Genomic DNA, 72,089 nt, shown 5'->3' on the forward strand with positions numbered 1-72,089 from the left:
GACAGAGCTGAGTTTGTCCATCCCACGGCGATTGTCCCAATCGAATTGTCCCTGCAGAGCGGAGCCCCACCCCGCTTGATTCCTTTTTCGGGTGTGGCAATAAGTGATCAGGTAGGGGAAGTTACCAATAATAAAAAGAATTCTATACTCGACTACGCCACCTGGAATACACCAGGACAGAACAGCCCCATGTAAGGGCACACAGGTTCGTTGCCAAAGACAGGGTGAGCATAGGAATATAAACAATATCAACAAGAATCACTTTATTCAAACAATTAATAGAAACAGTCAGTCAATACACACAAGGTCTCAAATCACATCACAATACCAGTAACATACAAAATGATTAAATGGAGATAACACTCTAGTAAAGAGGGAGGTGGCCAACAGAGACCCTCAAATTTCTACCCCACACTCAATAGCCATGACACACACTCTTGTGAAAAAGGCAAAATGTTAAGCACAGCACTCCATGTGGACACACCAGTACAGGGTACCATGGCCAACCCCTCCCACTTTGAAGACCTAAATCCACACACAAAACAAAAAAGACGCGTACAAATCAAATCAAATTCAATAACAGTTTACACAGAAACACCAAAGCACAAACAAACACAGCCACTGGCACGGAGGAGGAGAATACAATGGCAAAGAGCAGCCAGATTACAGAAACTTAGCCTGTCAGCTAACTCCCACGCAGACCAGCGCAATCCAGTGCCAGTGCTTCAAACAGAAATAAAACAAACAAAATAACAAAATGGACCCAGGTGAGTTCCAAACTATAACACCACAAAGACAAAACAGAGCAGCAGTGCAGTCAGTTACTCGACGGTCGTTAGGCTTCAATTAAGATCACTGGAAACCCCTGGACGTGCAATCAACCTGCCAGACATTGAACAGAAAAAGTTACTCATAAAACTTGTTAAAAACAAACAATAAACTACATACATACCAAAGAAATGGTGCAATGCTGCAATACACATGGTCGCTCACCACGCAGGATTACAGCTACTTGCAGGCCCATGACTGAGAACAAACAAGATAATAAGCCTCTCCATTGAACAGGCAAAAGGCATCTTTAAAACAGGGACTAACCTGAAAACTGGCCAACAGCCAGCACGTATAACAGACAGGAGGATAACCCAACTGCTAGCACTCATTCAACGCGCCACATGTCACAAAGGGGCTGTGCCAAGGATGATGCATCCCAAGCAACCAAACACTTCCCTCTTTTATAGTCACCACACAGGCACGAATAGGCTCATAAAACTTAAATGACTAACCAATCATAGTGAAGTACGAACACTGATTGGTTCACCTGGTTGGATGATGCCAGCCAGTCATACCGGGGCTATACCTCACTCTGCTACACGTGTATACATTACCCTAATGTTCTGCCTGTCACAAGAGAAACTGTCCTGTAAGAATTTCTTGATACTTCTATAAAGTATGGTAACAAGCTCATGGTATATAACATTAACTTCTCATTCACGCCTAGTTCTTGCTAATAAAACAAGCTTTCATACCATACTAAACACAGGTGATCTTGCTTAAAAGGGAAAAGTTATACGGCAAAGATTAAAAATATAATACATTCCAATAACACAGCAAGCTAAAACAAAAGACATTAAATACAACATTGGTATACATTGTCTATTGAGTATATTGCTTTAATAGCAGCAGTAATTACCGATTGTCTCTTAGAAATCCTCTATGCAAGTTTATTTTGTCTGCAAAAGAAGAGAAAGGGGCGCGTTCTTTTGTAATGCAGGGAAGAAAAGGGGAGATGTCCTGAGGTCAGGAAATGTCACGGGTGTAGATCTGCTCAGTGTCTGTGTCAATGTAAATCTGTCTTTTTGTTGATTAAATCATTAACTCATGCGTTAAACGGTCAGGGGATCCCGGAGTGTCTGTCGGTGGCCTATCTCCAAATAAGATAGTTATCTAAGAAAGATTTTCTTATTCATGCCAGAGCTAGTCAGAGACAACACTGAAGTTCTGTTTGCTTAAATGCGTCCAGATGCAGAGAGTTCTTCTCTCCTCCAATCTATCATTGTTTTACGGGTCTCATGAGAAGATAGCAGAGCAGGACAGGAAGCCAGCCGAGACAATTGGGTGCTGTGTTGATCATTTATTAATTTTACGATCACAGATGGCTGAGAGAAGACTTCTTAACTTCTGCTAAGGAATGTGCTGTTCTGCAGTTATTTTGTGTGTTGTTCAAAAGAGATCCTACACATTCTACAGTTCATTCCTGAAGATGAATATAATTGATAATAACCCGTTATGATTAATTATGTTAATCTCACATTGAGCTAATTTGCGACATATACATGCTTACAAATTGCATTGTGTGTTCATGTGGGTTTTAATGTGTTATAATATTAAAGCAGAACAAAAAAGAACCATTAAACTTTTATTCATATGATAAATCATTAAGGAAATGTAGTATGGTAAGCCCTTTAAAACATTTTAAACAGACAGCCAGTGTCTTGTCAGGCCTCAGAAAGACATTTTATTTTAAATAAAGCAAACATCAATATTAAAAGATGAAAAAAAAGAAAACAATGTAATTGGATAAACTAAACTGATGGTCATGTACTTGTGATGCTAAAACTCAGTGAAGGTTGGGAAAGCACAGAGAGGTTTGGTCCATATTACCATACTTAAAAATGGGGGAAAAAATCAATGGAAGTCAGGTTGGCTGGTAACGCTCATGTTGACTTTAACAACCATAAAATGCCAAAAGGTTAGTCATCGTGAATCAGGAGTGACTCCTGTATTTCATGCGCGCACACAGAACAATTAGTAAGAGGATTCATTCCTGCATTTAATTGCAGTTGTCACTCCGAAAGTAAAGCTGACGTTTTCTCACTGTCACAACAGATTAACATCAGATAGAAGTTTCTTCCTCTTCAACAGATGTAACTGTTAAATACAAACAAAAACAATCTTATCAGCATTTATGTTTATGTATTTGTCTTCATTCTGTATTATTAACTACCATCATGTTTGAAAGTAAAATAAATTTGACTAGAAACGACAACAAAATGCATTTATGTAACTAAGTATGCAAGATGCATAGGGCCCCCTAACCACCAAGGGTCCCCTTGCTCTCAAAGACGATTTAATGACTAGGGCTGTGCCAGTAATTGGATTTTAGTTTCATTTTAGATTTTGACTTACAACAATTATACAAACACAATGCCACAATCCGTTCCTGCCCCTGAAAATGGTGCGCTGTCACCTTCCTTGTCAGTATATTAGATCTGTGCATTAGGTCTTAAAATAAAGCTGCCTAATAAACCTGATGCTGTGTGTGTTATTTAATGCAAATCAAATAACAATAGAAAAAGAAAATCATTCACTGCTCTTTACTGATTAACTTCAGTAACTTCAAAAAGAAGTAATGAAAATTAAATTCATATGGTGAAGACTATGCAATGTTTTATTTTTACATTTAGTTATTTTATTCAACTTCTGTATACTAGGCTATTATTTTTGGTAGACTACATTATTTCATTTGTATCTCTTTTTTCTATTGTATTTGTCCTGTTTATTATTATTATTATTATTATTGTATTACTGACTGTATTTTATTGTATTTCTCACTGTTATTTCTTGACGGTGAAACTGGGGTGGGGGTCATTTTGGGGTTTTTATGAACACGCTGACAGGGGCCTCCTGATGAAGTTTTCCTTAAGTCTAGGACCGGGAATGCATGTCTATGTCAGCGAGGGAATTTGTGTATTTGTAGTAAAAAAAGATACATAAGAAAAGATGGATTCAATTCAATATTAATAATATGTTGTTTTTGAAGCAGCTTTACACAGAACATACCCTCAGTAAGTAAGCCAAAGATGATAACCAAATAATACATGGTATGATAATACCGACTCATTTGATGGTCAATTCAATATAGTGATTATAACCTTATATTTATATGTGTATTTTTTATTCTCATCTTATTTTTATTGTCTGTGTGTTTTGTTGTCTCTGTGAACTGGAAGCTTATGTCACTAAAACAAATTCCTTGTATGTGCAAGCATACTTGGCAATAAAGCTCTTTCTGATTTCTGATTCTGATAAAATCTAATAAGTTAGTCAGCTATTTTACCTCTCATTCTGCAGCATTTGAAAATCAGCATGACTGTCGCTAGCAGATATGGACAAACTGCCAGTACAGAACCGAGTGTGTGGAGGACAGAGATCTGAGATTCTGAATGAGACACTGAAAAGAGAAACAGCCACTTTATCAAGCACTATGTGTGAATGAGGACATATGAAGAATAAATCAGCTCACATGTATAGCATCTTTCATTTGAAACTCCTCTGACTGAGATCCAGCTCTTGAGTGACTCTCCTCTCTCTGGGTGTTTGCAGTAGTAGAAACCCTCATGTGACTTTGAGACATTAGAGATGATCATCTCTGTAGTTTGATTCTGGATGAGAGATCCATCTTTATAGAAATCAGCTCTGAGGTTTGGTGGGGTTGAATGTTTATATAAACAGCGAAGAGTCAGAGAATCTCCTTCAGTCACAGGATGAACAGGACTCTCCAGAATCACAAAAACTACAGAAACAGAGAAAATGTGTGTGGATTGTAAATAGTCAGTATATGTAGGCAAGGTGACATAATAAAAGCATTATCTTAATTACCCTAACCCAAGTATGAGCTTTGTCTGATTAGGGAGGTCTTTAACAGGAGGTTTGTGAGCCCTAGGTACATCAATAATGATTATTATAATTAATGGATGTGTGTAAGCATTGTCTCACTCACACCGGGCTAGAGGTCCGCGCGGGACTGTTTTTTAAGTCCCGCTCCCGTGAGGTTATATCCCGCACCCGCCCGCTCCCGCGATATATTTACTCTTTGTTCACCCGCTGTCCGCTTTGAATTTAATCCCGTGTCGCAAGAAATCTGGTCGGGTCCCGTGGTTCCCGGGACAGCCGCGGGAATGCAGACCTCTACACCGGGCTCTTACTACTCAAACTCACCAGACCAGAGTTCTGATCAATTGAACCTTGTAATCAAAATTGGTGAAATCAAGGAGAGCAATTGAACCAGACTTGACAGGTGAAACGTTCTTGGGCACAGCTCAGGTCACCTAGTGTGAGTACACCCTAAGACTCTCTTTGCCTTACATATTCATACTTACCTGTTTATCCCAGTGGCTTACGTGTATTCTCAAGCGACTTCCTGAAAAAAGGCCAGAACAACAGCATGAACCCAGCATGAACGGATTCCAATGCTCAAAACGATCCTGGTCCAACAACTCCGTAAAAGCTCTCATCAGCCCCACCACCACCACAACTTTCTGCTCCATCAGTCCTGGTCCTTCAGGAAATGAAAGATTGGAACATGCTGGCCCTGCTAACCACATATCACCAAGGACTTGAACAAACACTCTGGCTGCATCTCTCTTCGTAGGACAACACTATGGGGTTACAGCGATTCATCCAATTGTTCATTTGAGTGACACATCATATGAGATCAAGCTTCCACAGCCATCCAACCTTACAATTCATGCTGATTTCCTGACCATCATCAACTCACCCTCCAGAACCCATGGATGCGTCTATGTATATGGATGTTCAACTCACCCTTCAGGTTCTGGAGGGCTCCATAGCAGATATTAATCTGTGGCATCCCTAGCTGTCACAACACTCTCTCATCATCTCCTGGTCAACTGGTGAGATACTAAATTGGAGAATTGGGAACTGTTTCCAGGACTGTATCACCCCACTTCCTAGACCAATACTCCACATCAGCCTCTCAAGCCGCTCATCGAGATAAACCAGGTAAGCCTATAGCCCAGAGGGAGGTTCTACCCCTTTCACTTCCTGAACAAAAGTTAATGGAGGAGTATGTGGAAGAGGCTCTACACCAAGGATATCAAGACATCAGGTTCTAGTTGCCCAGCCGAAAGTTCGCTGGGAAAAGTCCCCAGTTCATTGGCCCCTTCACCATCTTGCAGTCAGATTTCAACTACAACTCACTCACTACAGGATTAATCCCTCCTTCCATGTTTACTTTTTTAAAACCTCACCAACCTTCTTGTCTCCTCCTTTCCCAGAGTCCAGTATGGCCGATGGTCCTTTTCCACTTGTTTAATCAAATTGCTTTATGCATTGATATGTAAACTGCCAGTGAAATTAATAAACACAGACTCACAGTGTACCGTGATATTAACAGGATGATTGTTCTCTCCAGATTCAGACTGACACCAGTACACTCCAGTGTCTGATGCGATAGTGGAGCTGATTGTACATGTAGATCCTGTTTGTGATCCCCACAGTGATGATGAACAATCTTCCAGCCCCCAACTCTCTGTGTATCTTCTCACTCTCCATCTATCAGAGTTATTCTGGTCCTCACAGCTCAGAGAGAGAGAGACAGATGTGAAGTGTTGAGTTCTGTTGGGACTGATGATCAGAGAGACTGGAGGAGAAACACCTGAGAAGGAAGTAACAGCTAGAATGTTTCAAATTTAGGCATGAAAATTTTCTTTACTAAATATAAGCAAACCAAAAAAAAGGTTGTTTGAACTCACCAGTGACCCATAGTGGTTGTGTGTTGCTGATGGTTGTATAATACATTGGCTTTCTTCTCTCTGCTCTGCACACGTAAGCTCCTGTGTGATTTAGAGCAGCAGAACTGACAGTATAGTTTCCTCCATCTCCTCTGCTGCTGTCTGAGAGCAGCTTATAATGATGACTGCTGTAGTCTGAATGAAGTGAGAATGTGTACAGTAGTTGTCACCTTAAACACGTATATCTACCTAATTTGACCTTTAAAGGTAATATAAGCTTAAAACACTGTATCCACCCCAGTCTAATATGCAGAGATGACTATATGCAAACCATTCATAGGTATATTTCTTTTCTGAAGAGTGTAAACACTGATTCTATGGCACTATCAAAAAATTGCTCTTTTTGTGCAGACCAGTCTGACACAGTATTGTTGGCTAACTGTGTGTGTTTAGGACGGGACTACTCATTTGGCAAACTTGTTTTTAAAGCTTTGTGGCACTGAAATGACACTTCATGAACCCAATGTAATACTGTTGACTGAGTCATATTAAATAATATTTTTGATATTAAATATGAAAAATATTAAGAAATGAAGCACATTCAGTCTTACCAGATGACATCATTACAAAGTACCAGCTGAATGTCCAGCCTGTAAAGGACCGGTTAACCTCACAGATCAGAGTCACTGGGTCTCCTTCAGTCAACCACTTCTGAGTAGAAACACTTAAAACTGCTCTGAGATCTGGAATTGATGAATCGCTCATTAAAAACATGTTAAACATGTATAAGAATAGATGATCAAACTCACCTGATACTGTCAGTGTAACTGCATCACTGTGTTGTGAGCTGCGTGATCCTCCTATCTTTACTCCATAACAGAAGTAATTTCCTGCATCAGACACAGCAGCAGACCTGAATGTGTGTTCCTGAAGTTCACTGAAAACACCGACTGAACCATCTTTATACCAGCTGTACTGCCAGCTAGTGACTCCTTCACCATATATGTCACATCTGAGAGTGACTGTCTCTCCTCTGAATACATGTTGATCAGGTTTAATGGTCACTTTGGCTTTTGGTCTTTCTGTACAATAACAACAATTCACAATGAAAAAAGTGTTGTTTTTACTGTATGAACAGTTAATTGATTTAATAAAACAAATAATTCCAGTCCTTGAGGCTGATTCATCAGTAGAAATCTTGACTGACGGCTTCAAAGAACAGTTCTCCTGCAATTGAGCAACACCCTTTATAAAAGATGAGGATCGATTTAGGATAGTCAAAACAGTTCGTTGAATTTTGTATTTCAGCAATATTAACTATTTATTTATCACTTAATAAAAGCTGGAGTCCTTAAGTTTTGCCTCTTTGTCGCCATCATCTGTTTGAAACCTGCAATTGCAGTTATTTGCAGAATTATCATCTTTATGTGGGTTGTGCATCTGCATGGCTTCTTAGTGCAGATGAATCTAAAGTTTTGAGGAGTATGTGTAGCTGTCAGTCACCGCACTAGTGTGGATATTCACTGTACTACAGAATCACAGATTCTACATCTTGGAAGTATGACCCAAATAAGAATTTTCACTGGAAAATGTCACCTGAACAAGCAAGTAAGATGTCTGCCACTTTTGTTCTGACCAACAGAAAAAAAACAAACAAAAAAAAAACATTACAATAAATCACGCTACCAATGGTGATTAAATCTAACGATCGTTTCGCTCATATGACATCAAACCATGTAAATTATTCTTATTGTTATACTTTGTTCTCAAAATGTTAATGTTAACAACATCAGCATTGCGTGACTACTGTATTTAGTGTGTATAAGCGTTACCTGTAGACTACTAGTTACTACGGGTGAATCTCCAGTTGACACTGATGATTGTCATATTGACCTTTCTGGATTACAATCCGCAATCAAATTGATAAATTTAACTATTCCAACTGCTATGAGAAAAGGCTGTTAATGATCCAAAGGGAATATATATATATATATATTTTTATTTATTTTTTTCTCCAGGTAGAATACTGTTAGTCTCGCATAGCCAGACCTTTAGACTGACGGCTGAAGGTCTGGAATCCTTGGCCGCTTTCATTGGCCAAAGCCCGCCCATGAAGCCGTTTGACCAACATGTCAAAACCAATCACAGTTCGTTTTGTTTAGCATCTCGTTTCGGGGCGTGGAAATGTTGCCACAATAACAGACCGGTGTGTAAAACTCTTGGACGTATTTTAAAGATTCTATGCCGCGAACTATATTTCACATACTTTTGAAAATCCAGCATTTAGTTGATCCTGATAAGCGCTTGTCATCACAGTTGTAAACACGATGGCTTTCTTCTTTTGTGAGGGGGTTTGGTGTCACTGGCATATTTGTTTCTAGGCGGAACGTTAAAGAACGTGACACACACGTCTCCCGGAAATCCTGTATAATTCAACCAATCCGATGAAGACTTTGAAACTCCTGAAGTGTTTCCACTTTTGTGTGCCATATGCATCAGACGTTTACCCCAACGGTCCATGGGCGTGACGTCTGAGCCTGAGACTAGAATACTGTAGACTAATACTTAATGTTTATATAACTCTTGTTTAATGTTAAAAAAAAAAAAAATTGACCATGTATGACAACAGTTCCTAGTCTCTGTTTTTATTTGAGTTTTATCAGATGGGGCGTATTACACTTAGGAGCATTAGGAACTTTAATACTTTTATTGTATGTAAACATTTTATAAATGCAATTAGATTGAGGCCTCTCGTACTTTATTGCTTACATAAAACATGGTCCGTTGTTATACTCAGAGAAAAGGAAAAATACTTGCCGTATATTGTCACTGTTACTGGTTCACTGTGATGTGTGTAATATCCTTCCCTTCGTGCTCTGCACTTGTACTCTCCTCCATCAGAGAATTTCACTGAATCAATTGTTTTAGTTGCAACTTCAGTCAATTGAGTTTTTGAGTCTTTTATCCAGAGAAACTCCCATCTAACCCAAGTTTGATCCACCTCACATCTCAGAATAACTGTGTCTCCAAGGAACACTGAACTTTGTGGCTCAACAGTCACAGTTGGTTTGGGAAAATCTGTCAGTATATAAAATCATTAGTAGCATGAGTTGTTTTTTTTTTTATAGCAGAAGGTCTCATCAGCTCTGTCATCAATGATTTCTTGATTGCACAGACAATGTACGAAATACAGCTGCTAGCATGGTAATTTTCATAAAACGAAAACTAAAACTACCCAGCCGGCATTTCAACGTTGATTCACCGTTGAAACAACGTCAGGTACTCAACGGTGAATTACCTTTCGATTTTGCAAAACGGATCAACGTTGATATTGTGACCCTGTTTCACCGGCGTACCTTTCAACGGTCGATCGTCGTTAAATGTCCAAGCAAGCATTCACTTTGGAAATTGTTAGTATTGCAATTTAGCTTAAACGTCAACACTGAGATGTAAACTATGATTTTCGGTGCATATTTCGTGTTTTCAGTAACTAATAAAACTTGCTGTACATGATTTGCAATCGGACAGCATAAAAAATAAATAAATAAGAAAATGGAAAAAAACAACAACATTCTAACAATTAGATGTCCATAAATCTGCAGTGCACGGATGAGATGCTTCATTTTTTAAAGAAAAACTTTTGAACAATTATGCCAAATGGAAAAATAATTTTCTTAGAATTTAAATATACTAAAACCATTGATGAAAAAACAATTTCGTAAACTGAAATAAAATAAAAATGTCAAAATATTTGAAAAACTAAAACGAAACGAAACTAACAACAGTTATTGAAAAACTAACTGAAATAAAATAATAATTAATAATGCTATTTAAAAAGTGTGATTAAACTTCAGACACAGGATTGAACGTTCCTTGAAGATAAAATGTTTCTTTTCACCAAGTCAGAATATGGACTATTGCTTTTAATATGCCTTTATATAGCCCCATTAATAAATTCACATCAATTACACCCATACAGCACTGTTAAATATGTTGAAATATATTTTGAAAATATATTTTAAAAATACATAAAACAAAGTTAAAAAATTGTTCCTCATGATACATGTGTAAATATGTGTACGAAAAAATATATTCCTATGCCTTAGTTTTTAATGAATGTTTTTTCAATGTTGTTTCTACACCACGTTTACCATTTCTAAAGCTATTATATATTATATTATTTACGTAAAATTCTGCGTGACTTCTACGTGCTTTAATGGGCGCGCTCGCTGAACTGGAGCGGAGGAAGTCACCATGGAAACGGGGCGGCAGCTCAACTGTCAAGCAGCAACTTCGTCTTTCACTGTTGTTTTTACTAATTTCAGGTAAGTTTAGTCTCTAAAATTACACAAATAGTACATACAAGCGTTCCTGACACTTTCTTTCACGTAAATGACAAGCTTCCTTTGAATATTTACTTTACAGAAATGGTTTAGTGTCTTCAGAAAAAGTCCCTTAGCATCTCAACCGTAAGCTAACTATAAGAGGTAACGTTAACTATAGACTTGAGCTCTTGTTTATGAAAGTTTGGGTTTTTAATGTAATCTTATGTGTAGATGAGCGTTTTTATATAAAGTTTTTGCTGGCAGTTTGTCAACGGATGAATGGAAGTAAGCTAATTAATTTAACCTAAACGTATGCACTGTAAAGTTAATCGGATACGTCACTTACATGGAGCGTGAAAATGGGCTGAAACTTAAAACAGGTTTTGATCTTTCATGGTAAACACATATTGATACCACTGTTCTGTGATTTCAGAAGCGTCAGAAAAAACCCTCTATTACACAGAAGTTCCTGATTTTAACATTTCTGAAGGGAGCTGCTGACAGAGAAATAGAAAACACAGGTGCTCTGATATCGCCTATATCACCATGCATCTGTAATTTTCTTTTGCAAAATTATATATATAGTTATATATATATATATATATATATATATATATACAGTATATATATATGTGTGTGTGTGTGTGTGTGCGTGCGCTTTTGTTTGTTTGTTTGCTTGTTAGTTATTTTAAAAGGGCTTTGATGTCCAAACATAAATAACACTGTAAGAGCATTACTAAATAAGTAAACCTACAAATGTACATTCTGTTATTAAATTGTACATTCTGTAAATTATTATTTTTCTTTTCTGCATTTCACCTCTGCTATAGTTTAACTAAACCTGGCATTGTGACAGATTTTTTATGTTCCTAGATTCTTCCATGCTGACGGCCGTGCACAAGAGTTGGAGCGTATCTCCCGTCGAAGAACATCTCTAGACATTATGAACCATCTGTCTAGTAAGTAATACCTCAAATATACACTACCTAAAGTTTAAGGGTCAGATTTGTCATGTATTAGTATTTTTTGCTCACCACTGCTGCATTTATTTGATTAAAATACAGTAAAACAGTAATATTGTAAAATTACCATTTTTTAATAACAATTTCCTATCTCAGTATGTTTTAAAAAATGATCAAAGTTGAATCTACAGTCTTCAGTGTCACATGATCCTTCAGAAATCATGCTTTGCGAAAACAAGAATAAATTACATTTTACAATATATTCATATAGAAAACAATTATTTTAAATAATAATATTTCACAACATTATTGTTTTTATTTATGATCAATTAAATGCAGTTTTCTTGGTGAACATAAGAGACTTATTTCAAAAACATAAACTGACCACAAACTTTAATAACACAAGGGATTTGAATATTAATTCATTTATTCTAATAAAATGCAAGAAGCTCTTAAAAATATTAACGTAAATAGTCATTTTTTCCTCTGGTGATTTGTATTGTATACCCATAATGCAATGCACAGTGCCGTAGATTCCCATTCTCTATCTCCAAGCTTCACGCTCTCACACCGTGTCTACAATGGATGCGACAAAGTGACTGTTAAAAATCATTTTAACTTTTTGTCAGTACGTCATAAATAGAACGAGGCATCAGATTACTGTCAGGGATTTGTTGTGTCGTGCCGCACTGCATCCAGTGTAGACAACATCATATAATAATAGGTTCTATTGTATTTTGTTGCGCCGTCCGGTGTAGACACGGTGTTAGAAATCTTATTAAATATCGTTACATATGATGTATGTATGATGCCATCCATAATTGATAGAACGTTTCTATTTCAGAGACTGAAAAATAAATAAATCAATAAACCAAAAGGTAATTATAACTTATTTCAAGAATAAGAATAAGAATAACAAGAATAAATAAAAATGCATCTGTGACTTAATATTGCTTCTTATTTTTCAGTGAAAGTTGAAAGTTCTCATTAAACACATTGCTTTCTTCTCATCTTTGTGCATTTTCAGATGTTGTGCATATTTATGAATCAAAATTTTTAACTTTATCTTTGTTTAACTTTTTAACATCAAATTAACATATTAATTGGTTGTCTTCTTTCTCTTTTTTTAGTTTGGTTTAGCTCCAACTCCAATTAAGCAGACCTGAGCAGCTGATCAAGGATCACCAGAAACTCTGCAGAACGTTGGTCCTCCATGCCCAGGACTGGACACCAGTGTTGTAAGTCATCTATCTAGAAGTCATCCTGCCTCTCTGAATTGTCATGTTCAGAATATATCGCAGGAGATCTCAACATTGTCTCTCAAGGTCCACTTACATGCAGAGTTTTGCTTCAACCTAGTGCAGTGCACCTGAACAAACTAATCAAGTTTTTCAGTTTTACTAACTATAAAGTCACAAACAGGTGAGTGTGATCAGGTGTGGACCTAAACTCTGGGTGAGAATCACTCAGGTCCCTTGCTCAGTAGTCAGTGGTTAAAGGGATCCCCGGGTATTAAGACATGTATAGCTTAATATAACGTCAATGATGTCTCTTATTTAAATATGTAGTAAAAAACCCATGAAAATGTATGTTATTTTTAAAAAAACGACATCGTTTTTGGACTATGGGGGGCGCCATTATTTTACGTGCACAGTACATTCTGCGTCGATGACGTCAAATGGTTGCACTCAGTGAGCTACTGGCGCTTTTTACGCCAGTAAGCTATACACAACTCAGAATACACAACTCAGAAAATAAGTTTACACTCCTTGTGGGGAAAAATTGATGGTACAGCATTTGGTTTAAACCTATACTTATATCCATCGCCACCTGTAAGCTCTTTCAGTAGCTGTGGTCATCATATCAGTATTTTATTTTCTGAGTTGTCCATTCCGAGTTGTGTTGTGGTAAAAATAGCAACAGGTAGCGCTAGTAGCTCACGGAATGCAACCATTTTATGTCATCAGAAAAATGGCACCCCCCATAGTTCAAAATATGTATAAAACGAGGTGATTTTTTAAAATAACATAAATCTTTAATGGGTTTTCTACTACACATTTCAGTAAGAGACATAATTTACATTATATTAACCCATACAAGTCTTAATATCCAGGGATCCCTTTAACATTTCAGCAGCTGACTTTTTTTAGTACTTGCATAGTAATTTTAATTGTACCACATTTGCAATGCATACAGGTGCATCTCAATAAATTAGAATGTCGTGGAAAAGTTAATTTATTTCAGTAATTCAACTCAAATTGTCAAACTCGTGTATTAAATAAATTCAATGCACACAGACTGAAGTAGTTTAAGTCTTTGGTTCTTTTAATTGTGATGATTTTGGCTCACATCTCAACAAATTAGAATACTTCATAAGACCAATAAAAAAAACATTTTTAGTGAATTGTTGGCCTTCTGGAAAGTATGTTCATTTACTGTATATGTACTCAATACTTGGTAGCGGCTCCTTTTGCTTTAATTACTGCCTCAATTCGGCGTGGCATGGAGGTGATCAGTTTGTGGCACCGCTGAGGTGGTACGGAAGCCCAGGTTTCTTTGACAGTGGCCTTCAGCTCATCTGCATTGTTGGGTCTGGCGTCTCTCATCTTCCTCTTGACAATACCCCATAGATTCTCTATGGGGTTCAGGTCTGGTGAGTTTGCTAGCCAGTCAAGCACACCAACACCATGGTCATTTAACCAACTTTTGGTGCTTTTGGCAGTGTGAGCAGGTGCCAAATCCTGCTGGGAAATGAAATCAGCATCTTTAAAAAGTTGGTCAGCAGAAGGAAGCATGAAGTGCTCCAAAATTTCTTGGTAAACGGGTGCAGTGACTTTGGTTTTCAAAAAACACAATGGACCAACAGCAGCAGATGACATTGTACCCCAAATCATCACAGACTGTGGAAACTTAACACTGGACTTCAAGCAAATTGGGCTATGAGCTTCTCCACCCTTCCTCCAGACTCTAGGACCTTGGTTTCCAAATGAAATACAAAACTTGCTCCCATCTGAAAAGAGGACTTTGGACCACTGGGCAACAATCCAGTTCTTCTTCTCCTTAGCCCAGGTAAGACGCCTCTGACGTTGTCTGTGGTTCAGGAGTGGCTTAACAAGAGGAATACGACAACTGTAGCCAAATTCCTTGACACGTCTGTGTGTGGTGGCTCTTGATGCATTGACCCCAGCCTCAGTCCATTCCTTGTGAAGTTCACCCAAATTCTTGAATCAATTTTGCTTGACAATCCTCATAAGGCTGCGGTTCTCTCGGTTGGTTGTGCATCTTTTTCTTCCACACTTTTTCCTTCCACTCAACTTTCTGTTAACATGCTTGGATACAGCACTCTGTGAACAGTCAGCTTCTTTGGCAATGAATGTTTGTGACTTACCCTCCTTGTGAAGGGTGTCAATGATTGTCTTCTGGACAACTGTCAGATCAGCAGTCTTCCCCATGATTGTGTAGCCTAGTGAACCAAACTGAGAGACCATTTTGAAGGCTCAGGAAACCTTTGCAGGTGTTTTGAGTTGATTAGCTGATTGGCATGTCACCATATTCTAATTTGTTGAGATAGTGAATTGGTGGGTTTTTGTTAAACATGAGCCAAAATCATCACAATTAAAAGAACCAAAGACTTAAACTACTTCAGTCTGTGTGCATTGAATTTATTTAATACACGAGTTTCACAATTTGAGTTGAATTACTGAAATAAGTGAACTTTTCCACAACATTCTAATTTATTGAGATACACCTGTATATAGCAGGGCTCCAGACTAACTTTTGAGAGCAGTGGCACCAGCGCCACTGAGTTCTACACATGGTGGCGCCAGAAGCAGATTTGGTAGCGCTGGGGGTGGTGTGTGGGGGTATTAAAAATAAAGATAATTAAATCATAAAATTATTATAATTTTGCATTAATAAGTGTAGTTACTAGTAATATTACACATTTATTTCTTGGTAATGCACATTTGACAGTAAAGCACTGAGCTTGAATTGAGAAGCACAAAATTTACTTTTATTAACAACAGTAACGTGCAAAATGTAAGTTTTATATAGAAAATTAACATATTCTACTCTTATTAAATGTACCTTTATTTTTTTGTAGTATTATATGGAACTGACCAACAACTTCAGTGATTATAAAAGGAGCTCTCTTGCTTTGTGTGTGATTCAGTCAGATAAGTTTGTTTTTCAGTGCACTTTGTGACTTTTCTTACTTCATACACAAAAAAGAGCAAAAATTTTACAAAATTTTATTTCTTGATGATTTAAAATTTTATAATAGTGATTTTATAATTTCAAAATATAAAGTAAAAAGTACAAATTAATAACTAATAAGCCTATAAGTGTTCCTCTGCCACCATCTACTGGTTATAGTGGTAATTTGATGCCCCTTTTTTTTTTAATTTAAATTTTTTTTTAAAAAATTTTTAAAGTGTTTGTTTACCACAAAGTATATTTTGGTCATCCCTTTAAAAATAACATTTTAATTGTATGCTTTTTAAAGTTTTAAAGTGCTGTAAATAGTTGTGTGAAATACTTAAATGTGCTTGAATTTCTCTCTCAAAAGGTTGTACAAACCCTGAAATGCATAATGTAATGAAATTCAACTATTTCTGCCACAACACCATGGTTATAGTTAGCATTACTACTTCTGGTTATATGTCAGCGTTGTTTGACCTGTTTATAACAGATTTCTGTGCAGAATTTGAATGCTTCTCACTGGATCTTGCAGCACTGTGCAGTAACAGTGTCGCGAAATCAACACTGCTTCCTGAGTAAACCTGTTCTGAGCTCGGAGAAGTTTGTTTGCTCTGCGCTGATCCGAGCTGATAAACGGTCTGCGCTGCACAGCTCAAACGAGTAGCGCGGTTTCACTAGCTTTTGTTTTGCTTGATGTTTCTCATATGCAACAGAAATAGCAGCGCTTATGAGGTGGGGCAACATAGTGGTCATGCTAGTGTGATTGCTCACAAAATTTAGTCGCACCGGCAGAAAAAACGGTCGCAAAATGCAACCATTTGGTTGCAGTCTGGAGCCCTGTATAGGAAGTGACCAAAAACTGTGTTGAAAATTCTACAAAATTGTTCTTATCCTGTGAGTCCCCACTCTTTTGTGCCCTGAGGTGGAAATGCCTTAACAGTAGGGAAAACTCGTGTGTACTTTAACATTTTGGACAACCATTGTTTTTTTATTATTATTATTTTTACATTTACATTTTGGTTATTGTTTTCTTTCTCACTTTAGATGCTGGTGAAAAAACCGCCAGGCTAAATCATTCAAAGTGGAAACTTCTGTTGTGGCTCAGTAATCCAGGATTGGGATGGTGGAAGGAGCAGAAGAACCAGAAGATCAGAGATCAGGCAGAGATCTACCGGTGCGCCTGAGGAAACAGATCTACCTCATGTCTTAGTTAAACCAAAAATTCTCATCACTCATCTTCATGTCGTTCCAAACCTGTAAGACTTTTGTTCATCTTTGAAACATAAATGTATATCTTTTTAATGAAATCTGAGAAATTTCTGCCCCTCCATTTCACAGTTTATGCAACTACCACTTTCAAGCCTCAGAAAGGTAATAAATACATCATTAAAGTAAACCATGTGACTCCAGTTGTTTAACCTCAGTTTATGAAGTGATGTGAATGTTTTGTGTGCACACAAAACATTGCATTTTTATTTACAAAATAACATGTTCACGAGAGCATCACTGTTGCGTTGGCGTGAGAGCTGGCCATCTCATGGTGCTTTTGTGAAAATGCTTTGGAGATACATAATTTGTGAATAAAGACATACTATTTTTGTTATTGCTGTTTTTTTGCGTACACATGGCATCTGTTAAAAATATCTTCATTTGTGTTCTGCACAAAAGGGTCTTATGGGTTTGGAGCGACATGAGGGTAAGTAATTAATGACAGAATTAACATTTTTGGGTGAAATATGTTCTAATGTGGTTATAATTGGTCATTGTTATGTTTTATAAACATTTTCAATATTTTAAAGATTTATTGTTTTGAAAAATGATGTTTATACAGTCTACTTTAAGTACTTTTGTTGGTAACACTTTACAATAAGGTGTCGTTTGTTAACATGAGTTAATGTATTAACTAACATGAACAAACAATGAACAATGCATTTATTACACTATTAATCTTTGTTAATGTTAGTTAATGAAAATACAGTTGTTCATTGTTTATTCATGTTAGTTCACAGTGCATTAATGTTAACAAACAAAACTTGTGATTTTAATAATGCATTAGTAAATGCTGAAATTAACATTAACTAAGATTAATAAATGCTGTAGAACTAATGTTCATTCTTAGTTCATGTTTACTAATGTTGTTAACTAATGTTAACTAATGAACCTTGTTGTAAAGTGTTACCCTTTTGTTAATATCAATACCTCTGTGATTATGGTATCTTTCCTTAATTATCTGAAATGTCTGCTAGCAAATATTATGCTAGCATATCTGTTTATAATGATGCTGAGCATGGAACGTCCTGAATGCTTTCATTCATATTTCGCTGTATATCCTGTGTTTTTATTAATAATTTGGGTGTATTTTACTGTTCATATTTGTGTGTTTTTCAAAATAAATGAACTGAATTCATTTTGAGTCTATTCATCATTCACAGCTGTTGAAAAAGCCTTTAAATTAGTTTGGGTATATGAGGACATAAATTAGGTTAAACTACTGCATGTCCGCCCATAGAAAATAAATAATTGTAAACAAATTACCAGCTGATTAGCACCTTTCACTTTTCCGGTTGCCACGACGTAACTTTGGTCACCAGATTACGTTGCGGTTACGTAACAGTTACTGAAGAAAAGCAGACACGCAACGCAACATGATAATTAACATAACTATAATTAAAAAGGTGAGAACGCGCATCCTTTCCGTAAACAATACAAAACTTGGCCTAAAAAGAAAAGAACATATTCAAATATGAGCCTTTACTGTTAAATGCGATTGCCGTTATTACTGAATTTCATTAGTCCCAGTTATGATTTCTGCGCGGCTGTTCACGGAAAAGTGAGCAAGACAAGACGGTTACAATATCATGATTATGGTTAAATAAGAAAAAAATACATTTAACCAAATTAGGCTACATTTATTTTAAATATCTCAACACCATTAGATATGATTAAACGCAACTTGTGTAGATTTGTTTAGTAAAAAGGCTTGACTGCTTCCTTTGGTGTATATTTGTATAATTTGACCGTCTAATCAATCTCAGCATGCGTTAAATTATGCCTACATCTTTCTTTGGCCTTCGCTCTGGAAATGACCTGTTGATTCTGCTAAACTTTAATGAAAACTGAAACTAAAACTGAAACTAAACTATATAAAAACTAAATAAAAATGTGTTCACAAAATAAAAACTAAAACGAGCAAAAACATTAATTCAACTAATAAAAACTAAACTGAATTTTATAGCGAATTTGAAAACGATATTAAGATAAAACGATTTTAAAAATTCAAAAATATAATAACCTCCGCTGCTAGCAGCAATTACGGGGACAAGTTAGGTCAGCACTGACACAGAGTAATGCAAAGAGTTAAAGGACAACAACAAAGGTGCAAAAATCACCCTAAGCAGGGTTCAAACCCATAACCTTTAGATTAACAACCCTTAGATCGTCCTACTGTGCCACACACCTACATCTATACCAGTAGTCAAAGATATATCAGTTACCAAAGTTTTGTGTAGGTAGAGATTACAGTAAATTTCAAGGTTAACTATGGAAATAATGTTTTAACTTCTGACCAGTAGGTGGTGCAGTGACCAAACAAAATTGAAATGAGAGCTACAGTACAAAGTTTACTGAAACATAGAAAAGTGTTGTAGACATATGTGTAATTTCTCAATGGTAGCAACAACAATCTAAAAAAAAAAAATACAAAAAAAATGTTTTTTATAAATGGTTGACAATATACTTCACGATGCCTGATGATCAAGACTTCAGAAGCTGAAATCATCTTAAATTTGAAGAACAATCCGTTCAAAGTTACAGAAAATTGGCTAGATGAGTTTGGTGCTTGACCCCTAAACATCTGAACGCGTTGAAACTGCTCTGGGATCTGAAATTAAGCAGTCATAAACATTTTTGCGTACAGTATAAGAAGAGATGATCAAACTCACCTGATACTGTCAGTGTAACTGGATCACTGTGCTGTGATCTGCGTGATCCTCCTCTCTCTGCTCCATAACAGGAGTATTTACCTGCATCAGACTCAGTAACATGACTGAATGTGTGTTCCTGTAGTTCACTGAAAGCATTGTCTGAACTGTCTTTATACCAGCTGTACTGCCAGATAGTGACTCCTCCACCATATATGTCACATCTGAGAGTGACTGTGTCTCCTCTGAATACACGTTGATCGGGTTTAATGGTCACCTTGGCTTTTAGTCTTTCTGTACAATGACAACAACTCACAATAAAATTAATGTGACAAATATTATCATAAATAAAAATAATAAAATATAAGACCTCCCTAAGTGTGGTCCAAATCAGTGGCATGCAGTGGTATTGTGAAATGTGAAGGCAAAGTCCTCACTCTTTGTTAATTCAATATAAATTAATGTTCCATCTTAGACTTAATGTTGACAGATCTTACAGTAACAGTGTAGCTAATGTTCTGTTTATTAAAAACCAACCAACTCACAGACTGTGTCAGTGTATACTCAAATGTGAATACATGATGAAATTCACTCACCTTCAGTCTGTCCAGAATGGATGTTTGAAATCAACACTAAACACACACACACACACACACACACACACACACACAAACATTACAGTGTGAACATGGAGCTGATAAGGTGTATTACCTGTAGATTAGCCAAATTATAAAGATATATTATTCTTTCTTTATCAAAGACCATAATTTCATGCTTAAGTGTTTCAGTCTTTTATGGGTTGCCTAATTTGTCTAGATCTAGTGGCATCTTGATGAGTGCACATGATGATCGGGTTAAAATATGACAAAATTTAAGCACAAGGGTGCTTTTTTTCCCCTCCATTCTCTGTCCAGAGAATGCAAGCAGAGCCAATTCTATATAAAAAATAATTCATAATGATATTCAAAATTACATATTTTATACATATATATATTGTACACAGTAAAAAACGCAGTGTCAGTTTAACACTTAAAGTGTCAATTTTAACACTACTAAAGATCATATATGGTCCCAATCTGTCTAGTGTTAAAAGTACACCATTCATAGTGTTGAATTTTTAGTGTTAATATAGCACCTTACAGTGTAGAAAAATTACACTCCGAGTGTGAACTGTTACACTTGCAATTGTTGTTCAAATTTTACACTCTAGGTTATTTTACACCCCTGGTGTTGTTTTAAGTGTTATTAATAAAGTATTCTTTTCAGTGCAAAAATAAAAATGCTATTGTATGGTGTTAATGTACAAGATTAGACATAAAATCAAGAGTCTTCAGACAGATGTACAAATTCCAACGTTTATTTAACAAATGGGCAAAGTGGCAACTTTAAAGCACATACCAGATGTGTAGAGGTTAATTAGTCACATTCATTAAGTGTTGCACGGAAACATAAAATAGTTAATAAAACACATAAAATCATTAAATTTACCTAGACATTAACAAATATGACAGGTAGATTTAAACAAGACTGCAGCAAGATACTTGTCGACAGTTGTGTAGCATCCATGAATGATGTTCCTCGTTGTCCCATCAGCGAGCAGGTATGGCTGTGTGGTCTCTACAGGGTATTCTTCTTATTAGTGCCTGCAGATCAAAGAAAAATAACAATTAAGGTCAGCTCTCCAATTGATTTTATTTTTATTAGTCTTTCATATACAACACATCTGGCAATATTTTGAGGCAGACAATAGGTAGTGACAAATGTACCTTTTTGAAGATGTTTTTCAGCTTGATAGGAGGACATTTCTCCAGGTCCCTTGCAGCCTTGTGGTGGTGGAATCAAATGAAGGAGACAAATTGATGCAATATCGCTGTCCCATTCTAAATAACAGATATGACAACTTCAGCAAAAAATGCATGAACACAGAATATAGATAATAAATGAATATAGATAATCTTATTCTGAAATATAGTCTAACCTTAGTTTCATCCTCCTTTACAGCTGATTCCGAGGTCAAGCGTGTCCTTGAAGGTCTTGGGAAAAGCCAGGAACTTGGCTTCTTGGAAAATAAATAAATAAATAAAAATAATGACAATATCTCTCTCAGGAACCATTCTGCTAAACTGATTGTGTAGTCACACAGTGGCTGTGTTCACACCTGGCATTAGCATGCATCTTGGGTGATGCACAAGTGAACAAGCACAAGACACATGTTAGTGAGGCTTAGAAGGACTGTATTTAAGTTCTAATGCCGGGTCGTATTTGTGTGGTAATCACTCCCAGGTGTCGGTCAGGACACAGGAACCAGACCAATTGCTGAATTGAGGGTTTTTAATGAACAGTTGAAGTAGGCATGGGCAAACAATCTTTCAGTTGACTTTATAATATAGGTGTGTGTGTGGTTCCGGCCGTGACCCTGTTCCTCAAGGCTTCAGCTAGCAGGACGCTGGGATGAAATAAAGCAGGAAGTTGCCCAGGGCGGCTGACTCTTCCTGCGTGTCATGTGGGTGTTTATTCTCAAGCTGATTGGCCGTCTGCCCCACAGGGTGGAATGCAGAAGAAATTGTTATCCTGCCGTAATGAGGGTTCGAGAGCAGTGCAACAAGAGGTTTACTCTTACTAACAGCTGCTTGTTTTAGAACTTGAAGCTCACTCATCATCTTGTCCAGAAGGTCGACAATGGGCTCGCTACTGACGGACTGAGGTTGTGGGTCTCCTGTCTCTGGCCATGGAGGGGGATCAGGCCAGTCTGCATTATCATGCTCATCATCCTGCACATTAGTGATCAGCTTTTCACAGGGTGGAGGTATACACCCATGGTCTAAAGGAGTGCTGGTAATTGATCAGACTTACGTGGATCCAATGTATTAGACTGAGAGCACACTGTAGCTGGAAGAGGAGTCTGCTTTAGGCTGCGCACTGTCTCTGCTAGAAGTCTTAACTCAGATCTGGTCTCTCGGATTTCAGCTAATGTGGCGCTCATCTCTACTTTACTGAAGATCTTTCTGGGGAGCTGGAGGAGGATTGTACTGTACTGAAGACCAACTACTTGGAGTGGATAATTTGCTTCTTTCAGCCTGTGCTCTCTCGATGTACTGATGGGTCAGCTGGAATTCAGAACCGGGTCTTTGGCTGTATTGTCCTGCTGCAATGTACCGTTCCTCTGTACAGTCAGTGTCCCTCAATGACTGACGACGGCTGAAAATGGGGGGTGTTATCATGGCAGCTCCTTCTTCCTGTGAACACAACTCCTCTTCTTGCCCATGCCTACTGATTGTTGATTCAGATAACTGTCTTTGTGGCAGCGTAAAACCCATTTCATACTCTTCATAATGACGTGGAGGAAGGGTCTGACGTTTAGGTCTGGTCGAGGATCTATCATCCATCTTCTTAAGAGAAAATTACACGTATCTGGCTCGAAGGACCTATTGTTAGTGAGGCTTAGAAGGACTGTATTTAAGTTCTAATGCCGGGTCGTATTTGTGTGGTAATCACTCCCAGGTGTCGGTCAGGACACAGGAACCAGACCAATTGCTGAATTGAGGGTTTTTAATGAACAGTTGAAGTAGGCATGGGCAAACAATCTTTCAGTTGACTTTATAATATAGGTGTGTGTGTGGTTCTGAAATTAAACAAATAAAAAATATAAGCAACAGCATTATGAAATAGTATCCATACACATTCATCCAATAACTAAACAGTACTAAACTAAACTGTAATATGTGCGATGAATTACTAGTATGGGAAGAGCAATAATAACTACGGCTAAACACTGTCACATGTACGGAAACGTGATTAAATATAAAGTACGTCTCCGGTTACAATGAACATTACCGATTAAACTACTTAAAGTATTCAGCTATACAATATACAATGTAACAAAAATGCCTTCGTTCACCAGGTGGACATAATATACACTGCGTGCATAAGCTAACAAGAATAAATTATATGAATCTAGCAGTGCGTCATCTAGACACTGGCAATAAATCACAAAATAGCACACCAACACTATAATCTTAATCTTAATTATTAAATAGGAAATGAAAATACAAAACTTACTATATGGCATAGATGCACACAATATACTAAATGAAATCCCTGAATAGCGTGAATACTCTCATCTGCACAGCCTCACATACGGCACTTGCTTTCTCTTCTTGCTCGGTTCTGCACATAACGGAGCGCTGCTCGTCGCTTATTGCGTGCACTCCGGTTGTGTTCAAGCCCGTCAGTATGCGCACAGGGGTTGCGCATATGTGATTATTCAGTTATCTGCGCGGCCTTTCTTACAACGCATATGGCCACATTCTTTTATTACAGGGTTAGTTCAGAAATGAAAATTCCATCGTTTACTCAACCAAGACTTTCGTTATCTTTGAAACACAACGGAAGATATTTTAATAGAACATACGATTTCTGTCCCTTGATTGACGGTCCACGCAACTACCACTTTGATAATTCATAAACTTCATAAAGAGATCTAATCCATACGTATCATGTGGTTTAGTCCAAATTTTGTTTATGATCCCTGATCAATGTTTAAATGTGAATTTTAAAAAAAATAATTCAATCTGTTCATTGTATAAAGCGATCGAGTCTCTTCAGAAAATTGTGACTAAACCGCTCGATTCATTTGGATTACTTTTATGATCTCTTTATGAACTTCTTGAAGCAAGTTGTGTAGACTGTCGATGGAAGGACAGAAATCTCTCAGGTTTCATTTAAAATATCTTCATTTGTGTTTTGAAAATGAATGAAAGTCTTGCAGGTTTGGAATGACAGAGTGAGAAATGACGACAAGTTTTCATTTTTGGGCTTTATGCGTTTTGATATCTTAAATTAATAATTAGTAAATTCCAGGTGTGAACATAAGCAGATATTGTGTGGCTGCCCAGTTAAATTTTAATTTTTCATATTCGTTTGTGTGTTTAAAATTTTTACTGTACACAGAATAACATAAATGACACAGACTCACAATTCTGGCTTCATCTTCAGCATTCTGCTCCTTTCTTGAAGGGCTTCCATCACTCACACTCAGTGTCATCAGACTCCCAGTCTGCAATCTTATGGGAGGAGCTTCCTTCACTTGACACTGCAGACGTCTGGGGCAATTCTATTGAAAAAGAATAATAAAAATAAAAAAACACTTATTTCAGTAATTTAATTTACATTAGGACTGTAAATATGGTAAAATAATTGTGATTACCCCTAATTTTGAGTATGCTGAGAGCTGTCTATAATACAGGTGTCAAATCATAAACTTATTTTTATTTACATCCTTAATTCTGTTAAAGTTAATAGACACAAAAGCTTGTGCAATATTCACATGGAGGCATTCCTGAAACAATTTAAGTATTTATTTAATTAAAACTTAACTTTGTACATCTGGACATTTTTAGGACATTATTTACCCAAAATAGCATGCCATATGAATTGATAAAGACTGGTTTCAAGCATGCTCAGCCCATGGGCACTGATGGAAACTGAAAGACTGACGGATTTAAGTTTTTTAACGCGCTCTAATTTCACAGTTTTGCATTAGATAACGCCAATTAAATGACTGGTACATGTCCCGCGTTACACAGCTCCGTCTGCAGAAACACTTGACTTGACTTGACTTGACGCGACACTTCAACACGGTGTTATGCGATACAAAAACTAAATTGTTAGCGCTTAAATGTTTAAGTCCCACTATACCGTTTCAAAGCACTCAATGCTTTGAAAAACAAATATAAATTTACCATTTGATGAATTCTCTCCTCTGAGTAGAAAACCGCCCAAATGTGGCTGCTTCAGACTCGAAGTAAAACCAGGCCTCGGCGGGAATGAAGGAGAGAGGATCTGTCAACGAACCAAAATGAAAGAAGCTAAAAGTATATATATATATATATATATATATATAACATAAATTGTAAACACATTCCAAAAATGACTTTACACGTAAAATCACCTTATTTCAGGAAATGAAAACGGTCTGAGAAACTTTCACTCTTCTGTAGGCTAACGTTGCATCTCTGCACCTCACGAACATAACACTGTAAACCTGACAAAAACACTCGCAGTTAGTAATTTCTAAATGTGTTCACCACCAATCATATTTTGAGTAAAATTTTCAACAAAAAGTATTTCTTCCGTGTAATTTTATAAAGAGAAAAGCAATCCAACTTACCCCCTCGGTCTCATGAAGATAAAATGGCGTCGTCGCTCTGCGAGGCCGCGGTGCCTGAGGGGCAGGCAGATCAATTCGGCGGGGTTTTTTTTACACTTTCAGTGTAAAAGTGAAATTACATAAATATTACACCGTGTGACAACACTGAACACGAGTACTGTTTAACACTGTAGATTGTTAATTCAACTCTTTGGGAATTAATAACTTTTAACCCTGCAAATATTACACTGCTGATTTTACTGTGTACATATCTCATTAAAGATTATATCTGTATAACTGTTTTGTGAATTTCGAGCCAACAGATCACAAGAAGAAAAAGAAAAACACAATCTTAATGTCAAGTGTCTGGTGAATATCTGCTTGTATCATAAATAATGCTAAACAAAACTTTTTAACTGATTCAAAACCCACACATTGCAAAACACAAAAGGGTCATTCTACAGAAACATCCACTTTTCTGTCCCTAGACTTTAAAGAAATATTACAATTGAAATACACATTAGGGTTACAAGTTTTTATATATTTAAAAATGAAACAATATGTTATTTGAACAATTACACCTTCCTGAGCCATCAATGTGGCATTATTATTTTTTTATTAATTATATAGAATTCCAAGCACCACAAAACTGCTCGTCCCCACAGCCATGTACAGCAGGAAAGTGCTTTATTTTGAGGTCAAAAACAGGACTTTCTACCATTTAAAAAACAAAAGTCTATTCATAACTATCAAATATATGATATAAATGGCATAATAAAACAAAATGCCAAATAAATATTATAAAATATATAATGAAAACAGTGGTCCCCTGGAGTCACTGGTTTTACCGCTGAACAAAAGTCTTTTATTTTGGAATAAAAAATCACACTGATGACATCACTTGACTTCCTCCTTCCTATTTTCTAAACATCTATGAAAAAAGGCCCATGTTTAGTCCACTGCTTCTTTTCAGTTATGATAAATTTTCTCATTTATCTCATGATTTCATATGAAGCTTTTAGTTGATGTCACTGGTGTGACCTATTTATTGTTAGGGAAATGTAAAAAAAACTATAATACAAATGGATTAAACTACTTAATTTAGTGAGTATACCATGATTGACAACATGTGGCTTGATACCTTGCAGCAGACATTTTGTAAAATGCATTTTTCATGAAAATTGTCACTGGTGTTACCTTTCTTACGGATAACACCAGTGACGATGAGTATATCAGGTCTAATGTATGTCACTGGTGTTACTGTCACTGTGCTGTGTTACTGTACTGTTTTTGTCTGTCACATTAAATAAATAAAACATAATCTCATTATTTCTTGCATTTTCATTATTTTTCTGTAACTCTGACTATATGTGCTGAAATTTTTTTTTTAGAAATAATATTTCATAAAAACTTTTAATATTGCTAAAGAAGGTAACACCAGTGACAAAAAATGATACACAGGGTCTTGAAATAATTGCACAAAAAAGCTAAAACATATATAATTAAGCTGTCATTTATATGTATTCATAAAGTCAAAAGGTAATCTAATAATGTGGTCTAAGTTTAAATGTAAAAAAGAAGACATTTTTAAGACATTTTGCCATACCAAAAGTGGACGTTTCTGTAGAATGACCCAAAACTGAATGACAGAACAAATGCATATATCTATAATACAACAGAGTGCATTTTACAAACAGCAATAATTGCACTTCCTCTCTCAAGCTCGTCTTTCAATCATATATCATGGACTAGAGCTGGATTTGAAACTCTGAGCAGTATGAAAAAATAAATAAAATCCAGAAACACTAAATCACTTCAGAATTTTCATAATCTAATAGCTATTACATCCATATCAATATATAAAACGTTACTCACAGAGCACAAGAGGAAGTTGACTGAGCTCCATACTGACTGAATGATGACAGACAGTTAAAAACAGACTGTGTTAAAGCCTCAAGACTTCCTGATACCTATAACATACCACAAAACTGAATAAGCCAACAACTTGCTACACTTGTGTGGTAATACCATATTAATACCATATACCAATATTATCATCTATATGAAAGGGACAACTTTTTGTACTGTGAAATTTTGTACTGTAGTGCAAACATGTAGCAATACTAAAGTGAATAATAAACATTGTTCAGAAACCATTATATAATGCTACCTGTAGTTAGTGTTTAATGTTTTATCAGTGCCAAAGTGTGCTTGTTGACTATCTTACAGAGTATTTTTGTTTTAAGTGTTTTAGTGCATTTTGAACATGCAATTTACTGTTGTGCAGAGCTGAAAGTTGGTAAGGAGAACTGCGTGAAGAGTTCTGAAAAAGTAATGTCTCGGTTACTTATGTAATGCCTCGATCCCTGAAGAAGGGAACGGAGATGTCACGTCGGGATTACCGACGAATTGGGATCTCGCTTAAGCCCTAAAAACACTGCACGATTTTCAGCTGTCCCGGACGAAAGATTGGCATTGTGAAATGATCGTGGCGATTTCTGTGATCATGGCTCCTTGGTGATCCCGTGTCATACAGAGGTTCAAAGATGGCCTTTGTCACAGTCTTGTGACCAAAGATAGCTTACGATACAGCATGATCATTGCATGGTGTGTTTGCTGTAACCAACCAATAAAACCGAGCCGGTGACCCCGCCGCTCAGAGGTGGTACAGCAGACGTGGCGACGGGACGTGACGTCTCTGTTCCCTCTTTCAGGGGACGAGGGTTACATACATAACTGAGATGTTCCCTTTCAGTTGGTCACTCTTGACATCACGTCGGGATTACCGACGAATTGGGATCCCTACCAAAGCGCCACGGCACTGCCCCTTCTAGTGTGAGACTCCTGTACCTCCCATTGGAGTGTAGGCCAGGGCTTGCACTAGGAAGGCCTGTCACTGTTGTCTTAGCACTACCCACACAGTGAGATTGGATAACACTGGGAACTAGGGGTGTACCGGTACACAAACATGATGGTTCGGTACGTACTTCGGTATGTACGTACACAGTTCGGTATGGTTTGAGTACAGCAGGAGGAAAAAAACATTTTTACTGAACAATTTATTATTTTATTTTTTATAAATTAAATTACAATTAAAGTTTTCCCAGGGATAAAAATCTACCTCAGCTCCTACTCTAAACTATAGGGAGCTCTTTTACATTACTATAAGTTTACAACTAACAACAGAGCCCAAACTTAAATTTAATTACTATTTATTTTTAAATATAAAAATTAACACACAAATTAAAAATGTATATGCAAACATGTAAACTGCACATAATGCAGTTTATAAACTAACTTCTAAATTCTAGGCTAAAATGTGTATTTATTGTTAAAATACAATAATTTACTCAGTGGCTTTCATATAAAAGATTTATCTAAACATACATTAAATCAGGGGTGCCCAACCATGTTCCTGGAGATCTGCCTCCCTGCAGAGTTCAGTTCCAACCCTGATCACACACACCTGTCTGTAATTATCAAGTGCTCTTTCAGATCCTAATTAGTTGGTTTAGTTGTGTTTGATCAGGGTTGGAGCTAAACTCTGCAGAAAGGTAGATCTCCAGGAAAAGGGTTGGAGTTAGACAGGGTTAGACATCACTAACAGGTAAAGTAAAATATAATGAAGTAGGTTATATACAGGTGCATCTCAAAAATTAGAATATAGTGAAAATTTTTTTTTTTTTTTTTGGTAGCTTGTTTCAAAAAGTGAAACTTTCATATATTCTAGATTCATTACATGTAAAGTAAAACTTTTCAAACGGTTTTGTTGTTGTTGTTGTTGTTTTCTTTTTTTCTTTTAATTTTGATGATTAGAGCTTACAGCTCATGAAAGTTGAAACCACAAAGACTTCTGACTTGGCAATGGTCCAGAAGACAATCATTGACACCCTACACAAAGAGGGTAATTACTGAAAGGGGTGGCTGTTCATAGAGTGCTGTATCAAAGCATATTAAATGCAAAGTTGACTGGAAGGAAGAAATTGGGTAGGAAAAGGTGCACAAGCAACAGGGATGACCGCAAGCTTGAGAATACTGTCAAGCAAAGCCAATTCAAACACTTGGGAGAGCTTCACAAGGAGAGAACTGAAGCTGGAGTCAGTGCATCAAGAGTCACCACGCTCAGACGTCTTCAGGAAAAGGGCTACCATCTTACCTGGGCTAAGGAGAAAAAGAACTGGAATGTTGCTCAGTGGTCCAAAGTCCTCTTTTCAGATAAAAGTAAATTTTGCATTTCATTTGAAAATCAAGGTCTTGAGTCTGGAGGTAGACTGGAGAGGCAAAGAATCCAAGCTGCTTGAAGTCCAGTGTGAAGTTTCTGAAGTCAGTGATGATTTGGGGTACCGTGACGTCTGCTGGTGTTGGTCCATTGTGTTTTATCAAGTCCAAAGTCAATGCAGCCGTCTACCAGGAGATTTTGGAGCACTTTATGCTTCCATCTGCTGACAAGCTTTATGGAGACACTGATTTCCTTTTCCAGCAGGACTTTAGCACCTGCCCACAGTGCCAAAACCACTTCCAAGTGGCTTGCTGACCATAATATTACTGTGCTTGACTGGCCAGCCAACATGCCTGACCTGAACCCCATATGGAATCTATGGGATATTTACAAGAGAAAGATGAGAAACAGTCGATCCAACAATACAGACGAGCTGAATGCTCATTAGTGCCTCAGCAGTGCCACAGGATGATTGCTTCCATGCCACACCTCACTGATGCTGTCATTTGTGCTAAAGGAGCCCCGACCAAGTATTGAGTGCATAAATGAACATACTTCAAAGAACTTGAACTTTACTGTTTTGCAAATCCTTTATTTTTATTGATCTTAGGAAATATTCTAATATTTTGAGATACTGGATTTTTGACTTTCATGAGCTGTAAGCTCTAATCATCAAAATAAAAAATACAAAATAAAAAACTTTTTAAATGTTTTACTTTACATGTAATGAACTTAAAATATAAGAAAGTTTCACTTTTTGAAATATGCTACAAAAAACAAAGAACTTTTCATGATATTCAATTTTTTTGAGATGCACCTGTAGCCTAATCTTTCTCAAAATGCTCTTCACCAGACTTCATTTCTCTAGCAAATAATGAGCTGTGGACACTGATGACTTGCCTGAGGTAAATGAAATGCTGGACGTGACATTTTGTTTACAAGTTGTTTTGTTGACTTCTTTCCGCGATTGAAACACGGATTGAGCGATTACGAGAGATGTCCATTAATGTTTATTTCACGTTAAAACTAGTAATAAAGAGGAAAGAGATGATCGCACCAACGTGCTCACTCGCGCTCTGCGCTGACAAGGCTTCTATACAGAGATTTGTCGCGCCACATCAAAGAGCACCAAAACGGCATTTATTGTCTGAATTTCCTGAAAAAATGGAATGATTTGTTTGGTACACATGCGTACCGAACCGAACGACCTGTACCAAAAATGTTCTACTTTGAATTAGGGGTGACCCCGAATAGGTCGAAGATTCGATGCTTCGATAGGAGGAGCCTGATTCGACAACCAATCTCACAGTCTAATATTCACTGAGGTGTTATGATCATGCCATTTTGGCAATATGGGTGTGCTAAAATGTCTGATTTCACATAGAAACACCTTTTTTACCATGTCAAAATCAGCTCTGTCCGCAAGCCGTTAGTCCATGTTGCTTTAAATGCTAATGAGCTCTGCTGACACCGCCCCTCTCTTTCGTGGGGTGACGAGCAGTACTGTTTACTTTAGCCGCGGAACTGGCTAACTAACACATTATTAGGAAAGGCGATTTGCAAAGATTCATAAAAAACCCTTATACTCACTTCTTCTGTAGGTGAGGCTGGATCACGAATGATTCGCGCGAACATTTACGCATTTAGGCAGATTGGGGATCGGCACATTCACTTCAAAGCAAAAGTAAAGTTAATCCTCTGCGTCTTCAGCAGCTCAGATGTAGGGAGTAAATGACGACTGCTATATTCATTATTACATCCAACAACAAAGCATCTCAATTGCTTAATCTGAGACATCTTGTCTTCCCCTGCACTGGAGTCAACACAATGGCGGTCGGACTGTTTACAGCTCACTCAGCTCACTCAGGGCGGGTCTAAGGTAAGACGGCCTTGCCGATCAACAATCGTAGGAGCGGCCTGTGCAGAACAATGTCATTCTGACAGGGCTCTCAGAACAGCCTGATTTGAGAAAGGGGATTTTAAATAAGGATTTAAAAAAAAACACTGGGTGGATTTTTATAATTCTAGGTTGGATGTGTACAGACACTTCCAACACACACTTATGTTCAAACAACTTGAAAAGTGAATTTTGCATCCGATGAACCATTTAAATAAATATTTTAATGTGCGTGAATAAATCCAACCACCCATAGATTTAAGTTTAATTTTCCATAATCCGAGACTGACAGAGGAGCATCTTGGCGGCAGGGATCGATTTAAAACTTTAACAAGACTCAAACTGACACAGGCAGAGTGAAAGACTGGAATTTTTTGATCAGGTAGGGTTCAAGTGATTGCAAAACATTTCAGCCGGTTTATATATCGTGTATTTATTATCTATCTCGTATAAGATGCAACTGGTTGAGGTACGGTGATTATCTCTTCAGCGCGAGCAGGACAAACAACAATGCAGAATATTAATAACTATGACTGGCATAACATTATAATGAGAACACTATTATAATAAAACGTTGTGAATTTTTAGAGTTTAGTTGCCGTGTTTCTGCACGTTTTTGCGTGAAGAACGCATCCACAAAAGGACTTCATTCAGAGCCGCGCAGACACGTTCTTGTGCATTCAGGGCATTTTGTTCAGATAGCCTTTAAGTCATAATATTAACATTATGTTGTATAGCCTAAATAACAAAGCGTATTCTATATGATATAAATGAGTTAAATCCCATTGATTAAAAACTATCATATGCTTCATTCTACTGGTCATCTTCAGCAGAACATTAAAATGGTCATATGATGCTATTTTAAAGATCATTATTTAGTGTATTTAGTGTAACAGAATATGTTTTAATGTTCAAAAAACACATTATTTTTTCAAATACTGTAAATAATTGTAGTTCATCTATGCCCCGCCTCTCTCAAATTTCTACAAAGCCCCTCCTTCCAACAAGTGCAGTCTGCTCTGATTGGCCAACTGACCCAGTGCATTGTGATTGGCCGAACACCACAAGCACGCGTCGGAAATGTAACGCCACTTACCATAATTGCGAACTTCAGCTTTCAAGTTATTTAATCAGTTCAAGCCCGAGAGGGGAACAGAGTCGAGTGACAGACACAGTGATGATGCTCGTATGTATTTGCAGTACACAAGCCGCAGTTAAGACGACTTCTGACGGGGCTGTACACTCCGCTGTGATGTGACCCTGTTCCCCTCAAACACACACACACGACGCCTTACTCGCAAAACGCCGCATTTGAATAGTCAATAGCAAATACTTGAACTAATAACAAAACATACTTACAGTCGCTGATTCAGAAGCACCAGATTGTCTTAATAAAGTCAGAATTGACTTTTTTTTTTTTTAGAAATAGCCTTTTTGCATAGCCAGCCTTGTACTCTACTAGGTTCACGAAACTGTCGTCCATAAAATGCGTTGCACAAATTCAAACATTTGGGTTGTGCTGTTGTGTTGTAAACAAATCTTAACCAATAACTCCTAATTGCATCTGCTTTCGGAAGGCCAAATAAAGTGCTTTTGCTTTCGCATAGAAACACACAGTGTCTCCCTGACATGGCTGCATCAACACTAACTGCGGTTACTGAAACCTTTGCGTGAACATTTGGGCGGCATTACGCAAATATTTCCACATCGTGACGTAGACGTGGGGGCGTGTTTGAATGAGCCATTTTAGGGGGGCATGGACAAGTCTTAACTTTTATAAAGAATATCTCTTTGGGTTTGAGACTTTAGTCTTTGCAACTTTAGGGATCTCATCTATGCAAACAGCTTGTAAGACTCCAAAGAGAAAGGAAAACTTGAAATCCCATCATATGACCCCTTTAATAACTACTGTCATAAACATAACGTTATAATGAGAGCACTGCGGAAGCCCCATCCTTCCTGAAGGAGGTCTCGTGTAATTTACACATATGGGATCCAATTAGGTCACTCTATATGGAACCCAGCCCTCTACCGGTTTTCACGGATTCATCGAGTGAGGGCCTGGCACTGGACGCTCCGCCACATGGTGTTGAGGGTCGCCCAGCCTGCAGCTCTACAAAAATCTGTCAGTGAGGTGCCACGAGCCAATGCCCAGGAGGATGCAACACTCCTAGTGGAGTGGGCTCGCAACCTGAATGGGCAGGGCACACCATGTGCCTGATAAGCCAGGGTGATGACATCCACTATCCAGTGGGCCATCTTCTGCTTCGAGACGGCATTCCCCTTCTGCTGGCGCCTGAAACAGACAAAGAGCTGAACTAAGGTCCTGAGGCTTTGTGTCCGGTCCATGTACCATCTCAAGGCTCGGAGGGGACAGAGCAAAGCTAGGGCTGGGTCTACCTCCTCTAGGGGCAGCGCTTACAGATTCACTACCTGATTCCTGAAGGGAGTAGTAGAAACCTTGGGCACATAGCCGGTCCGGGGCCTCAGGGTTACCTGCCGGCCCAAACTCTAGGCATGATCCGTTGACCTAAAATGCATGCAGGTCCCCTACCTCTTGGTGCAAGCAGGAGCAGAGTTTTCATTGACAGAAACTTCAGCTCGACTGAGTGCAAAGGCTCAAATGGGCCCTGCTGTAGTGGTCTGAGCACTAGAGACAGGTCCCAAGAGGGTATAGAGGGGGGCCGGGGAGGATTCTGCCTTCTCGTCCCCCTAAGGCAGTGGTTCTCAATTCCAGTCCTGGGGGCCCCCTGCTCTGCACATTTTGCATGTCTCCCTTACTTAACACACCTGATTGAGATCATCAGCTCGTTAGAGAGAGATCATGAACTGAACTAACGAGCTGATGATCTCAATCAGGTGTGTTAAGTAAAGGAGACATGCAAAATGTGCAGAGCAGGGGGCCCCCAGGACTGGAATTGAGAACCACTGCCCTAAGGAACCTGATGACCAGGTCATGCTTCCCTACTGACTTCCCTTCCACGGGGTCGTGATTAGCAGCAATCGCAGCAACATAGACTTTAAGGGTGGAGGGAGACAGCCTTCGCTCCAACCCCTGCTGCAGAAAGGAAAGCACGGCTCTGATTGGGCATCTCCAGCTGTCCTCTCGGTGAGAAGAACACCACTCAACGAACAGATTCCACTTCAAGGCGTCAGCCTCTTGAGGTAGGTCACCTAGAACCTCCGTGTCCCATCCAGGGGCCAGACAAGAAGTTTTCAGAGGTCTGGATGCGGGTGCCACAGGGTGTCCTGTCTCTGAGTCAGTAGATCCTTCCTCATAGGAATCTGCCAGGGAGGAGCTGTCGTGAGGAACATAAGTTCTGGGAACCAGGTCCGATTGGGCCATTATGGCGCCACAAACTGGACCTTCTCCTCCTCCTCCCTGATCTTGCACAGGCTCACTGAGGGAATGCATATTTGCGCAGGCCCCGCGGCCAGCTGTGTGCCAGTGTGTCCGTGCTGAGTGTTCCCTCAGTCAGGGAGTAAAACAACTGGGAGTGAGAGGTCTCTGGAGAGGCAAACAGGTGTATCTGATGCCTGTTTCACTCTGTATGCGCAAGCAGTGCGGAGGCAGCACAGAAACTGTGCGCATGCCGAGCGTGACCAGCGCGCACCCATTGTGCTTTTATGCTGGCAGCGTTTGTCACATGCAGCTGAACCGTGGCTTGTGTACTGAAAATACAGATGAGTATCGTCAATTCTATTGCATTTTCAAGTGTTCTCCTCCAAACACTGTGTGCCATGTGCTTTGACTTATGATATGGCCAGCATACTCTGCTACGATGCGACCGTGTCCCTCTCTGTCCCACACAAATGTAAATAACATGCTGTATATAGGTAGTTCACATGATAAAAAGTAATCTTAAAGTTAACAATTGCCTCTAGTTTTATTAATTTAAACATGCCTTTGAAGTTTGAGCAAAAACTCCTAGAAGTGATGTGTTTTCGTGCATTTTATTTGTTCATATGGTGATTGTGAAACACAAAACACCTCGCTTACATGATTTTATGGTGAAATGTGTTCATGTTAATCAGGTCAATTTTTAACAAGACCAATACACTGTGGCTTTAATTTAGTGTAAGCGGCGCAGCAAAAATAGACTTGGAGCCGAAACAAACTGCTGCTTCTGCTCTGCTCCTGCTATGTGCTCTTGCTACGTACTGCCACGGTGTGAATACTCTAATCTGTTAACATAGGCGCCGGAAAAAAAATATGCGCTGCTTACAATTTGCTTACGTGTGCGGTGTGAAACTGGCATGAGCGTCTCGGAAACAGGGATGGAGTCTCCATTCTCCAGGGAGTGCATCTCGTGACAGCTCATCGGCCATACGGTTGCGAAGGCCCGGAATATGAATGGCACGAAGTGACCTCAGATGCTTCTGACTCCAGAGGAGGAGGCGGTGGGCGAGTTGCGACATACGACGGGAGCGCAGACTACCTTGTCGGTTGATGTATGCTACGGTCGCAGTGTTGTCTGTTCGAACCAGCACATGCTTACTCAGGGGCGGATTTAACCAATAAGCGAGGTAAGCGGCCGCTTAGGGCCCCGTGGAATCAGGGGGCCCCATCTGATATTGGCGAAACATATCTGCAGCATTGAGCAGTGTAGCCGTTCACAGACATGTGCGCTGATTTCTTGAACGCAGTGACCAGAAGTGTTTAAGTTAGAATCCACTTAGTGATCAAAATGCCGAGTTTTTGTCAAGTGCTGCGAGTTCTGCAAGTTCGGGGATCATCTCATTATAACAAAGTGTAGATACGATGTAAATAAGAGATTCATTGTGCAGTGTAGAGCTTATTAACGGAACGTCGTGAGATCGCAATGAATTGAAGTGAGAGACAGCTATAGTGATTATGAGAAAGCGCTCTTTGCGCGCATTCTAGGCTGTCTGACTGTCTCAGAACAGAGATATTCACCTCAGTAAAGAAAGTATTGTGTTTCAAGTCACTATTTTATTTATCTTGATGTTTCAAAATGACTCTCTTGTGTGCTTCTCCTAGGCGCACAGGGCGTGAACTGCTGCGTACTTGTATATATGCACGAATGCAATGACTGGAGATTCATTTTCATTTTCGATGTTTTTCTCGGCAAAGCCTACAGTATGCCTTCAGAACACTTGGAATATATAATGAGTTGCCTGGGATAATTTTATGTTTGTAAAAAGATTGAAATGGTTTACAATTTATTAAATGGACAAGTGCAACTTTTTTTTTTTTTTTTTTGGATAATGTCTTCATTTGTAATCTCAAAAAATAAGGTAGCCAAATTTGGCTTTAGAACAGCATCAGGTTGACAAATTACTGGTTGTGACGGTACAAATAAACTATAAACTAGAGCAAGCAAACAAAATAAGGGTTAAGCATAAAAGGACATAGTTATTGTATGAGGGCCCCATACCTGGAATTTGCTTAGGGCCCCCAAATCGCTAAGTCCGCCCCTGTGCTTACCTAGTAAACACCCTCTGAGATGGTTCAAGGCAAGGCGCACTGCTAACAACTAGTCAGTTGATGTGCCAGTGCAATTAGGGGCCTGTCCATACCCCCGACACTGCATGCCCATCATGCGTGGCCCCCCGGTGGTACAGGCATCCGTGTAAACCACAGCATGCCTGGAAACCTGTTCTAGGGGCACACCTGCTCAGAGAAATGCAAGGTCTGAACATGGGGTGAAGGTTTGGTGGCAGGCCAGTGTAACTTGGACCCGGTGAGTGCCACGCTGCCACTTCCACCTCGGGACTCGGCCATGGAGCCAGAGTTGAGCGGTCTCATATGAAGCAGCCCCAGAGGCGTGACTGCCGCTGCAGCTGCCATATGCCCCAGGAGCCTCTGAAACTGTTTCAGTGGGATCGCCGTCTGGCTTTTGAACATATTCAAGCAGTTCAACACTGACTGCACATGTTCCTTCTTGAGGCGTGCTGTCTGTTTGCCTGAATGCAAATCCATACCGAGAAAAGATAGTTGCATCGGGGAGAGTTTTCTCTTTTCCCAGTTGATTCGAAGGCCCAACCGGCTGAGGTGAAAGAGCACCAAGTCCCTGTGTTCGCACAACTGATCCTGACACTGAGCTAGTATACGCCAGTCATCAAGGTAGTTGAGAATGCGAATGCCCTGCTCTCTCAGGGGAATGAGGGCTGCCTCCGCAATTTTCGTGAAGACACGGGGGGCGACAGGGACACCCCAAAGGGACCTTGTACTGATATGCTCGTCCTTCTAACATGAACCACAGGAATGGTCTGTGGCGCAGAGGGATCGAAACATGAAAGTATGCATCCTTCAGGTCAATCTCTGCAAACCAATCTCGGGGACTGATGCATCCGAATATACATTTCTGCGTGAGCATCTTGAACGGTAGCTTGTGAAGGGCCTGATTCAAGACACGCAGGTCCAAGATCGGTCGTAACCCACTGCCTTTCTTGGGTACAATGAAGTAAGGGCTGTAAAACTCCGTCTTCATATCGGCTGGAGGGACTGGTTCTATTGTATCCTTCACCAGTAGGACTGTGATCTCTGCATGCAAGACAGTGGCATTGGCTGCCTTCACTGAAGTGAAGTGGATGTCCCTGAACTTGTGGGAAAGTCGGGCGAACTGAATCGCATAGCCGAGTCTGATGGTCTGAAGGAGCCAGCGAGACGGACTGGGCAGCGCTAGCCAGGCTCCCAGATATAGTACAAGCGGCACCAACAGAACTGCCGATGTACCCGCAGTGGGCCAGCGAAGAGAGCGCAGGGATTTGGCTTGGGCGACTAGTGGGTGGTCCGAAGCGGAGTCTGAGTGTGAAGTGCAACGCTTACCTGGTTCTACAGTTGGGCAGAGGGTGCGTAAGTAGGGCCTTTGATGACGCTCTCGAACCGCCCTCTGCTGCCTGCTGGCAACAGAGGAGGATGAGTGTGGTCTGGGTTTGGTCTGTCTGCGACCAGAGATAAAATATTCTCCACCCGGCTCTCCTCTGAGGGGAGGGAGAGGTGCATTCAAATTTCCCGAAGAGCAGTTCCCTCCCTCTCTGGGTCGCCCGTCCTGGGGCCTCTTGCTCTTCCGCTTAACACAAGATTTAACGGTGGCCTGAATGGGTGGGGCACTGCTGCGGTACGGGAGCGGGGGTGGACGCAGGGGGCTGCCCTCGGCGATGAGCAGGCTGGGCTCTTTCGACACTACATGACTTCATCCTAAATTAAAAAAACAAAAAACTTTGTCTTCTCTTTATTTATTCCTTCCCTTTCTAGCTTGTACTTATTTGAACAATGCCTGAAACTTGGTATTACAAGCACTTCCTGTGTCTGTTTGCCTCTCTAAGATGAATCGCTTGATGTATTGCCCAATTGTAAGTTGCTTTGGATAAAAGCGTCAGCAAAATGAATAAATGTAAATGCAAATGTAAACTTCTGAATCGTGACCACCCTTGTGCAGGTCCCTCAGTGCTTTAGCCTGATGGACCTGCAGTAATGCCGTAGTGTGTAAGGCAGAGGCAGCTTCTCCAAAGATGGCATAAGCATCGCCGGATAGACCAGACGAGTACCTACAGGCCCAGGAGTGGAGACACAGTTTGCCCTGCCAGGTGGAGGCGGTATTAGCCCAATTCTGTCAACACTGCATTGGCTACCTATTAAACATCGTATAGATTTTAAAATCTTGCTAATTACTTATAATGCCCTGAATGGTTTAGCACCTCAGTACTAGAGCATGTGAGCAGAGCTGAGCGGTCAGAATTTCCGCTCCCCGCTCACGTGGGTTTTCGCTCCCCCGTTCCACCGCTCAAAGTCGCACCAGACCGCTCCACTCAATTCCGCTCCCCGCTCACCTACTATTTCACCCCGCTCCGGTGAAATCGCTCAACGCTCGCTCAAATTTAAAATTGACTGATGCTATGTCAGATATTTAAAAAAAAAAATCTGTGCCATTTTACAAACATAAGCTTTATATATATAATTGGTTGATACTATTTACAATAATATATTGAATTTGATAGGTGTCTCTCACATTGTCCCACAGAAATATTAAAATAGATTAGTGTACAATGTTTTATAATAATAATTTATTCTATTTAGTGTCCATTTCATTCATTTAATATTGGGGGCATCCAAGTTATTTGACATATGTGAACATTTAAAAATAAAAAAAAAGTAACGCAATAGTTACTTTCCCTGTTAATTAGTTACTTTTATAATGATGTAACTCAGTTACTAATTCAGTTACTATTTGTGAGAAGTAACTAGTAACTATAACTAATTACTTTTTCAAAGTAACGTGCCCAACACTGGTCGTGAGTAAGTGCAAGGATAGAGCTGATGTATTTTCCGGTAACTCGCTCTCTTTCGCGGGATGTCATGGCGATGAGAGGTGTGTTTTTATTAGCTCTTCAGAAAAGTGCTTAACTATTGTTAATTAGTCATTGTTTATGGAATTTCTGTGTGAAATGTGTTTGTTTGTTACCCTTTCTTTATTGAAAGATCAGTAATTCAAGTTATGAACGTTGTAAGAGTATGTTTATTCAGAGTATGAATTTGTGTAACGGCCACCATTACACGTGCATTATGCTACTGAGTTTCGTTATTTAATGATGCATTTTTTGGTAAAATAGTTTAAAAGTTTCATCTGTGTTATGAGTTATAAATTTATGATTGATTGAAGTTATATCTGTTTACTTTTAATGATCCATGAGAAGTTTGAATGCATTTCCTGTTAAATGAATATACTTTGGAAAACTATTGTAATGATTGACAGGCACTGAGATTCTCCTTTTTCTGTCTGATGGTGTCTGTTATGTTTTAATGTAGGTATGTAAATGGATTATTATAGTATTGTATTCTTTTTCTGTATTTCCCTTTTTCTTAACATTATATTATCATAGTTCTTGTCAATGTATGTAGTAATGCACTCGCTCTCTTTTGCGGGATGTCATGGCGATGAGAGGCACGGCTAGACCTGAGATTCTCCTTTTTCTGTCTGATGGTGTGTGTTATGTTTTAATGCAGAAACTGAGAAGCCGAAAGTAAACCACATGACAGCTGCATCATCATGTGGAGTCTCTTTTATCAACAACACACACAACGCAGAAACAAACCCACCACAACTATACCGTCAACAAGCACCGTCCTTTGGATGAGACGTTAAACTGAGGTCCTGACTCTCTGTGGTCATTACAAATTCCATGGCACTTCTCCTAAAAGAGTAGGGGTGTAACCCCGGTGTCCTGGCCAAATTCCCTCCACTGCGCCTTGTCAATAACGGCCTCCTAGTAATCCCCATTCATTGAATTGGCTCCATCACTCTCTCTCCTCTCCACCTGCAGCTGGTGTGTGGTTGAGGAGAGACCCCCCACATGATTGTAAAGCGCTTTGGGTGTACAGCAATACACAATAAAGCACTATATAAATGCCTCATTCATTCATTCATTCAAATTTCAAAGAACCGGGGATTCGATACGATGCACACATTTTGATTCCGTTTATCGATTCCTGACCTTTTCAGTCATTCTCGGATGGCGAACAGCAGTGACAGCATTTTACAGTTGTATCTATCTGCCAGGACCTGTGACAAGGACATTATCTCATTACGCACATGCACAGTTCATTACAACCGGCACTATGACTGACCGCAGCAAACTTTGTGAAAAAAGATGATAGCATTTCCAAATGCAATATATGTGAAAGATATTTCGTGCAAGGGAGGAAATACCTCTAATATGATGAAACATTTGCTTCAACAGCATTAATATGAAGGAATACACCACGTTTAACTCTCCCAGCCATAAGTCCTGCGGCAACACACCAGATACAGCTAATATTAGCAATAGCAGCGACTCATACTCAGGTACGAAACACAGATGAAAAGACATTCAAGCCACATAATTCTGGATAAACTGACAATCAATTTTTCAAAAATGTATTCATAAATGATCCACCGTTTTGATCGACCCTTGAATGAATGATTCTATGAAAAAATCATTTTTAAACAGTCACTTCTTGCCACCCAGTGGAGTAGTAATGTATTCAATATCTTTATTAGCCATGAAGGGCAAGATGAGCAAGGAGAAAGTGGATATCACAGGGCGGTGACAAGATTTGTGGTGAAGGGATTACATCCTTTTGCTACGGTTGAGTCACCTTCATTTAAGTATGCAAAATACAATCTTGATTAGGTTCTCAGAACTCTATATTACACAGTAAACTATGATTAGGTAGGTGTAGTATTTTAAGTGTAAATTTTCTTTTCAGGGAGATGAACAAGGCCTTAAATCCCAAATACAACCCACCCTGCAGGGATACTCTGTCCAATCATTTGATTCCAGCCTGGTACAACAAAATAAAAAAATAAAATCAGAATTGGAAAATGTCAGCAGAATCGCAGTTACCAGTGATTGCTGGACAAGCATTTGCCAGGACCATTACATTACAGTTACATCACATTATATCACTAAGGATAAATTTATCAGAAAGTCCTTGAAACAAAATCCATGTACAGAGCACAATCAGGGGCAGTGGTAGCAGAAGAAATTGGGGGCATTTTATATGAGTTTGGGGAAAAGAGCAGAGTTTCAGTTATTACAGTGGATCACACATCTAATATAAATGTGGCAGTACACAAGCTTCACCTCATTAAAATAGGCTGCTTTGCACACACGCTTAATCTTGGGGCTCAAAGTGTGTACGCAGTTACCTCAGTGGCAAAATGGACATCAAAGATCCGGGATGCGATTGTGTGGATGAAGAGGCCAACAATGGCCAAGACTGTGTTCTGAGAGAAGCAACAGATTCTGAGTAAGACTTTACTCATTACTCATCATCATCAAGTTAATAACATTAATTAATGAATATTTGATAACAATGTGTAGGTGTTAGTAACAAAGTTATCATAACTGTCTGTGTTGTAGACCTGCCTCAGAACTCCCTCCCTCTCGATGTCCGAACTCGCTGGAACTCTCTTTATCTTATGTTTGAGAGGTTCCTTCCAGCTGCGATTTAAGCAGACTCTTTGGATCAATGCCTAAGAAAACCAATGGAGAGGGACAGGTATATGACAGCTTTTGAGCACAGTGTTGTGTTGTGGTCCATGTTACTTAATTAAAATGAATATCACTTATAAAAATAATTGTGCTATGTTTTATTATTTGCTCACACTTTATATTAGGTGTCTTTATATAATTTTACTTTTGAAAAATAGTAAAAAAAAAATAAAAAATACAATGTACATGTGCATCTCAATAAATTAGAATGTTGTGGAGTTCATTTATTTCAGTAATTCAACTCAAATTGTGAAACTCGTGTATTAAATAAATTCAATGCACACAGACTGAAGTCTTTGGTTCTTTTAATTGTGATGATTTTGGCTCACATTTAACAAAAACCCACCAAAAATCATAAATAAAAAAACATTTTTAGTGAATTGTTAGCCTTCTGGAAAGTATGTTCATTTACTGTATATGCACTCAATACTTGGTAGCGGCTCCTTTTGCTTTAATTACTGCCTCAATTCGGCGTGGCATGGAGGTGATCAGTTTGTGGCACTGCTGAGGTGGTATGGAAGCCCAGGTTTCTTTGACAGTGGCCTTCAGCTCATCTGCATTTTTTGGTCTCTTGTTTCTCATTTTCCTCTTGACAATACTCCATAGATTCTCTATGGGGTTCAGGTCTGGTGAGTTTGCTGGCCAGTCAAGCACACCAACACCATGGTCATTTAACCAACTTTTGGTGCTTTTGGCAGTGTGGGCAGGTGCCAAATCCTGCTGGAAAATGAAATCAGCATCTTTAAAAAGCTGGTCAGCAGAAGGAAGCATGAAGTGCTCCAAAATTTCTTGGTAAATGGGTACAGTGACTTTGGTTTTCAAAAAACACAATGGACCAACACCAGCAGATGACATTGCACCCCAAATCATCACAGACTGTGGATACTTAACACTGGACTTCAAGCAACTTGGGCTATGAGCTTCTCCACCCTTCCTCCAGACTCTAGGACCTTGGTTTCCAAATGAAATACAAAACTTGCTCCCATCTGAAAAGAGGACTTTAGACCACTGGGCAACAGTCCAGTTCTTCTTCTCCTTAGCCCAGGTAAGACGCCTCTGATGTTGTCTGTAGTTCAGGAGTGGCTTAACAAGAGGAATATGACAACTGTAGCCAAATTCCTTGACACGTCTGTGTGTGGTGGCTCTTGATGCCTTGACCCCAGCCTCAGTCCATTCCTTGTGAAGTTCACCCAAATTCTTGAATCGATTTTGCTTGACAATCCTCATTAGGCTGCGGTTCTCTCGGTTGGTTGTGCATCTTTTTCTTCCACACTTTTTCCTTCCACTCAACTTTCTGTTAACATGCTTGGATACAGCACTCTGTGAACAGCCAGCTTCTTTGGCAATGAATGTTTGTGGCTTACCCTCCTTGTGAAGGGTGTCAATGATTGTCTTCTGGACAACTGTCAGATCAGCAGTCTTCCCCATGATTGTGTAGCCTTGTGAACCAAACTGAGAGACCATTTTGAAGGCTCAGGAAACCTTTGCAGGTGTTTTGAGTTGATTAGCTGATTGGCATGTCACCATATTCTAATTTGTTGAGATTGACATTGTTTTGCAAATCACTTTTGCTGCTATTGTCAATGGGTGGGTTTAAAGGTGGGCTAAGGTGTGTAAGGGAGGGGTCAACAATTAAATTATACATGTAATTACATTACAGCTGTAATTGCATGCAGGTATTTTAAAAATATAAGTACAATGTAAAAACATGTATGTACACAATGAGTACAGAATATCAAATGATTAATGTAAATGTTAGTACATAGTAGTTAAAGACACCTAATATAAAGTGTGACATATTATTCTAATTAGATATCTGCATTCCATAGAGTGTCGATGTCAGATCCTTCCTTGAAGAGGCAACTACACTGGATCCTAGGTTTAAGCATAAAGTGGAAGATGACACAGTCTGAGACTAGATAAAGGAAAAAGTGCTAGCAGCAGCATATCCTATGGAAACAGAGCAGGTATTCATTATGAACAAGTGTGATGTGATGTGAAATTAATTTAAATTTAAACCATAAATGATCAAATACTCATTTACTGCATCATGTCTTATGTACAGTGTTGTTAGTCATTTGTTTTGTCAAACTGCTTATTACACTTTCAGCTGACAGAGCATGGTGATGGTGAGGAGGATATGTGGACAGGCCAGCCACACGAAGTGGAGAGAGAAGAAAGCAAGAATGAGACTATAGCAGTGGTGAGTACAACATGATAAAAACTGAAAGCATAAACTTTGCAAATGGCTAAACTAGGACAGGACAACTAGATCAGCCCCAGAGACAGATCCCCAGTGAAGAACTAGTGTGCACCTCTCCAAAAATGTAACAGCGCATCAATTCTATCTGGACCGCAAGCGCTGTGATTCGTCTGGCCGAACCTGTATGTATTTGAGTTAAGTGTGTTTTTGCACCTTAATATACTTTAATGTTGTTACACCTTCTTATTTAAAATAAAACAACACAAAGAACAAGTGTTTATCATTTATTGTACAACATAGCATAAATCACTTAGTTTGTCCGCGACAAACAATGTTGTTCTGCCATGGTGCAAGTCCTTGTGGAGATTTAATGAATGAATGAATGATGCATGAATGGTCTCTCCTCAACCACCACCAGTGTGCAGCATCCACCTGGATGATGCGACGGCAGCCACAGGACAACGGCGCCAGTGTGCTCACCACACACCAGCTACAGGTGGAGAGGAGAGAGAGTCATAGAGCCAATCAAGTGGATGGGGATTATTAGGAGGCTATGACTGACAAGGGCCAGTGGTGGCAATTTAGCCAGGACACTGGGGTTACACCCCTACTCTTTATGAGAAGTGCCATGGGATTTTTAATGACCACAGAGAGTCAGGACGGTGCTTTTTGACAGTATAGTGCCCCTGTCATTATACTGGGACATTAGGACCCACACAGACCACAGGGTGAGCACCCCCTGCTGGCCTCATTAACACCTCTTACAACAGCAACCTACTTTTCCCAGGAGGTCTCCCATCCAGGTACTGCCCAGGCTCAACCCTGCTTAGCTTCAGTGGGCAACCTTGGGCTGCAGGGTGATATGGCTGTGGCAGAGATTGAAAGAACTCCATCTTCTACTGTTCCGTTGTCATCTCCTTTTTTTGTAATTCTAAATAAATAATCTGTTCTTGTATATTTATTTGCAATGGTCACGGCGACCTGTTTAACATAAAAACCACGACCCAAACCGCACCCGCGTTAAATCTCCTACATGAGTTATGGACGAAACTCATTTACTACACTGGCGATAGATTCTGAGCCTTACTGTCTACAGTATTGTAAAGGTTTGCAGCACTATATTATAAAATTCAGTTTTTTACTTAATGTGTTCATACTGAAAACCAATTTAAAACCCATTATAATGTAACCACAACCCACAGTTCTCACCAAGTGAACACTAGCATGCAACATTGTTACACACCAGTCAAAACGACAGGATGTGTAAAAATATGCACATGTGAATGGCAGTGGCGAGCGGTGACTTTTTTAACCGGGTATGCTGAGTGCTAAGATTAAGGACCCTGTTTTTTTCCTGATGTTTGTTATTATTTCAAATTTTGTATACATTTTTATAAACTTTTTTATTTTTTTATTTACTACTTAGGCATGTTGACAATAACGCCATCAACATTGTCTATGACCAGATGTTTTTAATGGACTTTCAAAATTTGCTTTGCTTGAGAAAGCATGATAATATACAGTTATGGTTTTTATTTATTTATTTATTTTTCATATGATTTCGTCGGGTTAGTTTTGCATCAAACACAATGTAATTTTCGGCAATCGAGATCTGGCAGCAAAAGCGCATTTTTCCGCTTGGGCGAGCGCTTCGCGGACAGCTTACCCCGCTCATGAAATCAGTCGTCTACCAGCTAAACAGTAGGTGCGTTTACATGGAGCACTGTAATCGGTTTAAAAGTCCAATCCGAATGAAAATGCTCCATATAAACACCTCAATCGAATAAAATGCCCAAACCGAATGAAATTGTAATCGGTTTGAGAGGGTGGATAAACCTTTCTATAAACCGAACAAAATTAAAATCCTGCCATGTAAACACTTTAAACCGATTACTTTGCGTCGTCATCACGTCCAGAGGTCGGGTCGTCGGAGCGTGAGCGTGATGATGTCGACAGCGGTACATTCTGTGATTTGGGGACACCGACACTGCAGTAGAGACTGGGTAATAGTGGAGGTATAAAGTTAAAATTTCCATTATACAGTTAAAAACACATTAGAAAGGAGAGCGCTTGCTGTGTGACGGACTATCTGCTCTCATGTCCGAGTGAAAAACAGATCTGAAATGAGCGCAATTTTCTGCTTTTCAGCTTAGAAACAACACAGTGATGATAGTGAAAGTAGCTCAATGAAAATAAACAACTTGACCAAAAGTTGCCTTTGTCATTGTATTTGTATAGATGACAGATTCATAATTTCCGATCTGCTTGAATTTATACTTGCTCACGCCATGAATGTTATACGAAACACGATTGTGATAAAGCAATGCTCCTTTGATTCATTGTTCAGCAACTCTTGGTAAGAAATTGTATTTGTTCCATTTAAGTACAGTACAACTTTGTAGTATCAGAGTACAATTAATCTCAGAGCTGCATTACAGAGGCGTATGATTTCTATTATCACGTTCTGGTCATATGACTGGCGCTCGAATGAGCATAAAGGATTCAAATATTAACCGTTTATTCTAAGCAAGTGCAAACAGATATTAAAAATATTAACGTAAATATGGGCGTTTTCCTCTGGTGAGTTGTTTTGTTGTCACTGTAGGCTATTAGCATATCCTAAAATCAAGCACAGGCACATGTAAACACCATATCGGATTAGATAACGTCTCATGTAAACAGTTCATCGAATCTTTCAATCGGAATGATTTTAATCGGAATGACAAAAAAGTGTACATGTAAACGCACCTACTGAGAACGCGCTACAATCCTGAGGAGTCATAGCCACAGAGCGGAGGCGCCAAAGCTGCGGAGAATCCGTTTACCCGGAAGCTTCCGTCACTAGGTGCGTTTACATGTACACTTTTTTGTCATTCCGATTAAAATCATTCCGATTGAAAGATTCGATGAACTGTTTACATGAGACTTTATCTAATCCGATATGGTGTTTACATGTGCCTGTGCTTTCGATTTTAGGATATGCTAATAGCCTACAGTGACAACAAAAACAAGTCACCAGAGGAAAAAACGTCCATATTTACGTTAATATTTTTAATATCTGTTTGCACTTGCTTAGAATAAACGGTTAATATTTGAATCCCTTGCGTTCATTCGAGCGCTCAGTCATATGACCAGAACGTGATAATAGAAATCATACGCCCCTCTGTAATGCAGCTCTGAGATTAATTGTACTCTGATACTACAAAGTTGTACTGTACTTAAATGGAACAAATACACGATTTCTTACCAAGAGTTGCTGAACAATGAATCAAAGGAGCATTGCTTTATCACAATCGTGTTTCGTACAACATTCATGGCGTGAGCAAGTATAAATTCAAGCAGATCGGAAATTATGAATCTGTCATCTATACAAATACAAATGACAAAGGCAACTTTTGGTCAAGTTGTTTATTTTCATTGAGCTACTTTCACTATCATCACTGTGTTGTTTCTAAGCTGAAAAGCAGAAAATTGCACTTCATTTCAGATCTGTTTTTCACTCCGGACATGAGAGCAGATAGTCTGTCACACAGCAAGCGTTCTCCTTTCTAATGTGTTTTTAACTGTATAATGGAAATTTTAACTTTATACCTCCACTATTACCCAGTCTCTACTGCAGTGTCGGTGTCCCCAAATCACAGAATGTACCGTTGCCGACATCATCACGTTCACGTTCCGACGACCCGACCTCTGGACGTGATGACGTAGACGCAAAGTAATCGGTTTAAAGTGTTTACATGGCAGGATTTTAATTTTGTTCGGTTTATAGAAAGGTTTATCCCACCCCTCTCAAACCGATTACAATTTCATTCGGTTTGGGCATTTTTATTCCGATTGAGGTGTTTATATGGAGCATTTTCATTCGGATTGGACTTTTAAACCGATTACAGTGCTCCATGTAAACGCACCTACTGTCTCACTGACGTACATTTACAGAAAATGACCATTTTTTTTTCAAATAAATAATTTTACATACTTATTCCCAACACTTCATTAAGCTTTAAGTCACATCTCAAATGACAAGAGATCAACTTATAATCATGTTTATATTCATTAGCCCGTGAACTCATTCTCTCAGACGGCCTGGGTATGCGGCGCATTCGCAGCTTATATGGACGGAACGCCACTGGTGAATGGCTGTTCAAGAGATGCATGTTCAGGAGTTTGATAGTAATTGATGGTATTCTTTTTATCTGTGTACTAACTGTAATCATTCATGTAGAGCAGAGGTCTTTAAAGGTTGACCTGTAAAACCTGAATGTTATATTAAGAGGTCATAGACTTTAAATAAAATGAAGACATTACATACTAGCAATTTACAGCATGTGTTCATGTAGGTATAACGTGAGGCAAACATCAAAGAGCTTTCACATCGATATATACTGAGCCTTACTGTATACAGTATTGTAAAAGTTCGCAGCACTATATCACAAAATTAAAGAAAAAAATGACAAATATCAATTTTAATATGACAATAAATCAATATGGAAAAGCCACTCAGATAAACTAATAAACTGCAGTAATGTACTGTAATATACAGTTGATGTCAAACTGTAGGCTTAAATTCACCTGATTTTGCGATCCATCTTTTCACACTGAGGACGATTGAGGGACTCATACACATCTGCAAATGTTCACTAGTGCTCAGGAGGGAAACACTACATTAAGGGCCATGATGAAGTAAACCTCTGAACAGGATAATCGATGTAAATTGTTATTTTGGCAAAAGGTTAGCCATTGTGAATCTGGGTAACCTGAATTCACAATTCTATACACACACATACCCACACAAAGACACATCAATCAGTAAAGAGATTCATATCTGCCTTCCAATGCAAAACATTTTACAATCCCAAAAGATTAAAAAAATTACTTACTTTTCAAACTAAGCATGCTCTGCCTGAGCTTGTGACCCCCGACACAGCAGTGCAGCTGGCGGGCCACACTCTCCATCGCTGGGGCAGAAACAAAGACTCTGGTAAGAGCAGAGGGGGTGGTGTGTGTACACAACGACTGGTCAAACAACAGTGAAATCATAGACAGTCACTGCTCTCCAGACCTGGAATTCATGACTGTTAAATGCTGCCCGTTCTTTTTACCGAGAGAGTAGTGCAATATCCAGTGCAATATCTTCACTTTTTTAGAGCAATGTTAATGTTTTTATATCCTCATTCCTTCAGTGCACTGTGTAATATTTTTACTCCAGAAGGCCAGAAGTCTACCTCATTTCAGTGCAATAATCATCTTAACAACTATTACTTTCTATTTATTCATTTTTATATACAAGCAATTTTTTCTATTTCATTCTCTTTATTCTTTTGTCTTACTTTAAACATTGTAATTGTACATCTCTTTGTGTAATGTAGATTTCTTTTTAGTATTTTTCTGTTTATTATGTACCAAGCAACTTGTGCAGAAGCTCTGCAATTTCATTGTACTTTGTGTACAATGACAATAAAGCATTCTAATTCTAATTCTTTTGTCAGTGTCACAGCAGATTAATATCTATTTGAAGTTTCTTCCTCTTCAACTGTTAAATACACACAAACACACACACACACACAAAATCTTCCCAGCATTTACTTATTGGCATGTATGTTTTTTCTCTTTACGTTTTTACTGCTTTTGAACTACATTAAAGCAAATTTGACTAGAAGAAGACAGACAACAAAGCATGTATGTGTCACACTGTGGCAGATAGTAAGGAGAGTAAAATCTAATTACTTGCTATTCTTTTTAATGCTATAAGACTGAGGTGCAGATAATTGCCACTGTTTTCAATAAGTAGTATTAATAGCAGAAAATAGCATATTTTCTTATAGCGAATGACAGGGGTGCCGTAACGGGGGGAAGGTTAGGATGATTCCAAGGGCCCGGCAAGGGAGAGGGGGCCCAGGACGCATTTTTAACAGAGGGTGACCCCCACCCCCATCGCTGGGGGGCCCGAGTCAATGATGTTCAGGGGGTCTGGAAACCATAGCGGCACCGCTGGCGATAGATACTATTTACACTAAGTGCAAATAGCTATAGATTATATTTACACTATGTTAAAATAGCAGGATTTTCACTTAATGTAAATAGCCTCTATCAAATAGCTACAAATAGTGCAAATAGTATAAATCAGCCTTAAGATGGCACACGTGTTTTTATGACTAAAAAAAGCCCAGTATGATATGTAAGACATGAAATTAGTGCCGGCTATATTAATTTTGGTAGTCCTCCTTATTTCATTAATCGCTCCTGCTGGTTCATAAGTGATTTACTAAAAACGCTTTGTAAAGGTCATTCGAATTTCAGTTCCCTGGTCACTTCTTTGTTTTTTTTATTCATTAAAAAGAACTGGCTCACAAGATTCATTAATTGGGGAAACATTCGCCCTGGTTGCACTGTAGCCTGTAATTTTGATTCACTAAAAATAAACGGCTCATAAGAGTAATTTGTTCACAATCGGTTGCACAGGTTGCACTGTATGAAGTTAATTCACTAAAAAGAGCCGAATCGTAAGAGACATTCTTTGGGGAATCATGACACTGGTTGCTGTAGACTGAATAATGGCACAATCATAAAAATTTAACAATTTCAGGGAAAACACTATTTTTTTTTTCTTTAGAGAAAAATAATTTCTTGAAGAAGAATCTTGAGATCTTCGAATCAGATGATTCTTCATGTTCCTAAAACGAGATTAAAATCTAAGGGTGATAGGGCCTTTTCAGTGGCTGCTCCCTGTTTATGGAATCCTCTCCCAATGCATATTAAATCTTCCCCATCTGTGGATGCTTTTAAGTCTAGATTTAAATCGTACGTTTTTAGTAGAGCTTTCAGAGTCGATTAGAAGGATCAGGTTTTACATTTTAATGTTGAATTAATGTTGAATTGTTGTTGAATTTTGTTTGTGTGACTGTATGTAATGATGCTGGAAAGCACTTTGGTCAACGGCAGTTGTTTTAAATGTGCTGTAGAAATAAAATTTGTATTGTATTGTAAAATATGTAGGCTACATCAAATATGAGTCCGTATTTAACCGAGACATACAATTTTCTAAAATAGTTCTCAGAACTATAACTAAAACTATTCTTGTGTTTCAGAACTCTGAACACACATTCAGTTTTTGACTTCATGTGTTCATGTTCAAAACCAATTTAAAACCCATTATAATGTAACCACAACCCACAGTTCTCACCAAGTGAACACTAGCATGCAACATTGTTACACACCAGTCAGAACAACAGGATGTATAAAAATAAGCACATGTGAATGGCTGTTCAAGAGATGCATGTTCAGGAGTTTAATAGTAATTGATGGTATTCTTTTTATCTGTGTACTAACTGTAATCATTCATGTAGAGCAGAGGTCTTTAAAGGTTGACCTGTAAAACCTGAATGTTATATTAAGAGGTCATAGACTTTAAATAAAATGAAGACTTTACATACTAGCAATTTACTATTTTGAGATCCATCTTTTAACACTGAGGACGATTGAGGGACTCATACACATCTGCAAATGTTCACTGGTGCTCAGGAAGGAAACATTACATTAAGGGCCATGATGAAGTAAACTTCTGAACATGATGATCGATGTAAATTGTTATTTTTCCAAAGAGTTAGCCATTGTGACTCTGGGTAACTTCTGAATTCACAACTCTATACACACACATACTGTACCCACACCAGTGTTGGGATAGTTACTCAAAGAATGTAATATATTACTGGTTACTCCTTTCAAAAGTAATATTGTTACTTTACTTATTACTTTCTGGCAACAGTAATTAGTTACACTACTAGTTACATTACTTTTTCTCCACGCCCCACAGAAATTGTAACTGTGTATCTTCCACATAAAATTCTCTAGAATGTTACTAACAACATATTTCTGCCTCATCAAAATCCACATTGGATCGCAGTCAGAAGTTATAACAAACACTCAATAGTGACTGATAGTGACATTCAAGTAGAAGTGTTGTATTCATCTCATTAATTGTCATGTGTAGCTTAAAGTAATTTTTCCATTACCCATATATGATTATATTTCGTTATGTATTTTATCAAATCACGCGAGTTGATACTCTGATACTCAAGAAACTGTTTAATTTTCCAAAAATATTTTAATTATATTAATATAATGTACCACATGCTGATCAGAGGGATGTAATGCCAGAGTAAAGTAAAGCCACAACTTACACAATAGATCTTTTTTCCTGACAAAATCAATATAATGCAATATTTCTATCTGCTGAATGTAAGCTTTTCCATATTCCAAGCTTGCCTGCTGCACTGGGGACATCACATGCATGTGCGAGTCATGAAAATTATGAAAATAAATCTAGGAATTATTTGGTTGTTGGATTTTAAATCAGCGGGGTTGAGGCATCAAAAGTAACTAAGCTGTTTTATGGAAAGTAACTTTAATATTATTACTGAGATCTTATTAGTAATTAGTTACACTACAAGTTACTGTAAAAAGTAATATTATTACAGTAACTAAATTACTAGTAACTAGTTACTGCCCAACACTCACCCACACAAAGACACACCAATCAGTAAAGGGATTCATATCTGCCTTCCAATGCAGATGTCACTCTCAAATTTTTTTTTTAAATTACTTACTTTTCACAGTAAGCATGGTCTGCCTGAGCTTGCGAATGGCATATTGGAAGATGCAGGATGAAGCTTAAGTTTTCTCAGTGTCACAGCAGATTAATATCTATTTGAAGTTTCTGCCTCTTCAACTGTTAAATACACACACACACAATCTTCCCAGCATTTACTTATTGGCATGTATGTTTTTTCTCTTTACATGTTTACTGCTTTTGAACTACCATCATATTTTAACTATTAATTCAAGCAAATTTGACTATAAGAAGACAGACAACAAAGCATGTATGTGTCATACTGTGGCAGATAATAAGGAGAGTAAAATCTAATTACTTGCTATACTTTTTAATTTTACAACATAAGGAACTCAGGATCACAGAAAACTTGAAGAAGAAGGAGACAAACCACCTTGTAACTTGAATGAGGGAACTAAAACTCAGAGAGAACGAGGAACTGAACCAGGAACAGGTTGTGCTTAATCAATAGCCACTCAAACAACAGGGGCAGAATTGGAAACCTAAGCAAGACTGGAAAAAGGAACTAAACACAAGAAATACATGACAATGTGTCAGTGAGGGAATATATGTATTTGCTAGCAGTGCTTGAAATGGAACAAAGAGTGCCGGCACCAGCTGACATTATTAAACTACAAATCATTATTGCATTATACATTTCTACAATGAAGAAAAAAAACCTTGTAGATATTACTGGTACAACATAAATGTATTTACTTAAGGAACTATATGCCAAACAACTGATTTTCCCTATTGAAAATCCCTATTGTAACTCACGTTGCGTTATCTTTTCACGACTTGTTTGGGGAAACTCCTGTTTACTCTGTTACTGAAGCCTGATTTGTTAACATTTGTGTAGCTGCAAAAACCAATGGCACCAGAGGGGGCTGAGCCGACTGCTATATACTGTAAGTTGGCCTGGAGCATTATTTCATCAGAATCTTCTCCTTCAGTGACGAGACTATCTCTTCGCTGACTCTGCGACGAAGCTGAAGCTAAGAAGCCAAAGCAAGAAACTCAGCTTGCTCTCTCCTGCCATCAAACCAAGCCACCTGTTGTGGAAGGAGTTCCCCTGCGGCCATCCGGTGTTGGAAGAAAAGAGCAAATTTCCTGAGCAATTTCAAAGCACGTTGTTTCTAATGTCACTTTGCGAGTGTAGCTCAGAGGACGGTCACGATGAGTATGTCGCCTGTCTGGGGGTTTCCCACGCAGAGGATGAACTCACCGAGGCTTCATGTTCTCACTGCGAGAATATAAACCTCGCTCGTCTTCGCTCGCAGATCTCCTTCTTTCATGAAGATGGTCCTCCCCGCTCTGTTTTCCCGACTCCTTTCTCTCCCAAGAAGAAGAAGCAGCGGAACAGCGGGGCCATCTTCCCAGCGCCCATTCGCTTCACTCTCCCCGCAGCGCCTCATATCGCCGGTGCGAATTGCACATTGCAAAACCATTCCCGGCATGTCAGATTGGGTTCTAAAAACTATAGAATGAGGCTACTCGCTCCAGTTCGCTTCCACCAGAGGAATGGCCTCCTCTTGGGCCTGGTCCAGTGGAATCTCTATTGGGGAGATTTGTGTGGCCACCTGCTGGTCGCCATTTACCTTTATTAGATTATACAATTTGGACATCTCTGCCCAGCAGGCATGGGTCTTATCCACTTAACGTTTACTTTTTCCCTCCCCTTGGGTGGAGAGAGTTATGTCAAGAAGACCTCAGAATATTCTCAGGTCTCTTTGTGGCTCAGGCTTATGGAGCCCTCGATGAGTGGTTCTGGGCTTAGCTTGCAGAGCAGACTTAGTTCTGCATATGCTTAAAGCATGGCGCTACTGGATGCATTCCCCAAACAAGTTGTCAAAAGACGATGCAACGGGTGTTACCTTTCCATAGGGAATGCTCCGGTTACTCATGTAACCTTGGTTCCCTGAGATAAGGGAACGAGCGTTGCGTAACTAGTCATGCTATAGCTGCACGCGAATCAATGGCTGTTGCTTCAGCCATTGATTCTGATGAAATGGCGCTCTGGGCCAACTTATATAGCAGTTGGCTTCTCCCTCTGGCGGGTTCGAGCACCATTGGTTTGTGCAGCTATGCAAACGTTAACAAATCAGGCTTCATTAACAGAGTAAACAGGACTTTCCCCAAACAAGTCATCAAAAGACGATGTAACGCTTATTCCCTTATCTCAGGGAACCAAGGTTACGTGAGTAACTGGAGTGTTTCTGACAGAGTGTTTTTCTTCCTTTCTTTCTTTCTTTCTTTCTTTCTTTCTTTCTTTATTATTATTATTATTATTATAATTTTTTGCAAATACTGGTGTCCAAGTGTTTTTAGTGTGCTGCTGTGTGGTTTCTGTGGTTTTCTGGGTTGTTACTACAACTGTCAAATCTAGCTCATTGGTAAAGCAAGTGTACATAATAAGATCTAAATTATATATTTTAGTTTCTTTTGAGAAGTTACTAGGTAATAGGTTTTAACTACTTATTTTAATAAGTATAATTGTTAGTTTAACATTTGTATTCCTTTATCTGTATCAGTGGCATTAAAATTTTATTTTTGTAAGAAAATTAAAATATCGATTTATTGTTTTCCTGCTTTTTTCATAAAAACTCAGGACACCATCAAATCTCTCCTCTTCTAGCATTTTGCTTTTGCGTTTTGACGCTGCTTTTTAGTGATCTTTGAGCGTGCTCTGGCTTACATGCCAGCTGCTACTTGAAGAAAAACCACCTAGTCTCATTACATCCTTTTATTCTTTTACTTTCATTTCTTTTCTTTCCGTGAGAGTTTCGTTAAGTTTGCCACAAACTCCAGCTCAGACTACACCTGCTTCAAACTTCAACCAGCAACTGACTCTGAAACCATTTGTCAGCCAACGCCCAACCATTGGCTTCCCAAGACATCACTTCAACGACTACTGAACTTCCAGCCAATCAGCAACTTGGGAAACCCCCTTTCTGCAAAGACGACAACAGAAGGGCAACGCAAGTACAAACTTCCAGGCTGAACTGGTGCATTTAATATAAATTTTAGCCTCATTGAGAAACTCAATGCGAGGGTTAATTAAGTGATTGATGGTTGTTCAGGTCTATGCAATAGCACATATTGCTATAAACTTGGGATTTCACATTTTCATTCTCTTAAACTCATCCTTTCCTCACTTTCTCTCTTTCTGCAACTTGTGCGAATGTGTGAATGCGTGTGTTCATGTGTTAGATTAGTTTACATGTCTTAGATTTATCCAATAAAGTCTTATTTATATTGAAAAGAGAAGTATCTTGTGTTTTGTGCTTACAAGTTAATGTCTTAAACTGCCGATCTTGTTACTGTGCTATTTAATAGTGTGTTCACAATATTTTGGATTTTAATATCCAGTGCAGAGTTGATGTTATACGGCTTGTTCAGTGAATCGCTGCCGACTCAGTGATCAGCCGGGAAACAGCGAGTCTGTTAAAATTCCATATAAAATCATAAATGGCTATCTAGGCTATCTGTCCCCTGGGACTTCATCCTCCCTGAAGAGTTCCATGGCGGTTCTGCAGGCGTACCAGGCTGACCTGCTCAAAGACTTGAGCACAGGCGGGACCATCGATGAGGAGGCGTTTTCAGAGCTTTGCCGGGCCACAGATCTGTCTCTCCGTGCGACTAAGCAGACAGCCCGTGCCATCGGCCGTTCTATGGCTGCCATGGTTTCCACAGAGAGACACCTGTGGCTTAACCTCACGGGCATCAAGGAGAGGGATCAATCTTTCCTTCTTGATGCCCCCGTCTCGCCTTCCGGCCTATTTGGCGATGCTGTCAACACGGTCGCCACTAGGTTTCGGGAGGCGAAGCGCTACGAAGAAGCGTTTGTGAGATTTCTCCCCAGCCGTGCTCAAGCGTCGGGACAGTCCCGACCAGGTCCGGTTCCTCTGAGGCGAGACGCCCAGAAGGAGAGTGTGGCGAGTCGTGCGCCTCCCCTTCTCAATCCGCCTCGAAGAGACCGGACCTGCGGAGCATCATCTCCGCTAAAAAATGTCCTGAGGCTGGTACGCCCAGGACCGTGGGGGTGTGCTCCCCCCGGGGAGGGGCGCGTAAAATTCCAACAGAGAGTAGAGGCTCCTTCCTGGCACCCTCAGGGGGCAGCTGTACAATCTCCGCCGCCACCGGTGTTTCGGGGACCGGCGGTCTCCAGCGAAATGTTAAGTGTTCGGTTGCCTCCTGCCACGTTTCAGGACACCAGACATCTAACATCCCCCCATCAAAGCGAAGTGTCAAAACTAGCACGCCTTTCAGAGAAGCTGGCAGCGTGGAACCTACTGGCAAATATCTCTCCGTGGGTAGAAAGGACTGTAGGGAAAGGCTACAGGACTCAGTTTGCATATCGGCCTCCGCGTTTCAACGGCGTGGTCTCCACTTCCGTGAAACCGGAACGAGTGCATTTCTTGACACAGGAATTACAAGCTCTGCTGGACAAAGGGGCCATAGAACGTGTTCCCCTGCCAGACAGAGTCAGGCTATTACAGCCGGTATTTTCTCGTTCCCAAGAAAGATGGGGGATTGTGTCCGATTTTAGATCTTCGCGGATTAAACCGCTACCTCAGAACATACAATTTCAAAATGTTGACAATTAAGATGATTGTGTCTCAGATCCAATCAGAGGATTGGTTTGTGACAATCAATCTCAAGGATGCATATTTTCATGTAGAAATTTTGCCACAACACAAGAAGTTCCTGAGGTTCGCTTTCGGGGGCGAAGCTTACCAGTATCAGGTTCTTCCATTCGGCCTAGCTTTGTCACCCCGCACGTACACGAAATGCATGGATGCAGCACTGGCTACTTTGTGACTCCAGGGCATCCGCATTTTAAATTACATAGACGACTGGCTGATTCTGGCTCAGTCTCAGGAGCTTGCGCTTCGACATCGGGATGTCGTCCTAGCTCATCTTGAATCTCTGGGGTTGAGACTCAACACCAAGAAAAGCGTTCTCTCTCCTGCTCTGAGGACAACGTATTTGGGGGTTGTATGGGATTCGATCACGATGCAGGCACAGCTGTCTCCTGCATGCTTCGAATCCATTCTAAACAACCTAAAGAACATCAAGCTAGGCCAGAGGATTACTGTTCATTACCTTCAGAGGGTTCTAGGTCTCATGGCAGCTGCATCCACGGTGATACCCTTGGGTCTCCTGCACATGAGATCGTTTCAGTTGTGGCTCAGAGCCAGGGGATTTCATCCAAGGGCCAATCCCCAGAGGCAAATAAGGGCTACGTGCCAAGGGCTTCGTACCCTATCTATGTGGTTCAGACCCCGGTTTCTGACTTTAGGTCCCACTCTAGGTCCGTGTTGTCGTCGCAAGATGCTAACGACAGACGCATCCCTCACGGGTTGGGGAGCGGTCTTAGATGGCCATCCAGCCCAAGGGATCTGGAGAGGTTATCTTCTTGAATGGCACATCAATTGCCTCGAAATGAAGGCTGTATTTCTGGCCCTGAAATACTTCCTCCAGCAGTTAAGAGGCTACCATGTCCTAGTGCGGGTGGACAACACGGCGGTAGTCTCTTACATAAATCGACAGGGCGGACTGCGGTCGCGCCACTTGAACAAGCTAGCACAGCAGATTCTGCTTTGGGCACAGAACAAGTTCCTGTCCCTCAGGGCGATTTACATTCCCGGGCATATGAATGTGGGAGCAGACTTGCTGTCCAGATAAGCTGTGATACATGGGGAATGGAAACTCCACCCCAAAGTAGTCAGTCAAATCTGGAAAAGATTTTACGAAGCAGAGGTGGACCTCTTTGCTTCACAGGAGACAGCACAATGTCCCCTCTATTTCTCTCTGACTCATCCAGCTCCCCTGGGTCTGGACGCGATGGCCCATGTGTGGCCCAGACTGCGTCTTTATGCATTTCCTCCGATTGCTCTGCTCCCGGGAGTCCTGGCCAAGGTCCGTAAATAGGGGTCTCGCCTCTTACTGATAGCGCCCCGGTGGCCGACCAGAATATGTTTCTCAGATCTAATATCTCTCCTCGGCGGCTCGCCGTGGGCGATTCTGATGAGGAGGGCCTTCTCTCTCAGGCACAGGGGACAATATTTCATCCCCAGCCCGAGCTCTGGAACTTTCATGCCTGGCCCCTGAGGGGGACCAACTAAGAGATGCTGGCCTTCCAGCCAATGTTATAGAGACTATTCTAAGCGCTAGGGCTCCCTCCACTAGAAGAACTTATGCCATCAAATGACGCGTTTTCGAAAGTTGGTGTACGACACACCATGCAGATCCAGTTCACTGCCAGATTGTTTCAGTACTGGAGTTTCTGCAAGAAAACCTGTCCTCAGGCACATGTCCTAATACTCTCAGAACTTACATGGCTGCCATTTCGGCTTGCCATGCTCTGATTGATGGGGTTTTGGTTGGGAAACACACTCTAGCTGCCCGCTTCATTCGAGGAGCTAAGCGGTTGAGGCTGCCCACTAGAGCGACAGTTCCTTCATGGGACCTAGCTATAGTGCTTGAGGGCTTAGTAGACACCCCTTTCGAACCACTAGAGTCAGCGCCTGTCAGGTTTCTGACCCTAAAGATGGTTTTTCTAACAGATATTACTTCTCTGAAGAGAATTGGGGATTTGCAGGCTCTGTCAGTCTCGCCATCTAGGTGTAAGGGCCCATTCAACCAGGGGGATTGCATCTTCAATGGCTTTGGCAAGTTTGTGATGCAGCAGGTTGGTCCTCTCCGCACACATTTGTTAGATTCTATAGTTTGGATGTTCATGTTACTCCGGGCTCACATGTCCTTGAGTCGACATCCCAGAGTCATGTCTGAGACCTCTTCAATGTTTGTGCGCACACACTACACAATGTTGGGGGTCCAGACACTTCCAGTGCGGCGGCGTTGGTATTCTCGTTCCCATTAGCGTTATTGAAACGCAGCATCGAGAGTAGCTTTTGATAGGGAATGTCTCGGGTTACTTGACTGTAACTATGTTCCCTGAAAATGTGGGAATGAGATGCTGCGCCTCAATGCCGCACTGTAGTCGTGCCTGGACATCTTTTCAGACAAAGGTATAACCTGAGGATGTGTCCGTGTCACGTCTATTTATAACCTCGCAGGTGCATGTGATCATGACGTCACCAACCGAGGTTATTTAAGCCAATTATTGGCGTGTTTGCTTGACAACCGGTCGAACAAAGAATGTTCTCATTAGCGTTATTGAAAAGCAGCATCTTTTTCAGGGAACAGGGTTACAGTCAAGTAACCCGAGACGTTTCCCTTACATAGTTATTGTACCTTTAGCCCCAAAAGCAGGGGCGGTTTTTACCCCAAATACCATACTTTTACATATTCTTCCGTTATTGGAAAACTGTTGATTTAATGATCTTAAACAAAACTGAAAATCATTTAGAAGGACTTTTTCTCAAAATATATTCAATAATTAGCGATTCTCGTTTTAATAGAAATCTGTGTGCTTTCAAGGACGCACATTTAATACATTGGCGGATTAAGAATAAGGCGGTCGCACACCCGAGGAGAAGTGAAGCTCACAAGTATTGCACCTAGTTCAAGTCAGCAGTCCAGAACAGTTAATAGAAAAGTTCACTTCAGGAATTAAGTTGCGTCGATGAAATGTGAAGTACAGTTTATTTGTCAATCAGATACACGTGATAGTTGTGTGTATAATGTTGTTGGTTCACAAAATGAAAAGTGTGTAATTATTGCCTGTTAAACATACTTAATTATTATTTTAATAAATAAAAAAAATAAAAAACTGTTTATGAATTATGAATATGGTAGCTACCACAAGCTATAAATAAAGACTTTAGATGACATGAAAATTATGTCGCCACCAATGTCAAAAGCAAACTATGCCCTTGTAACGCACTATATAAATAACGGTGACTTCACTTATTAAACCAACTGCTTTATGCATTGATTGTAGACTGCCAGTGAAATTAATAAATCCAGAAATGCTCACAGTGTACAGTGATATTAACAGGATGCTAGTTCTCTCCAGATTCATACTTAAAGGGATAAAGGTATAAAGCTGATAAAGGTATAAATTGAGAATGTGTAGCAGTTCAGTTGTTCAGAATGTGTAGATGGAGTGTGAGCACAGCTGTACCCACCATGGTCCCCGAGGTCTGGACCTCTGTATTTTTTCCAATAACAAAAGTTGTAAAATAATTACCTTATATTAATAATGCTTTGTTGCTGCAAGGATAAAAAGCCAAGATAACAGATCTTCTCATCTGAGATGCTTCATCGGTCTTACAGCACACATCAATGACTACGTTTACATGGACATCAATACTCCGATTTTAATATGATTAAGAAAATACTCTGATTAAGAATATACCATGTAAACAGATATTTTTGATTACCTTAATCCGGCTAAAGTCATAATCGAAGTAAACACAAATCGAATTAAGACATGTGGAGTATTCCTATTTTAGTCGCATTATTGAAGTGCAGTACAGACATGTAAACACCTTAATCAAACTATTACTGTCATGTAGGACTTTTCGCCGCATTTTGCGACAGGATACACACACGGCATTGGTCAACCTTTTGACGGCAAATTAAATAGCTTCAACACCGCCGTCGTCTGTATGCACGTACAAATAATTAACTGCACTTGAAGCTTTCATAAAATTAAAAATGAAACACCCAAAACTGTATATGGCATCATCATGAAGACGAACTATATGTTAATACGTAAAATTCTGGAAGGGATGTCAGATGGCGTCATGTGGTGACGTAATGACGTGTGCCATTAATCAATCTATGAACTATAGCATGTAAAACGGGAACATGAAAGGATTATTCTAAAAGCAACTCATGTAAACACCTTAATCATAATATTATATTATATTACTGATGTCCATGTAAATGTAGTCATAGTCAAAGTGTTTGTGATGGCCAATCATCAAAGTAGGTGGGGTTTATGTTCACAGGTGCTGAGTGTAAAAATTCCAGCTCAACGCCTCAGACAGTTATGAAGTGCAAGATGTAAGTAGCTAAACCAAATATTTCCTATTTCACCACTGTTTTATGACAGAAATGTTAAACGACCGGCAGAAATATTCAGGGATGTAAACTGAGATTAAGAGAAAGAGAGATGGTGATGGAAATGAAAGAAGTGCAGGTAAGCCTACTGCCCACTGTGCCCAGGATGGAATTAGTATTATTACAATCATCGTATTCCTAATTACTACAGAGAGATTTATGATCTTTGTTAAATGCAGTGGAAACTGTGGGCTCAGTTTGAGAGTGGAGCATGCACGATCAGCTCTCGAGGGAGCTGATTGTCATGACTGCGAGTTGCTCTTGCTGCGTGTACTCCTGCTCCAACCTGCCCATTTTTGACAAGAGTGGTCAGGCTCACGATCCCGCTGGCAGCGGTCCCGCTGTTGCCGAGGCACAACGTAGACTGTTGTCATGGGGATCGCAAGTGGATTTAGCAGAGGGATCCGAGACGGGCTCGTCCCTATCTCGGTCCTCACCCACTAGATCTGCGGCTCCCTCTCAGGGATCGGGAGCCCGCGTGACGGTTTCTTCCCCCCAGAGAGAGAGCCAAACACTTCATCTATCTAGGAGGTGAATGTGATGAGTGTTGAGACAGAGGAGACTGTGGACTCGCCACCACAGTCCCTTGTGTATGAGGAGCTCGTGGAGGTTGTGACTCGTGCTGTAGCCAAGTTGAACATCCCAAGAGCAAATTAGACGAGCGTTTCCTTAAAGCCTTTACGACGGTGCCTTCCATTTTTCCCCGATCTCCATGATGAGATCTCGAGATCGTGGGAGAAACCTTATTCATCCCGTATCTACAGCCCCTAATGGGGCACAGCTCCTAGCATCTGGTCTCTCAACTGAGGTTGTTGAGACCATACTCCCATCCAGAGCTCCTGCCACAAGGAAACAGTACACCTTGAAGTGGAAGCTTTTCACATCCTGGAGTGGACAGCGACTGCAGGACCCAGTCAACTGCCCAGCTGGTACAGTTCTGGAGTTTCTGCAGGAGCGATTCTCCGCAGGGTTATCTCCCTCCACTCTGAAGGTATATGTGGCAGCCTTAGCTGCTTACCACGCCCTTCTGGGTGGTCAATCTTTGGGAAGGCACCCACTCGTCACTCGTTTCCTCCATGGTACCCTGAGGCTGAGGCCAGTACAGCACACTAAGGTGCCCTCTTGGGACCTTGCTGTGATTCTGGAGGGCTTGTGTAATGCCCCCTTTGAACCCATAGAGTAAGTTTCAGACAAGTTCTTCACTCTGAAGACAATCTTTCTCCTCTCTATTTCCTCTCTGAAAAGGGTCGGGGATCTTCAGGCACTTTCTGTGTCGTGCCTGGAGTTTGCCCCAGGCATGGTTAGGGCATTCCTTTACCCGAGGCCTGGGTATGTCCCTAAAGTGCCCACTTCTACACCAGGGCCCATTGTACTACAGGCATTCAGGAAGCAGGCCAAGAAAGGCTTACGCACACAGAGCTGCCCCGTGGTGTAGGGCAGATCAGCTGTTTGTTTGCTTTGGTCCGCCCCAAGAAAGGATCTCCGGCGACCAAGCAGAATTTGAGTAGGTGGGTGGTCGAAGCCATCTCACTAGCCTACGAGTCCTTTGGCCTCCCGTCACCTCGACCAGAAGTATGGCAGCCTTCAAGGCCTTCAATTTGGGCGTGGCCCTGCAGGATATTTGTGCTGCGGCGGGCTGGTCCTCTCCGCACACATTTGTCCGCTTCTATAACCTGGACCTGGCATCTACCCCAGGGTCCCAAGTCCTCTCGTCGTGATGTGCTCGTGAGATACACACACAAGCAGGGACTTGATAGTATGGCACAGTGGATATTCTCGTTCCTAAAGCGTTTCTCGACACAGCTCGAGTTCCTGAAGGGGAACGTCCCTAGGTTACATATGTAACCATGGTTCCCCTAGGGAACGAGATGCTGCGTCTCCTTGCCATACTCCTCTGTGTACGGCCCTGGGTGTGAGTATGGTTCAGCACAGCCCTCTCAGGGGTGTGTTTCCCCAAAGCAACTATGTTCCATTGTTATAAAGTTCAATGGAATTAATGACCATAGCTAACTGTTTTCGGGAAATGCAGCCCAGAGTGGTTCTCGAACTGGCAAGTGGCAGTCATCATTGGAGGCAGGTACACTAATGATGCATTTACACTTTGAAAATGCTCAAGAAGTTTATTTAAATCATTTTTTTTATTCTACACATGGCCAATATATACACACGGTTACAGATGCAAGTTTGTTTCTTGATGCTCAAAGTAAATTTAGAGTGTCAATTTAACGAACTTTTCTAAATCCAACCGGTCTAATCACAACAGAAACATCCAAAAGGTAATATATATGCTGTATAATACACAAACACTGCATATAAACTCATTGCATATAGGGCAGTGAGGTCAGGCAGATATCATATTAACATAATAATAATCAAATAATTAGGTTTAAATAAATGATATGATATATAAATGTTAACAACCAAGCTTTAAGCGGAATATCCCATTTGTCAAATATAAAAAGTTTGTCGAATGAAAAATATATAAATTTTCCTGTTTTTTTTTTTTTGTTTTTTTATCAGCTCATCAGCTCAATTGTATTTTCAAAGATTATCATGCATAGTCTCTAATCCCACATGAAGAACTGCATCACTAATATTTAGTACTGATAAATCTATTGCCACCAATTGCTCAGTATCGCAAAGAAGATGAAGCATTGATGATCCTGGTTATTCTCCAGCCCTTCTCAACCTAAACTCATCAGTGTCCTGGGATTGAAATTTTCTCAGGCATTAATTTAATCTGAGCGTACGTCACATCACTAGATCCAACACCTGAAAATACAGAAATGATAGAATGTATAAATATGAAAATACAATTACATATATTACAGTACATATGTATATTGTATTATATTGTATCAACATACTGTAATCTGCATGCAATGACCTTTTGGATTAGGTGAATTTCAGTTCAAAGACACAAACCAGTATTAACTGTTATTGTTGTGGTTTATGTTGCTATTTAGAGTTGTGGAGGGCAATAAAATCAAAGGTCCTTCTGTTATGATCATTAAAGACCACAAACGTTTGTTTCAGTTTACCTTTGTTTTCTTTATTTTTCTTCTGTTTCTTTGTAGATTTGAGTTCAATGTCAGCATAGGTGAGTTCAGCAGGCCCACTTACGCTGTCTACAATGAAAATAGAAAAAGGGATAAAACACTAATGGCCATTTTAAACAACTTTTGAGGTATTAATGCAACATTTTGTTGCCAAAGTTGTGCAGTGTGAAAAAAAAATTGGTGTTAGATACTACAGACACCATTCACATGCCTCATATCCATGATCCATGTGCAGAAGCACCAGACAGTTACAGAAACACCATGTGTTTTTACCATTTGAAGAGAAAAATGTCAAATGGTGACCAAAATCATATGGATTAGAGTGAATAAAAGTGCTTTATTCCTTTCTTTATTAACTTTATAGTAAAGTTAATTCAGGAAAAACTTAATAGTACAGTCGACAATATATAATATATGCATGCACAAAGCTAGAGCCTTTATGTAGATACTAGGGGTGTAACGGTACACAAACATGACGGTTCAGTTTGTACATCAGTATTGACATCACAGTTCAGTATGGTTTCAGTATTGGGATGGGGAAAAAACTACATATAAATTGGTTTCGTGAAATCCATCGTGAAAAAGGCTCAGCAATATATAAAAGGTTCAGAAAATAATGGGTCAAAAAGCCCCGGAGAAACCAAGGCAGAACACCGTATAACACCAGTTACAGCTCTTTCACTTTGTTTGGAACACTCAAATTGAGTTACAGCGTTCTGACTTTGTTTAGCCGCGCGTCAAAATGAAGTTACGGTGCCGGCTTGGAGTTATAGGGTGTTTTGCCTGTTTTTTTTACTGTCCATTAAAGTCTGCTGCATTTTAATTACAGTGTAGACAAACGAATTAGATCGCGATCTACCAAACAGCCCCATATAACAAAGCACTGTAAAGACTAGACACCTTGGCAGTAATACATAATCGTGAACCTTTAAAGATCCCCCCTCCCCCTTTTTGTAATGCAGATCATTCACCAGGCTATCACTTCTAGTTTGATGTGTGTACTTGAATGCCGTAGCATGATCAGTCATAAAATCAGTAGCTTAACAGTTCGCAATTAAATCCATATCCTACTTTTCTTGTAACCCGATAAAATCAATCCATGGTGCTGAATGTCATCGAAGATGTTTAATCTACACGCATTTCTGAGAATGCCTGCTTGCTGGCGTTCACATCAATCCACAAGTTGTTCTTTTAGGTTAGGCTATTTCATTCAAGTCAATATAAGCAATTATGCTACATCTAGAATTATTTTACGTTACTGAGCATAGCAAATAAATTGGTTGCAAAACGGTATCCACTCACATGTTTAACTTTTAGTCTTGCCTTTTAACTTTGTGTGACTTCTCACTTTTTGCTGATAATGCAAAGGCAGAGTACATTAACTTCAAAATAGGGGTAAAAATCAAGTTTGAGCTCACAATTTTTTAATGTAGATAATTTTCATTACTAAAACATCTAATTGCCAAATTTCCAGTGTCCTACCTATAATTAATTTGGCTGGACAAGTAAAAAATTTTAAAGTAATTTTTCTCAGTTTTACACTCTAGCGAGTTAAGGTCATTTGCCTTTGTAGGACAGTATGAATCCAATATGTTTTTCCACACGTGCGGTGTAAACCAGTTCTGTATTATTGTCTTCTTTGCAGCCGTAAAACCAGAAAACAACATTCTCTTTTGTATTAAGCTTATACAGAGACCAGAATCACCATTAAGAAGACACAAACTTGGGTTAGCAAAGCAATCAATTTGTAATAAGGAGGATAAAACCAGGTTTACATGTGTCCATAGATTAATGACGAAAGGACACTCCCAAAACATATGAAGAAAAGTACCAGATGATGCAGTATTACATATATGGCAGTTAAAATTTGGTTGTAGTTTCATTTTGAATCTTTTTTAAGGAGTTATGTATGCTCTATGAATGACTTTGAAGTGAATAAGACAATGAGCCAAGTTTTTAGATGTTAAGCTGAGGTTAGACCACACTTTCTCCCAGTCGACAGATAAATTAGGGTCAGATAATTCCCGATTCCAAATAGATTGAATAGAAAGAGGTTTTGTAATACAATCGATAATAATATTATATATTAAGGAGACAGATGGCCGACCAGAAGATGGTGCAATACAATCCCGCATAGGATGAGAGGAAATGGGAGATGCCCAAGGATCTCCATACGCTTTGAGAGCAGAACATAATTGAAAAAAGACAAAATATGCAGATGCTGATAAACAAAATTTGGTTCTTAATGTCTGAAATGAACAGAGGCCTTGGTTATCATATATATCACCGCAAGTGTTTACACCTAAAGAAGACCAAGAAGGTTGGACAAATGGACAATTTCCGCATATAAAATTAAAATTGTGCCATAAAGGTGTACTGTTACAAAACTTGAATGGTCCTCCTACCAGACGTTCAACCGTTTTCCAGATTTTAATAGAATTAGCCACAACCGGACCAAATTCATAATTATCACCTTTTTTCCCTGTGCTAGTAAATAAAAAATCTTGGAGTCTACTTGGTTTAACCTTGTCAGCTTCAATAACCCTCCATGAAACTTTAGATTAAGGATCAACCCAATTATGAAAAGCCTTAAGCTGGAACGACCAATAATATAATTCAAAATTTGATACAGCCAGTCCTCCTGCACGATTATGATGTTGTAATGTGGTAAGTTTGATTCTGGGATATTTATCATTCCAGATAAAATGAGAAATTATGGAGTAGATCTCCTTAGAGTAACCTGGAGGGGGAGAAAGTGGTAGCATAGAGAAAAGAAAGTTAAACCGAGGTAACAAATTCATCTTAACTGTGGAGATTCTTCCTTGAAGAGAGACTTTAAGATTCTTCCATCTTTGAATGTCATTTTTGACCTTAAATAGAATACTATTAAAATTGTCTTTGGCAATCTTATGGATGTTTTTATGTATGGTAATGCCCAAATAGATGAAAGATTCCTTAATAGGAATAAATGAGGGAATAGAAGAATTAACTTTAACATTGTTAATTTGCATTAAAGCAGGACTGATGCTGCAGGTGAGTGGTATAATGTCTTAATCATAGAAATTAAATGTTCACCGAAGCCGAAACATTGCAGAACTGCCCACATATAATTCCACTCTAGCCTGTCAAAGGCTTTTTCTGCATCAAGTAAATAAACCACATAAGGTCTCGGATGAGAGTCTGCAAAGTCAAGAATATGAAAGAGTCGACACATATCGTCCGACGCATTGCGCTCCTTGATAAAACCGGTTTGGTCCTCCTTGATCAAACTATGAATTACCTTCTCATACGAGAAGCAAAAACTTTAGCATAGACTTTTAGATCACATGGGATAAGTGATATCGGTCTGTAGCTGGAACAATCTAATGGATCTTTCCCTTTTTTAAGAAGTAATGATATAAATGATGTTTTTTGATCTATGAAATACACCATGTTCAACTGAAAAATTAAATGAATTAAGCATAAGTGTCCCTACCAAATCCCAAATTTCTAAATATAATTCAAGGGAGAGACCATCTAGACCCGGCGATTTGCCTTTTTGAAGGCTTTTTAGAGAGATGTGGACCTCCTCCAAACTTAATGAGGCCTCCAAAGATTCTTTATCCACCTGTGAGATCCGAGGCAATTCTAATTTATCTAAATACTGCTTACAAATTGTTTCATCAAAATATTTTTCGGATTATACAGATTTGTGTAAAAACCTTTAAATATGTCGTTAATTGCTGCAGGGTTCGTGGTGACCTGACCATCTGATGATTTTATTGCGCTAATATATGCCTTAGACTCACATTCTTTCAGCCTAAGGGCCAATAGGTGGCTAGGTCTCTGATTCGAAATAATATTTTTGCCTAGTCCTATGTAAGATAAATTCCGCCTTTGAGTGTGAAAGTAAATCATATACTTCTTTTAAAGAGGACAGCTGTGTAGCCTGTTGCTCAGTAAAATTATGTTTCTGTAGGTTTTGTAATGATTGGATTTTATTTTCTAATTGTGTAAACTGGTGAGTTTTCGCTTTGGCAAGAGTTGAAGAGAAAGTTATACAGAATCCTCGTATAGTTGTTAGGGAAGCAGACTCAGACAGATGGTTAGAATACAACAGGTGAGTTTTATTGCAATCGGTGGAGTTAGCGGGTAGCTGATGGAGGTAAGCAAAAAGTTCAGATGGAGATGGATGGAACCAGTAGTCGATGGATGGGACATCGGATGGTTCTCCGGACCAGGGGAATAGAGGAGGCTGGTAACAGAGTACGCACTGGAAAAGAGTGAGTCCAGTGGAAGGCTGGCGAAGAGAGTTCTGCGCATACTCGGCCCAGCCCAGGAACTGGTTCCAAGAGTTCTGATGGCCATGGCAGAAGGTTCGGAGGAAGTGCCCAACTTCCTGGATCTTCCTCTCCGTCTGCCCGTTTGACTGGGGATGGTAACCCGACGAAAGGCTCACGGTCACACCTAGGAGAGTGAGAAAAGCCTTCCATACCCTGGAAATAAATTGAGGACCCCGATCAGAGACAATGTCTTCAGGGATCCCATAATAACGGAAGATATTATTAAACATAAGCATAGCCGTCTCCATGGCTGTGGGCAGACCCTTGAGGGGTAACAGACGACAGGATTTGGAGAATCGATCAATGACAACGAGGACACAGGTATTACAATCAGAGGCTGGTAGATCAGTGATGAAATCTACTCCTAGGTGTGACCAGGGTCGGTTGGGAATGGGCAGCGGAAGGAGTTTGCCTGATGGTAAATGGCGTGGGTTCTTGGAGATTGCACAGTCCAAACAACCTTGCACGAAGCGATTTTTCAGCAATGAGAGAGTGCCGTTGGCGTGAACAGTGAATAAGTGGAGTGCGTCGTGCTCTGGTGATGTATTGCAAACCAGGTGGACAGCCCAGCGCAGTAGGTGTGGAGACATTGGAGGAGGTGTCTGACTGGGGATTCCACTGGATGGGGCTGACAATAATTTCCTTTGGAATGATGGTTTCTGGATCCTCACAGACCTCCTCTGGGGAATAGAGACGGGAGAGAGCGTCCGCTCTTACATTCTTGGGACCTGGACGATAGGAGATCATAAAATTGAAGCGGGGCCCACTGGGCCTGTCAGGGGTTAAGTCTTTTAACATCACGCAGATATCGAAGGTTCTTGTGGTCTGTGAGGATGATGAATGGATGTTGTGCACCCTCCAACCAATGCCTCCATTCCTCTAAAGCCAGTTTGATGGCTAGAAGTTCCCTGTTGCCGATGTCGTAGTTCATCTCCACCGGGCTGAGTTCTACCCCGGAGGTAGAAGCGTCTACTTCTACTAGGAAGGGCTTCCCCGGATCGGGATGGATGAGGAGCGGAGCGCTGGTGAAGGCTTCCTTGAGAGTTTCTAAAGCTTCAGTGGCAGCAGGTGTCCAGGACAGAGACTTGGGCTTGTTCTTCAGGACGTTGGTGAGTGGGCTGGTGATGATGCTGTAGTCATGTAGGAATCGTCTGTAGAGGTTTGAGAATCCTAAAAAGCGTTGGAGTTCCTTAATGGTGGAAGGAGTGGGCCAGGTCTTGATGGCTTCCACCTTCCTCTCGTCCATCTGGATGCCACCGCTGTTGATGTTGTATCGAAGGAACTGCACTGAGGGTTGATGGAAGGAGCATTTTTCAGCCTTGAGAAACAGATGATATTCCCTCAGGCATTTCAGGACCTCCGCAACATGGTGGCGATGTTCGGCCATGCTCCGGGAGTAGATGAGAATGTCATCAATGTGGATGAGGAAGAATTGATGGAGATACTCCCGGAGAACCTCATGCATGAAATCCTGGAATACGGAGGGGGCGTTGACCAAACCATACTGCATCACCCGATACTCGTAGTGGCCAGTAGGGGTAACGAAGGCTGTCTTCCACTCATTCTGGAAGTGAGAGTGGAAAAATCCTTCCACGGGCACTGACTCACCTGGTAACAGATCTATGGCACAGTCCCATGGCCGGTGCGGAGGTAACTGGG

At 39.8% G+C, this 72,089-nt stretch overlaps 2 protein-coding genes and 2 long non-coding RNA genes across 8 annotated transcripts in view; 1 reads left to right on the plus strand and 3 right to left on the minus strand.

The window, feature by feature from the left end:
• Positions 1–2,349: 2,349 nt before the first annotated feature.
• LOC131536912 (Fc receptor-like protein 5) lies at positions 2,350–28,044 on the minus strand. 3 transcript variants are annotated; one of them, XM_058770107.1, is made up of 12 exons: positions 27,964–28,044; positions 20,537–20,572; positions 20,120–20,234; positions 19,962–20,042; positions 9,351–9,611; positions 7,343–7,615; positions 7,145–7,276; positions 6,555–6,728; positions 6,176–6,475; positions 4,304–4,573; positions 4,118–4,231; positions 2,350–2,928 (listed from the first exon to the last, which is right to left on the minus strand). In XM_058770107.1, exons 3-12 carry the CDS (start codon positions 20,151–20,153, stop codon positions 2,894–2,896), a joined length of 1,674 nt encoding a protein of 557 aa, XP_058626090.1. In that variant the 5' UTR covers positions 20,154–20,234; positions 20,537–20,572; positions 27,964–28,044; the 3' UTR covers positions 2,350–2,893. The 3 variants fall into 3 exon arrangements, with proteins under 3 accessions (XP_058626090.1, XP_058626088.1, XP_058626087.1); XM_058770105.1 differs by having other exon boundaries at positions 6,176–6,457; positions 19,962–20,234; XM_058770104.1 differs by having other exon boundaries at positions 19,962–20,234.
• Positions 10,607–18,388, plus strand: LOC131536915 (uncharacterized). 2 transcript variants are annotated; one of them, XR_009270124.1, is made up of 6 exons: positions 10,607–10,858; positions 10,959–11,020; positions 11,292–11,379; positions 11,732–11,817; positions 12,951–13,058; positions 17,065–18,388. It is a non-coding gene; the product is annotated as an uncharacterized LOC131536915 (long non-coding RNA). The 2 variants fall into 2 exon arrangements; XR_009270123.1 differs by lacking the exon at positions 10,959–11,020 and having other exon boundaries at positions 10,614–10,858; positions 17,065–18,387.
• On the minus strand, positions 21,296–27,815 carry LOC131536914 (uncharacterized). The gene is made up of 7 exons (XR_009270122.1): positions 26,110–27,815; positions 25,891–25,983; positions 25,682–25,781; positions 24,916–25,053; positions 21,919–23,562; positions 21,707–21,820; positions 21,296–21,583 (listed from the first exon to the last, which is right to left on the minus strand). It is a non-coding gene; the product is annotated as an uncharacterized LOC131536914 (long non-coding RNA).
• Positions 28,045–65,173: 37,129 nt separating the features above from the next.
• LOC131536913 (sialoadhesin-like) overlaps positions 65,174–72,089 on the minus strand; it is a 17,075-nt gene continuing 10,159 nt past the window's right edge. The window contains exons 9-10 of one of the 2 annotated variants that reach the window (XM_058770109.1): positions 66,091–66,177; positions 65,174–65,821 (exon numbers count right to left, since the gene is read on the minus strand). In XM_058770109.1, coding sequence (XP_058626092.1) covers positions 65,748–65,821; positions 66,091–66,177 — 161 coding nt within the window. In that variant the 3' untranslated portion in view covers positions 65,174–65,747. Of the gene's footprint in view, positions 66,178–72,089 lie in introns of both variants that reach the window. The other variant, XM_058770108.1, reaches the window with a different exon arrangement.

This window comes from Onychostoma macrolepis, chromosome 03, assembly GCF_012432095.1.
Source record: "Onychostoma macrolepis isolate SWU-2019 chromosome 03, ASM1243209v1, whole genome shotgun sequence".
In the NCBI taxonomy this organism is placed as follows: Eukaryota; Metazoa; Chordata; class Actinopteri; order Cypriniformes; family Cyprinidae; genus Onychostoma; species Onychostoma macrolepis.

Excerpts from the sequence above, each read along its gene's own strand:
- LOC131536912 (XM_058770104.1), bottom strand. The coding sequence starts at position 27,994 with ATGGAGCTCAGTCAACTTCCTCTTGTGCTCT. Across the intron at positions 4,574-6,175 it reads TGTTAATATCACGGTACACT|TTTTTGTGATTCTGGAGAGT; the intron begins GTGAGTCTGTGT and ends CTGTTTCTGTAG. Across the intron at positions 4,232-4,303 it reads AAATGAAAGATGCTATACAT|TGTCTCATTCAGAATCTCAG; the intron begins GTGAGCTGATTT and ends TTCTCTTTTCAG.